Here is a 68,693-nt window from a genome sequence, read left to right as displayed (position 1 = left end):
CCTCACTTAATCAGTTTCAGCCTCTCTGGAGTGGACTCTTGAACCAGTCCATGGGGAATGACCTGGTCTGCACTAGGGAGGTGGTCTGCCGGGCAGACCCCTGCCACCTGGCCCCGGAGGGAGGGTGACTTTGCCACGGCCAACCTTACCAGCGTGCTGCTGGTAACTTCCTCTCCCCGCCCTGCCTGTGGAAGTCCTTCATTTTGCTCCCTGGAGCCCCTTTCTGTCTGCAGGATGGACGCAGCCCGATTCATGAACATTTGAATGAAGCCAGTAAGAGCTTTGACATCTTCTCGCTAGAATTGTATGTTTCAAACACCCCGAACTGCGCTGAAGGCCGTTTTCTTCCCCTCCCAGCTGTGGGAGGACAGGAGAGGAAGAGCCCTCCCCGGGCAGCCTCTCACCCCACGAAGGCTGCGTGTTCTGCAGTGGCTGTAATTTGGGCTGAGCTTGGAGGTAATTTCCCGGTGGCGCCTGCAGCTTCTTAATGCAGGCTGTCAAAATGATGTAAAATTGTGCTCTGCCGGCCGCCCAGCTGACTTTATTCGGCTACATCTAATGTGACAATTTTGTCACAGCTCGTATTACAGAGCGGTTTTGACTGGAGGTTAATGCAGCCTTCCCAGTCAGCTGGTCTCCACGCCAGGAGCGAGAGGTGACAATTTCTCCGTGGAGAAAGGTCTCTGTCCCCGGGGATGACCCGGGCCCTACCCTCCCTGGAGCTTGCCCGGCCTGGGGCTGAAGGCTGAGGCGGGCAGGTGAGGAGGGGGTTGGAGTCTGTGCTAACGGGCCAGTTAGGGGCCTCGGATGCACTCGGAGACGCTGGAGCCAAGAGCACGGTCGGGACGGGCCCGGCCACCGGGTGACTTGGTGAGTCCACTGGTCCAGACTCTTTGCTGGACTGAGGTCTCCCCACTCTGCATCCGGGTGGAGGAGCAGCCACCGGGGCCCTGGGCCGACAGTGACAGACACGCTGAGGACCCCAGCTGGGTTCTAACTCACGTGGCTCACGTGAGTTCCGGTTTCCTCATCTGCAGACCGGTGAGGACTGAACACGGTGTCGTGGGCAGAAGATGCAAGATGGCAGCCTCCACCCTCCCGTCGTCCTGCGCCTGCTCCTGGCAGAACGGAGTCTGAGCCGTGCACCGATGTCTGTGTGGACGTGGGGGAGAGTCTGTCTTCTGCGTCTGTAACAGCCCAGCTTGATTTTTTTTTTTTTTTTTTTTTTTTTGCGGTACGTGGGCCTCTCACTGTTGTGGCCTCTCCCGTCGCGGAGCACAGGCTCCGGACACGCAGGCTCAGCGGCCATGGTTCATGGGCCCAGCTGCTCCGCGGCATGTGAGATCCTCCCGGACCGGAGCACGAACCCACGTCCCCTGCATCGGCAGGCGGACTCTCAACCACTGTGCCACCAGAGAAGCCCAGCCCAGCTTGATTTTTAAGCTCTGTGTCGGTAAGAGTTGGGAATTTAATATATATTCCAAGGACCCCGTATATTCCTGCAGAATCCTTGGCCCCTGATTTAGATGAGATGTCTAATCAAGTGTTTTATCTTCTATAATTTAAACCAGTTTCTCTACCCAGTGGATCTTGTCTTCTGAGGGAAATAGAACATGAAGGAATGGGTGAGGCTTGTTGAGACCTGGCCCCTGCAGGCCCTTGCCTCCCGGTGTACCTGTGACACACCTTAACCAGGGCCCCGTGGCCTGCAAAGCGTCTGGCTCCCACCGCTGGGATGAGCCCGAGCTCAGGCTGGAGCCGCATCATCCGGCACCAGGCATGTCCACTGCACCGTCGTGACTGTGAAGACACTGGTGCAGTGGCCACCACGGCTCCAGCCTGGAGAAACAGCAGCTCCGTTCTGGGCTGGGTCCTGAGAGGTGTGGGCAAGGGACAGCCTCCCAAGGGTCCTGCGCTAGGCTTGCTGCGGGGTCAGGGACTGCACCTCCTTGCCTAGCTTTGGGACGTCCCACTTCGGCTGCTTCTCAAAACGTCCCCTCCTCTCTGCCAGCTGTTGGTTATTAATGCTTACTTTTAAGTTGCTTGTGATGACGGTGAATCAGAACTGCCCCCACCAGCTGCAGGTGGTCCTCACTGGGGAGTTAGGGGTTTGGGCCTCTAGGTCCCCTCTGGGGCTCCCCTCTGGCTCTGTCCAGTTGAATTGACTCTGGCCACTCTGATGTCCTGTCCTGCTCCCAGGATCAGCTGACTCGGACACAAGAGATTCTTTGGTCCTGTCTGAATGCCCGGGTCCTGTCTCTCCCCTTCCTTGGCACCCCTGGGAACATCTGTGCTGTGGAAGGCACTTTATTTGTCTTCATCAAACAAGAGTTAAAAATAAAAATCAATAACCACCAGATTATCAACGGAGGGTTAATTCAGCTCCTATAAATGCTAATGAGATCTGCAACACTAGCCAGCGACGAAGGCGAGGTTTAGCGCCCTTCTGCTGGGCTCTCAGAGGGCTTAGCAGCCTCTCTCGCAGAGGCCTGTGGACTCCGGCCCCTGTGACCAGCGCCTGGCGAGGCCTGAGCCCCCAGGACTCGGGCTGCATCTGGCCCCTGGCGTCACCCTGCTGATGTGCGGGCAGACTGTGACCAGAATGCCACTTTCCTGGGAGCAAAATAGACTCTTGGGTCAGGACCCGAGGGTCTCTGGTTTGGGGCTGCTTGGGGGGCTGGGTGTAGCTGTGGTGGGTTAGGGAGGCCGCTCCCTCCGTGGGCACGTGCTCCGGTGGCCTTCGGTGCCCTTCCATGCTTGAATCCCCAGGATGTTCCGGGATGTCGCAGTTCCAGGTGGAGGCTGAGCCCCAGGCCTGCAGGGCCTGCCCCTCCCCCAAGCCGTCGTGCGTCGTGAGCTTTGCTCCAGCTCATCCCCTCCTCGAAGGGTCTCCTCGCCAGGCTGCTCGGCTTCAGGAATCAAGGGGCTCCACTCTCTCCTTCAAGTCTAGGCCCAAATGTCTCCTTCTCCGTCCCTAAGCCCGCCCCTGCCCACACTGCTGACTCCCCTTGCCCTCTGTTCTGCTCCAAAGCCCCCAGCACCTCCTAACACCCCACACTGTCCGCTCGTCAGGGTTACAGTTCGGTCTGTGTGCACCCCCAGTCACAGGGCGTGCTCACCCGTGGGGGACCTCAGCCCACACCCACTCAGGGAGAGACGTGGGAGGTCAAGGTGTCTCCCTTCTCTTCCTCTGCCCACGATGTGAGGGAGGAAGGAAGGAAGGATTTATGAGGCGGCCTAAAGGGCAGGGGAGCAAACTCGGGTCCATCCCCCGGGGACACCGTCAACAGACAGAGCATGAGCTGCTGGTATAGGAAACAGGTCAGCGACTCGCCCAGACGTGCTGGGTGAGAAAGCCAGTGGGAAAGGCTACGGACCACGTGCCTCCATTTGTTAGACGCACACTGTGGTGATGGGGAGCGAATCAGCGGGGTGGGTGAGGGCTTGAGTACAAAGGGGTGGTGGAGGGAGTTTTGGGGGTGATGGAGCTGTCACGTGACCTGATCAGGATCGTGGTTATATGGACCTATATGTGGGTAGGAATTCATTAGAACTATTCACCAAAGGAAAAAAGAGCCGTGTTTGCTGCTGTATAATAATTATATGATAAAAATATCTTTAAAAGAGGAAAGGGTGGCGTTTATCCTGAGGTACAAGTCCTAGGATTACCCATCACTGGAGTGTGAGTCCTCAGACACCACAGGCCCTGTGCTTGTGAGTGGGAGGGGTGCGTCCCCCCGCCCCCATGTACACACGGCGGATGCGATGCAGGGTGTCTGCGTGCACTTTTGAAAGGACAGCAGGGTTTTAACACAGAGCAAGGCCTCTTTGGCCGACCATTTACTGCGATAAGAAGGAAATACGCCATGAATAGACTTTGCTTTGCAAGGCCCTTTCCTGGTCTCAGACCCAGTTATGGATTTCCTGCTGCTAATAGATTTCAGCTCTTTACTCTCCTCTTCTCGCCTGTGCTGCTGCGGCTGCACTGCCTCTGTGTCCTGACAGCTCCCGTTGCCCCAGAGCCGCTGTGTCCGTCACCGCTGGCAAGCGGCAGTCCCGTCCCTCCCGCGCGCGGTGTCCTTTGGAGGAGGCCAGCCGTCCCTGGAGGGCTGGGAGCTGTCCCGATGTGCCGTCCCTCCCCGCACTGCCCGCCCTGCTTCTTCTGCTCATGAGGTCACGACGCTACCCAGTATCCTGCATTGTCGGTCACTGTCCTCGCAAGGGGTCAGGGACCAAGACCTCTCGTGCTGCGTCCCCACGGCCTGACGTGGTCCCTCCGTCAGGAATGAAGTTCCAGGGTAGGAGCGGTGCCTGCCGAGCAGAGGCTTAACAGATACTTGCTAAGGGAACGAGTGAGTGCCTGACAAAGCAGCGCCGAGTCAGCCGTGGACGAGGGGCCCGGGCAAGCGTGGCTCCAGCCTCTCCTGCCTTCTTCTGGATCCCAGCAAACCATCAGAACTTTCTTTCTTCTCTTTTGGATCTTAGTTTGCCTGCTAGCTTTTTCCACCTGAGGGTATGAAAGCCAGGCCAGTGGGTGGCAGGGATGTGTGGGCTCCAAACTCTGGCTTTGGACATTGTTAGCTTGGAAGACAGACAGAAGATGACCCCCTGTCTTCACCTGCAGGAAGGGGTGCTGAGCCCACGGCCGGCCCCCACGGTGGGTGGAGGCACAGATATGGGAGGGCAGGTGTGGAGCTCAGGATCTAGGCATCTTGTCCTGGGCTGTGGAGGGAAGCAGGTGAGTGTGCCTAGTTCTCCTATGGTTAATATATAATACTATGGTAATCACCAGGCAGAGCTATGTTAATACATTAGGCTGGAGACAATACCTACAGCAAACACCAATTGACGTCTTCCACCACATCGGTGATTGGCTTCTCGCACTGTTAGTTCAGGTGAGGGTAAGAGGACCCTGAGGGCAGGCAGTGCATCTGGCTTCCTAACGGGACCCGCTGGCTGCCGGGGTGGCTCTGCTCGTTTCATGCACAAGCGGGAAGGAGGTGGCTTTCCATGTGCCAAGGGCGAGGATGGTTTGGGGCCCAGGTGCTGCAGGTGTGGTCTGTGCCCCGGACTTCCTTTCTATCCCACTGATGACCTGTCCTGACCTGGGGGCTCCTGGCAGGTGCCTTAGGGAGAAGTGCTCTGACCTCTGCTTCCCTGTCCGCGCTGGTGAAGTGGGTGTAGACGGGGGGAGAAGGAGACCCCGGCCACTCTGGGTGTTGCTTCCTCCATGGGGGGTTGCGGCCCAGACCTCAAGACCACGCCAGGCCGGCTTGGTCCCCCACGCAGGGGCACCACGGGGCTGGGGAGGCACTTAGGCGTGCGGGCTCCGGGGCCCGGCTGAGCACTGTCTTCTAAGTTTCCGTGGTTTGTGGAGCGTGACAGGAGGAGGCGGGATGGGCGGCTTGACCTCCGAATGACCTCCGAATCCCCCCGTCTTCTGCATTCCCAGCTCCGGCTGTTGCTTAAGACAAGGGCTCAAGTGAGAAGGAAGAGTTTCCGGAGCGGAGCCAGTGCAGTGTTTCCACCAGAAGTGGCATCCGGAGGTTGGAGAGGTGAGCGGGTGACGCTTGCCGGAGGGCCTGGGGGATACAAGAGGGAGCGCGGGCAGGCTCTAGCCTGGAGACCGGCCAGGGCCGCGCTGACCCGGGCAGACGGTGTGTGTGCACCTGCTCTGTCCCCCATGCCCCTCCTCGCCCCACCTGTGTCACCCACCTCCCCACCTCCCGTAGAGCCTGAGTCCCATCTTCTTGGCTACACCTGAATGTCCAGCCATTTCTCACCACGTGGGGAGGACTCTAACTATTGTCAAGTGCGACCCCGTCTTCAGTGCTCGGCGCCGGGCCGCCCTGTGGACCAGAGCCGACCTTGCTGTTGCCCGTACGACGTGGCCCTGGGAGCAGGGAGCCACCGTGCACCTTGTATCCTTGGGAGGCAGAACGGGCGCCTGCCGGGGACCCGGGGCCGGAGGGGCACGTGAGGGCGTCCCTGCTCCGGCATCCACAGTCTCCAGACGGATTCTCTGGGACCTGCTGCTATCTCTTTCTCTCTTTCTCGGCCAGAGCAGATAGCCCTTGGGGCAAATTTGCTCCGAGAGGAATCACCACCTGCTTCTTTCAGGCAGGGGGAGGTGGGAGAAGGGAAGGCAGTGGGGTTGAGGCCAGAGGGACTGGAGGTCCCCAGAGCGCTGCTCTTCCGGCTCTGGTGACTCTGGCCTCCTGGGAGTCTGTTGTACGGCGTGTGGGACTCAGGATTCCTGGTTTAGAGGTGAGAAACCAAACAAGCCAAGATCGGAGGTTCCTTAAGGCAGGCAGCATGCAGCTCTGACGTCAGTCCCCTGGAAGGGGAAGCCCAGGCATCAGGTCAATCTGGCATTGTCCCTCCTGGCCAAAGCACAAGGGCCCAGGGCACCCTGCGGGATCCTGGGCTGTGTCTTCTCTCTGGGAAGGGTCAGCTCCAGCCAGCTCCGCTCTTTCTCTTTCTGGGCTGAGGGAATACTAAGGACGGACTCAGGCCATACAGCCCCTGCTTGCTGTGTCTTTGCAGGGCTGCCCTTGCATTCCCAGCACTAAGTTTTTCTGTCCCTCCCTGGCTTATGGATGGAACAGAGCTCTCTACAGGCTGCTCAGAAAAAGGGGGTGCCAGACATCCCCTTGCCTCCTGGGAAGATGCTAAGATGAGGTGGCCTTGGAAAGTAAGGCCTCTTCCACCTGCTGTGCCCTTTGGTGGCCCACGAGTCCCACCAGACTGTTCAGAATTCACTGCAACCCAAACAACAGGTCTGCCTGTGGCAGGTGAGAAGAGTCACATCTTGCAGCTTTATGGTGCCTAATTAATCCCCACATACCTGCAAGCACAACCAAGTCTTTGCTGTGACCATCTTGCCGCCGGAATCTGCTCCACCCACTCTGGCTCAGCTGGTGGGGGAGGAAGGCAACTGGACTAGGAACCTGACCCCGTCTGTCCAGGTGTTACTCTCCAGGCATCCTGTAGTGCACTTGCTGTTTCCTACCTCTCTCAGGCGGCGCTTCTCCCAGGCCCTTTATCTGGCTGCTGTACCTGCTGCAGCTGCCCTGCAGGGAAACACTGGGGAGGTCGTGACCCCGCCTGGGTGACCTGCAGGTTACAAAGGCCTTTCCTCAAGGCGGGGGCTTGGGGACTCCAGGGGAGAGCGCAACTTCACATGAAACCCCATCTTTCCTGGCTTCCTCCCTAGCCTCTTAGCTTCCTCCTGGGAGCTCCCACCCCAAAAGTCCCTCGCACAAGAATCCCCATCTCAGGTTCTGTGTCTAGGGAACTCGACCTAAGACAAATAGTTCCTTCCTCTGTGTGTGTGTGTTTGTGTGTGTGTGTATGTGTGAAAGAAGAAATATTGGAATGGGAATCAGATGGATTCAATCTACTGAGCACTTTGGTTTTTAAAAAATTTTTTTAAACGTATTTATTTTTGGCTGCGTTGGGTCTTTGTTGCTGCGTGTGGGCTTTCTCTAGTTGTAGCGAGTGGGGGCTACTCTTGGTTGTGGTGCGCGGGCTTCTTACTGCAGTGGCTTCTCTTGTTGCGGAGCACGGGCTCTAGGTGCACGGGCTTCAGTAGCTGAGACTTGTGGGCTCAGTAGTTGTGGCTCACGGGCTTAGTTGCTCCGCGGCATGTGGGATCTTCCCAGACCAGGGCTCGAACCTGTGTCCCCTGCATTGGCAGGTGGATTCTTAACCACTGAACCACCAGGGAAGCCCTCAATCTACTGAGCACTTTGTATGGACCATGCAGAGAGGTTATGGGAGAGGTTAATGTAGAACAGAGGCACTGATGGAGGAGATCCAGGGGACCTCGGGGAGAGGACACTGCCCAGCATCTGGGCAGATGAATGATGGAGACAAAGGAGAGGAGGGGCAGCAGGGGCAAAGCAAAGAGCCGAGCCCCAGACAGAGCGTAGGCAGCGTGCCCGCGCTCAGCCGCGGTGAGCACTGGAGCCAGGCCCGAGCCCGTCTGCCCGCCTCCCAAGGCCCCCTTTCTCCCACGCGCCTCTCTCCCTTGAGCTTCGCCGGCTGGGTGGGTGAGACCCTGCTCCCCCTGCCCTCCATGTGTACGTGTCTGCGTGGGCACCGGGCCAGGGTAAACAAACAGTCTGTGCTCATCAAGCACCTGCTACACTGAGTTGACTCCCAAACTGCCCTCGCCCCAGCGTCACCTTGTTTGTCCAGGTCCAGAGAAGGATGACGTCTCCCCTCTAGAGATTCCAAGCAGAGAGGGGTGTGTTACAGGGTCGCAGGGGCTTGCACTCTTGGAGGGCGGGAGAGGCAGGTTCAGTGCTGGGACAACTAGAACCTCCCAGACCAGTGCAGAATCCGGGCTGCTGAAGCACTGAGGCTGCTGGGGGGCTGAGCCCGGTGAGGTTGGAGCTGCCACTGGCTCCAGACCGTAGACTCCGGGGATCAGACAGTCGGATGGAGAGGCTGCTGTTTACCAAATGCAGAAAATGAAGAATAAACACGGAAGCTCCGGCAGGCGACCCTGAGGCTCCCAACAGCCAAGGCTGTAGGCACATCACCTCCACCTGCTGGACATCCATATCCTGTGTGGGTGCGTGTCGAGGACGGGGTCTGACTCACACCTGGAATCACAGCATCAAGTCGGGTGGGGGGCGGCTTCCAACCTCTCCATGGAGATGGTGGGGAGGGGGAGTGACATGGGGTGGCAGAGCCACCCCGGGGTCCCCCACAGGTTTCTCTCCCCCAGACGGACCCTCTGTTGTTTCGCCTGGAGTGACGGAGGGATGAGTAGCAGTTACAGCCTGGGGGGGGGGGTCAGGGGTGTGGCTGAGAGTCCTCAGGCCCTAGAGGGAGGGGCTGGGAAGGCTCTGTGTGAGTGAGGCGTGCTGGGTCATGTGGAGAAGGTTCAAACAAAGTGGAGAAGGTGACTTCAGGGACCCCGCTTCCTGAGCTGAGGGCCAGAGTCTACAGCTGGGCCGAGGCTGGGCGTCCATGTGCAGGTGCGCCCGGCAGCCCGCATGCTCGTCTCAGACCTTGGACGTGGCGTCTGCTACGATCCTGTGAACCCAGGGGACCCCCACTGTCACTTAGGAAGATCAGTCTACAGAATGAGAGCCGGAACCCAAGTCAGGCTTCCTGCAAAGGCTGAAAGCATCTTGGACTTTTCCAACGTCTCCTCTCGCACGACTGAGGTCAAAGTTACCTGCACGTCCTCCCGAGGGGCAGACCACCCGGGGCCCGGTCGGCTGCCTCTGCACAGCACCTCCTATTGGGAGCTGTGAACAGAAACGCTGTGAGACGGTGACCCTTTCTGGAAGTAGCCGCAGTAGCAGAACTGGCCATTCACGATTAAAATGGCTTTCCTTCTGCTTCATGCCAGGTGGTGGATGCTGTCGGGAGGAAGGTTTTGACTCTATTTGGAGAGAATTTGAGAGCTGTTCATCCTGGGACTGGATGAAGGTTCTGCATTTCCCAAGTGTCCAGTGAACATGTTTACATAACGGACGGCCACTTATCCAGAAAGTCCTCAAGGAAAGGTGGGCATTGAGAGGATGGGGCACGGTCCTCGATAATACCCGGGTCTTTTCTATTTCTGACATTCTGTGCTTCTGTGACTCGACCCAGAGGGGGACCTGGCGTGAGGTCAGTGGCCTGGGGGTGTGTGTGAGGCTGAGTGGATGAACTTGACCTCGAGGGCAGGGGGCCGCGCAGCCTGAGGCCTTGGGCTTCAGCATGGGCTGTACCGAGTGAGGGTCCCATTCTGCCTTCTCTCTGCTCTACACTTGACGTTCTCTCTTGGTCCCCACACCGCAGCCGACGGGAGTGCGCTGGTGGCTGTCCCTGTGCTTTGGCTTCTGGATGGCTGGGCACCTCATTGCCCGCTGTTTGGGGCCCCGGTGCAGACGCACACCAGGCTTCTCTTCGGATGGCGGTGTAACGGGAGCCCGGCTGAGCTGCAGTGGGCGTTGACGGGTGAGGAAGTTGCCAGGTGTTGCTCCAGCCCCCTGCTGAGATTAGCAGACAGGGCACGTCCCAGAGGTGTGGGCACCGCAGCCCCACACAGCCACAGAGTCTTCCGCCCGAGGCGTGTCAGAAGCACGTGGGTGTGAATCAAGCCTGCAGGCCCCTGAGTGTGCAGCCGGGGAGCGGGCGGGCGGGGCTGCGGAGGACTAGAACTCTGCTCTCCGCTTGGCCGGGACGCCCTTTCTGTGGCTCCAAAGGGCCTCTTCTTCGTGCCAGCGGCAGGTGCGTGCCCCCACGTGTGCGTGTGTGTCTGTGGACACTTCTGTACACATGCACGAGAGTATCCAGGAATGGGCATCAGACTACGTGTCTCCACGTGAACACCTACGTGTGGCCAGTGCCCTTTGTGCACATACTCATCCGTGTGCCGTCCTGGGCACGTGCGTGCACACGTGTGCGTATGCGCCCGAGTGCACGTGCGCGTTTGTGTGCGCACGTGCTCACGTGCACAGTTTGGGTGGGCAGGTCTGTGCTGGGCTTGACCTCGGGCCGTTGGTTTCCTCGAGAGGAGTTTGTATTTGTCCCCCTGTTCCGGTCGATGGCATTGACCCAGGAGGAGTGAAGGATCAATTGTAATCTGGTTGCAGGGCTGGCGCCAGAGTGATTAGAGCTGAAGAGCAGTTGCGGCGGGCCGGGCCCCGTGCCCGACAGGCTGGTGGCCTGGGGGCAGCTGGGGTGCCGGGGAAAGGAGACTCGTTCAAGGGGGTCCGAGCGATTCTGCCTCGAGCCCTCCTGCCAACGAGCCTTCCTTCCTGCCTGGGCTTGGGACGGGCTCAGGGTGAGGCCTGGGGGCCAAGCTTCCCAGCTTTGGTCTTGCTGCCGGGGCATGAGCACGGGATCCCTTGACAGATGCTCCGTCGCCCCCTCCCATGCATCGCTTACATAATAATAAAAACACATGTAATTTAGTCAAGGCTTCTAGCTTCTCCACAAGGTTTCACTTTTCTTTTCTCGTTTGAACCTTAGAGCATAGTTCTAAGGTGAGAGAACAAGCATCACCCCATCTTACAGATGAGGAGGCATAGGCCAGGTGCACGGGGACAGTCGAGTCACCGCAGACAGTCGGAGTGGAGCTGTGCACCGTCCCAGCCCAGCCTGGGGCTGCACCAGCGATTCTCCAGTGCAGCACGGACATGCAAGTGTCTGGGGTGAAGGCTTGTGAGTAAGGATGGCTTTGGAGGCTGGTTCCTGCACATTAGGGCAGCAGGTCCTCAAAGTGAGGGCCTGAGCTACAAGGGGCTCTGCAGGGCGAGTCCTCAGGCCTTTCCCGCTTCTCAGGAGGGCTGGGCCCAGACCTGAGATTTTCACTGATGCTCCAGGTGCCCCTAACGCAGGCGGACCCGGAGCCGCTTGTGGAGAAGCACAGTGCTAGGGGCTGAGAGGAGGAGGAGGACATCTGGAAAAGCTTGTTCCAGCTCAGGGCGAGGACGGTCGGGAGAGGATGCTAGTGATGGGCACCGTGTGGGCCTGCGGTAGGTGGAAAGAGAAGGGAAGGGACAAGGACCCTTTAGAGCCAGGATGTCTGGGGTTCACGGGGTTCCCAGCCTCCCCAGTTCAGTGCCTGCTCCTGAAGAAGCTCATTCTTTGGAATTTAGAGGAGGAGCTTCTGTGTCTTTCTTATGCAGGAGGGGCATCCAGATTGAGTTGAGGGGGACATGATAGGAGATGGAAAAGGGGCGGGAGCAAGACAGCTGGGAGGCTTGTGCGCCTTCGTGGCTCTGCTAATTGCATCAGGCTCACAGCCATTCCTAGTGAACGGCTGGGTTCACGCTGCCAGCTTCAGAGGCAGAAGAAAAGGACTCTGTCCCGATGGGTCATCAGCCAGGAGAGGAAGGCAGGAAGGACCAGGCTGGGGAAGATTCTGGAAAGGAGGGCTGGGAAAAGCAGGAGTTGGGGTGGTGTGAGGGGTTTCAGGGCCCCTCCGTCCCCGGCCAGTGACTAGTCCGTCTTATATGGAGCAAGTGAGGTCGGGGGGCAGGGAGCTTCCAAAAAGATGGGGCTTTTCCCCATGTCTGTGGAGCAATTCATTTCTGAGAATCAGAGAATCTTCTCCAGGATGAGTCAGGTTGGGGTTCAAGGACTGTTCAGGGGTCTCCTTTCCCCGAAGTGAGTTGCAAACAGAGTTCCTGGTCTCCACGTCCTGCTTTTTGAGGTGGCAGGGGGGCCTGATACACGCTCACCCTGGCTCTGCTCTGAGACCCTCCTAGGACGCTCTGGGCTACAGCAGCAGCTGACCCATCACAGCAACTCCCAAATACGCCACCGCAGGTGACACGGTCTACACTAGGGCTGTGGCCGAGGCTGCTGACAGGAAGGGAGCTGGGGAGACCGCAGGTAGAATTGAGAGGCACTTCCCGGGAGACTGGAGAATGATCTTAATGCTCCACAGAGCCATTTGGGCGCCAGGCCATCATGGCCTGAGAAGAGTGTAGCCCCAGTGAAGGATGCTCACGGCTGTGGTGTGGATCCCCTCTCTACTTAGAGTGACGTGCCAGGCCCCGGTGGCACCGAGCCTGTCCTGTTTCCGGCACTCATCCCGGTTCTCGCTCCCGTGAAGTTACTCAGAGCGTGAGCCAGGCTGGGATGCGTAACCACTGGCCCTCACGCTTGTGACAAGCCTTGTCTGCAAACTACAAACTATGCCCACGATGTCACTGGTGCACAGGACACCGAGGAGGAGGTGCTGCAGCATCACGGTTCCGAGCACGGGTTCTGGAGGCAGCTGCCTGGGTCCCAGCCCCGCCTCAGCTCCTGCCGCTGCTGGGATCTTAGGCAAGGGATTTCATTTCCTCTTCTGTAGAATGGGGATGTAACAGAGTGTCCCACCTAGCGTCACGAGGATTCAGCGATCTGCTCTTTGTAAAGTGCTGGGAACAGGGCCGGTGCGTAGGAGGCTCGGTTAGTGTTAGCTGCTTCCGGTCAATAAAAGGAGATCCCAAGACATAGCGGGGTAAGCGAGCTGCCTGGTTTCAGAGCTAAAAGTTGGCAAAAGGCTGGAGCTCAAATGCAGATCACCAGCTCTCAGTCCCTCTTACCAATCAGAGCAATATTCTCTGCACAGACTAGTCAGCTCCCGGGCTAGAGGGTCATGGGCTGGAACCCAGAGCTGCCGTCCTTGTCACCCTGCCAGGCACGGTGCTGGGGGCCTTGTGGTCTTCAGCTCATGTGATCCTCACAACAGCCCCCGTTTATAAGACCCCAAAGTCCAAGGATTGGGACTTGAACGTCTCTGATTCCAGTGCTGTTCTGGGTGCAGATCAGGGAGCCCCAAGGTGCCCCCCTCCAGAACGGCCCAGGGGTCCCCTGCAGGAGGAGGCGCTGTCCGCAGTGCTGACTCTGCTCTCACGATCCTCAGACCAGGGGCTCTCGTTGCTGAGAAATTGGGATGTTGTGTAGCTGGGAGAGCCATCTCTCCTGGGAGGGGCGGTACCGAGAGCTCCCGGATACGGCACAGAGTGTGCAAGTGTGCACGCACGTGACGCGGGTGCTGGGCACCGGCGAGTGTCTTGGAGGCATCTATCCGTACCCCCGTGGTTCTGCGCAGGGCCACATATATGTGTGAAAGCGCGTGGGCGGGCAGGTCCGAACGTGGTGCCACAGCACCTGTCCGCGTGGGCGGTGAGAGCGTGTGTCCCTGGAGTGTGTGGTGTGGAGAGTGAGGACGGGGGTGAACGACTGCCGCCTGTGGCGCTGGCCGTGCGGCGTGGTGAGGAGCCCCGCGAGCTGGGCTTCATTTCCACCCCCGCCCCGAGCCGCTCACGCAGGTGCACACGTGCGCACACACACACCTGCACCCTCAAGCCTGTCCACACCTGCTTCTTCCACATCCACGGGCACAGGCAGCCCAGCAGTGGTGCAGGGCACACGCACACAGAACGTGAGCACGCGCGTCCACTCGGCTGCCGCCCTGCGCCTCCGCGTCCTGACCTTCAGCCCCTCTTCTCCGGAGCCCCTGTTCCTCGTGCTCCCCTCCAGCCCCTCGGCAGTGGCGCTCCTTGGCCTGGTGCTCGTGGCAGATCCACTCATGGGCCTCGACACCTGACGCTTTTCCTCCAGACGGGCTTACAGGCGGCTCCTGCTGGCGCCACCTGCTGGTGGCCACTCCCCAGTGTCTGCATAGGTCGGGGTGGGGAGCTGGGCCCCCGGAGACAAGAATTGGGGCGAAGCCCAGAGCCACCCGGATGCGGGGCTCAGGGCGAGTCTGAGGAAGGTGGACGTCACTGGACAAGGCTCCTTGGGGCCTGACTTAGGCAAGAGGACCGGATGCCATGCTGGGCGTCCTGGCTGGGAAGGCAGGAGGTCCGTGCACGTGGGACGCCCCGGGGGCGGGAGGCTGAGGCACCCACCTGCCGTGTGAGAGCTCGGGAGGATGTGCACTCCGCAGGCGTGTACAGAGGTGGACATGACACGTGCGTGGCTGTCAGAAGAGATCCTGCTTATGGAGGTGGGCACAGGCGTGTCCCGCACCACGTGTGTGACTTTTCATGTGTGAGTGAGTCCCTGCAAAGGTGTGTGCGCTGTGTGTGTTTGTGGAGAGAGGTGGGTTCCAGTGGTACAAACACGCCACACGGTAAAGCCTTGGTGTTATCATGCCAAAGGCTTCAACCTAGGCAGGGACCTGGGATCGGTCCACGTATTTTCCTGGGCGGTGAACCCCTGACCCCACCCTCTAAACGTGCTGCCCGATTTCCAGCTGCTTCTTCCCTTCTCCCCTTTCTGCCCCCCTGTAAATACCCGTCGTTCATGGGGGACAGTCAGACGCTGGAATTCTGCATAGAGAGAACAACCTCTCAGGGGACTGAAGGCAGCGGAACCAGCCATTGACCTCCTTCTTGTCCACCAGGGAGGACCCTTTGCTGCTGAGACTGCAGACCATCCACCCGGCCCCGTGCCCCGCGCCTTTTTGCAGGGCTCATGCCTCAAAGAACCTCCACAAAGGACAGCAGCCCCGGGCAGAGAAAGGCTCTTTCTCCCACAGCAAATGCTCTTTTCAAACCAGCCCCCCTCCTGTTGGAATGGAGCAGGGTCGTCTTGGTGCCCCTCAATTAACCTTGGGAGGCTGCCAGGAGAGCAGCCGTCATGACAGCCTGCCCCCCGCCCTCTCTCTGCACAGCCCTCCTTCTATGGGCTCATTGTCCTGGGTCCCCCATGGGATCTTCTCAGCGCCTCAACGGGCCTCTCCCACAAACCCTCCTGCCCTGGGCTTCCCTGGCAGCCATGACTCACCCCCCAACCCCGCCGCCACCACTGCCCCGCAAGGCCATGGGCTTTCCCAAGTGGGTTTCCTAGAAAGGGAGGGGGGAGGGAGCTTAGCTTCGAAGCCCTCAGAAGTTGGGGCTCTGGAAGAATTCTCTTCCTTTCCAAAATGGTGCTCATCACTGTTTATGTCTTTCTCCCACGCTACCCCAGGGAACACACCCTTCTCAGAACACACGCCAGAATCTCCCTCTAGCTGGTTCTTCCCGGGTTGGGTCGGCAATCCTCTCCTGTGCAGATAAATCTTCACTCTGTCACGTCGTTTCCTAGTTTCTAACCACCTAGAAACAGACAATGCGCTGCAGTTCCCCAAGGTTAGAGGTTCAGCCCCATCTTCTAATTTTAACCGGTGCCAAAGCGGCTGCGTCCCACGGGGGCTCTGGTACACCTACTTCTCCAGCTACGGGCTGGCCACTGCGCTGACCCTTTAGCTCTCTGTATGCTTCTGGACAACCCTATCAGCTGTTAGCTGTAAGTTCTGTGACAACAAGGATGTGTCTGCCTCGCTCATCCTGCACCTCGCGGGGTGTTGGGCTCACAGCAGGTGCTCAGTACGCATTTGTGAGTGTCAGCTGCTGATTACATGGTTGGACGTTTCTGGAATTCCCAGCGAGGCTTAGGGAAGTCGCACAACTTTCTTAGGATGCACTGTTGCTGAGACAAGGCAGGGAGGGGACTCAGGTCTCCTGACTCTGGGTCCAGCAACTGGTTCTTTACACCATATGTACCTTGTGTCCAAGCACCATGGCAACTTGTTGCTGTGGTACCCTCTGCCATGGATGCTTTTTCCAAGAATAAATCCGGTTCTGTCTCCAGGCTCCCCATACGACTCTGAAACCCAATGAGGGGAGCAACAGAGAGGAAGAGAAGGAGAGAAAATTGGGCAGTGAAGGCTCGTGATAGAGGGGGCGGTGAAAGAAGGAGGGCGGCAGGGGCAAAGGGGCGGGGGGGGGGGTGAGGGCGGAGCCGCTGGGGGCAGAGGAGGCTGGGGACGGGAGGGCGGGGCTGCATCTGCACCCGACCTCTGGCTCCTGTCTGGTCCCCAGTCCCCCCTCCTGTTTCCTGCACCTGGTAGAGCGATGCTCATGCCAAGGCTCTGGGGGAGGGGGGGCACGGAATAAAGATGCCCTGGGCATGTCCCAGCTCTCCCGCACAAGGCCCTTTTGTGTGGGGGCTGAGAACCGAGTGTGGAGGGGCCCGAGAAAGAGAGGGCTGGGGGTGGAATGTGTGCCAGAAATAGACCCGCTCGAGCCCTCCAGCTGTGGCTGCACCCCACCCCCGCCCGTCCATCTGTGGGTCCAAAGCAGAAGCGCAGCCCCTCCCCTTTCACTGCCTGGGCCCCTTGTTCCCCCCGCCCCCGCCCTTGGCCCCTTGGTTTTACTTGAGCCGATAGAGATGCTTCTCTTCAGCTTGTTTCTCGCCTCCCCCTCCTTCCCCCTCTCCTATCTGCTGGCTCCTCCTCCGCACCTTTCCTGGCCCACCAGTTCCTCGGTCCTCCAGTGCAGTCTCTGCTGTCCCCGTGTCACCGTACCACCCCACCTGTAGGTCCATCCCCACGCTCGCCCACTGAACGCCGCCGCCTGGCAGGCACCAGGGTACGGAGAGCAGAGAATGAGGCGGGCCAGCTCTACCCTCGGGGCTCCCAGACCAGCAGGTTCCCTGGCAGCAGCACCTGTTCCCCATCCTGCCTCCTTTGCTCCTTCACTGAAGGTTTAGCTCATTCCTCACGCCCTCCACTCAGCTCTCACCCGTCTCCACCTTCTGGAGGTTCGAGCCTGGACCCCAGTCTCTCCCCAGGCCCCCGCTGACAGGGTAATAAGTGCTGCTCAATTGCTCAGCCTCATCCTTCCAAATGGATGCTAAGCTCCCGGGGGACAGGGATGCTGGCTTGTCACTCTTCCGTCCTCCTCCTCCTCAGTGCCTGGCACAGTGCTGACTGCAAGCTGGTTCTGAGGCTGCCTGTCAGTTGGAGAGTTCCTTCTTCTGAAGCTCCTCGAGCCCTGCTCCTTGATCTCTCCATTTCCTGCGTGTTGGCATGACTTGTTCTTTGGCGGATTCCCCATAAATTCCTGATCCTCCGCTGACATCAATCTTTTGCCAATTTCAGTGATGCCAGGAGCTCCAATCCATGGCTCCATGTGCCTCTGCAGAAGCTTCCACACTATACTAGAATCCCTGGTCAGTCAACAGTCTTGGGATGAGGCTGGGCCCAGTTTTTCTCCGATGTAATGCAGCAGGGGCACAGAACCGGAGACAGAGAAATAGCACATACGTCCTTTCAGATTCCTCTCCTGCAGACCCTCATCCCCATTACCTTCTCCTGTCCCCTCTATGGATGGAGGGAGTATGGCTCGGACAAAAGAATGACCCACACCCCCAGCTTGTTAGGGCCAGAGCTGGAGGGCTCCTTTAGACACCTGGAAGCCAGAGCGTGTGAGTGAGGGCCACAGCTTTCCACCTGCTCCAGCGCCTCGCTGCTGGGCCTTTAGTTCCGGGCAGGCAGGGGCAGACTCCGGTGGAGTCCTGTGAATCACATTTTCTGTGACGCAGCCTTTGGCAAGATGAGGGGTTTCTGAAGAGTGACGACCGCGTATTCCTGTGGGTACGTCACAGGGAGGGCTGTCATTAGGGCCCCTAAGCTCTGTAGGACAGATCTATGCAAAGCAGAGAACCTCTTTTCTGCATTCTTTTTTTTTTTTGCGGTACGCGGGCCTCTCACTGTTGTGGCCTCTCCCATTGCGGAGCACAGGCTCTGGACGCGCAGGCTCAGTGGCCGTGGCTCACGGGCCTAGCCGCTCCGCGGCATGTGGGATCTTCCCGGACCGGGGCACAAACCCGTGTCCCCTGCATCGGCAGGTGGATTCTCAACCACTGCGCCACCAGGGAAGTCCCCTACATTCTTACATTAAGCCACAAAAACATGAAACATGTCTTCTCTGAGACTGTTCAGAGCTGGCCTGGAAAGCCACGAAGGAAGAGGAGCATGGCTGGTAAGGCTGAGAGGGTTATCATCTGGTTTTCAGATAAAATCATCCTAAATTATGGCTCTACTTTCTTCCTTGGGTAAAAACTTGATCTCTTTTCAGCCAGACAAGAAACGAATACAGTTTGGCTAAAATTCCAAGAACTGGCACCCACCTGCTCTATCCCACTGTACACATGGTTCTGCAGTATCACGCTCTGTAACAGGTGGGGTCCTGGTAGACCCCCTCCCATGTTTGGGAACCCATCTGGATGAGACATCATAAAATGATCCTATGTGGTGGGGAACAGGTGTCTTAAGCCAGGAAGGCCTGGATCTGTCTCTGGGCCAGTCACCACCTCCATCTCACCAAGATGTGGCCTTCAGGGAAACTGTAACTGAGCAGGAGAATACTGGATATTCTGGGAAATTAGAATCATAATGAAGTTTGAGTTTTAAAAAGAAAAGTCTCCAGGAATTTATTTTTGGAGAGGACAAAGTGGACTGTTAGAATAGCTATTCAGGTCCAGAAAAACAACGTATGGCCAGAGGCTGCAGGTGCCTGCAAAGATCTGTGAGCATTTTGAGCTAAGATGGAAAATTCTTATGATAAGGAGGTTTAGAATCCTGCGAAGATTTTCCCCACTTCTCCTGCATCAGATCTTAAGATGAGATATTTATACTTCGGAAATCCAATTTCCTTTGTTTATTTTCTTCTCTCCTTCCAAGTTCTTTTAAACATGCTGACTGGTCTCTGGCATATTGAGAGAAAACAAGGTGAAAGAAGTTGCTTCATAAATGGGCTAGGCTTCTGTAATGGTCACGCTCACATCCCTGTGTGCCTGGGGCTGGTGGCGGCAGCTTGAATTCAAGCAAGAAAATTCTAAGATCTAGATACTGTCTGTCTACAAATGCTTTCTTTCTAGGGATTTCCTCTAGAGTTCAGTTTTGGCTGAATTTTGGAGACTGTTTTCCTGGCAAATTGTATCATTTCCCAAGTAGCTGCAGCACGACCTCACATCCCACGAGCTTTGGGATGTGGACACCGCTCCTATCAAGAGGTAGGGATCTACATTCTCTGCCTTGGAATCGGGGCAGGGTTTTGACTCTATTGGAAATGATGCTATGTGTCTTCCAGGGCTAGGACGTAAAGGGAAGTCTATCTTCTGCCTGGTTCTACTGGGATGCCAGCTCTTGGAACCCGGCCACCATGCTGTAAGGAAGCCCAAGCATCCCGCGGAGTAGCCCACCTGGCGAATAACTGCAGTTCTTTGCCTGCAGCCCTGGCTGCCAGCCAGCATCACTTGCTGACCACGTGAGTGAGCCGCCTCCAGCGCTCAGCTCCCCTCCCCCGGTTGGTCAGATGTATGAAGCAGAGAAGAGCTGTCCCCACCATGCCCTGCCCAAATTGCAGATTTGTGAGCAAATAAGTGACTCTTGTTGCTTTAAGTCGCTACATTTTGGGATGGCTTTTTTTTTTTTTAATATGGCAAGATAACCGATACAGTTCCTGACTATAGAAACACTAAACACCCTCTCTGGTGCTCATTGGGGTAAATTACTTGGACTTGGAGATGACTCTCTTCCTCACAAGCAGCTGTTCTGATGGCCATCCTCACCTAGATTCTACAAAGAGGTCTGGGACCACTGAGGAAGGGGGGATGACAGTGAGTGAACAACTGGTTTTGAGTCCTACGTGCTCAGTGGGTGTGAGGAGGGAGTGAGTACCCCCTCCTCTTCTAGATTTGAAGCTTCCGCAGCCACCTGTCCTTCAGGGCTCCAGGGGGATGTGTGGGTAGGTAGCTAGATGGTTTTACATGGAGGAACTGATTAGACTAGCATTTTGTATTTCCAAAATGTAGGAGGGATGACATCTACTCCCTTACCTGATGTACACACCTGCATTATTAGAGACACTGATGACTAACCAGGTACACCCAGGAGCTGCTCCCAGGAATGGCTTACATCCTTCCCTCATGTCTGTCTTGGATGCTGGGGTCCACGCTCACCTTGAGTCCATTACTGGACGTGTCCCATCCTTCTTGGGTCCCGAGATTAGCCAAGTGCCAAGAGGGAAAGACTTAATTGTCTCATTCCTCACTGGGACCTGATATTGTACATCTCTTTTGAGTTGATATGAAACCAAACTGAGACATGTCTGAGGATGATGTTAACTTTTCCCTTTGAATCCCAACTTTCCTCCCTTTTCTCTCTGCCTTCACTCCCCTGTTCTGCTGCATTTCTGGTAGATTTATCTAGAAGAAATTTAGTCCCCTTTTCAGATAGATCTTTTGAAACCCTTCCCAGTCGAACTCACACTCTTAAGCTCTTTATTTTTTCCTTTCAGTCTGACAGACAGTTTTAGTTCCCTAGCAGAAACTACCATGCTGAGTAGGACAAAGTCAATGACCAAGCAAATACAGTCAAGATGACGGTGAGAGTGGCTCCACCCCTTTCCTTACCCTTCAGGCCCCTAGAAGAATGTTTCTCACTCCTCTGCCATGTTTATGCCTACAAAGGGCTAGGGACTGGGGCGGCCCTGGGGGACCCAGCATTTCTCTTTAGGCCAGCTAGCTGCTTAGGGGCTTTAGAAAGAGAATCCTGTTATCGTTAGTTCTGCAAAGGGATCCCTTAAGGCTCATAGCCCTAGGACCCTGGTCACGTGTATATGTTGAGGGCAGAGCTCTAGTTCCTGGACACTCTGGCTGGGAATCAGCCCTTCAGTGGGGGACCAGAGCTTCCAACTCATTTCACATCCCCAAGAAAGGCATCTTGGCAGAGAAAGAGACCCTAAAGTGATGGCTCAGGGAGAACTGTCCCTGCATCACCAGAGTTATGTCTCATGACTGGAGCAGTTGGGCAGGGCAGGATTCTGGTTCTCCAGGTTACATTCAAATGCTAAACTTTACCAGTGTATTTGCTGCTCTGCTGGGGAGGGGTCCCAGCTTTCCATCTCCTGGCTGGCGGTGAGCTAAGAGGGTTCACCTTCCAGGGAAGGCTGTTTCTCCAGTGTTCAGGCCACTTTTGATGCATGGTGTGTGTGTGTGTGTGTGTGTGTGTGTGTGTTTTCTTAGAAGCAAGTTTCCCTCTTGTTTTTTTTTTTTTTTTCCTTTGAGCTCCATGTCCTAGAGCCAGTGAGCTCCCCTTTGCTGCCCCTCTGTGTCCCCTCTGCAGCAGCAGCCCATCCTGGGGAGCTGCGCCCCTCTCACCACTGCTCTCACTCCTTGAAAAAACAGGCGTCTTCACTGCAGCCTCAGAACGCCCCTGTGAGGGGATTGTTTGTAGTAGATGTTTCCATGACACTCGTTTATTTCTTCTGCAAATACAACTGCACTGGGGGAGGGGATGAATTGGGAAACATGAACACCTTCCAGTTTCCTCCCCGTCCTCTACTGAGGGAATAAGAAGTCCACTTTCCCGGGGTCCCTCCATCCCAGACCCCTACACTGCTCCCCAAATCTATTTAGCTTCATGCTGCTGAGATGGGGCCAGGCTCCCAGGAGGTTGGGGAGGGGGGAGGAACCTTGTGCTTGGGGAGACAGCCTTTTTAGGAGAAGAAGAACAATTTCACTGCTCAAAGTCGAGATTTCGTGGTGATGAGCAACTATGACCCGCACTGGGGGTGGCAGTGTGCACACGTGTGTTCCCGACGGGGCCCGTGACTCTCCCGCAGCTGAGCCAATGAATCACCCCAAATCTTAGCGACTTTTAGAGGTCACTTTAGTCATCCCCCTGCCTTTGGGCTGGATGGAGCTTAACGTAATCTCACATTTGGGTGGGAGGGGGTGCGTTGGGGAGAAAAGAGTGGCCGTGTGTGGAAGGGAGGGGGGTGGTGGCGGTAGCGCGTGACCCCTTTGAAAAGATCTCCGGCGAAGGACGTTCCCAGCTTCCCCAGGCTGCCGTTCCCGGGTTTCCCCATCACTGAATCAGCACCGTCCTCACGGGACGCCTTTTTGCTGGATGGAAACCGGATGCTGGGTTCACTAGGTGGGCGGGGGCGCCGACCCCTCAGACCTGCAGGGTACCCGAGACTCCAGGGTCCCGTTAGCCGGCCCGGCAGCCACATTCCCTCCCCCAGAAACTTGCCACGCAGCGGGAGCAGGGAGCAGAACCGAGCGGAGACGCGGTAGCGCCTTCTCCCCGGCAATGCGCATGATTCTGCGGCTCTGGGCTGGCCACACGTCAACGCACCTTGAATAGGCTCGCCCCCCTCGCCGCGACGGGCAGGCGTTCCAGCCAATAGGGCTCCGGGTTCGCGAGCCGCGCCCAATGGGCGGACGGCGGGGGCGGGCCTGGGGCGGTGCGGCCGGGCTTCTCCTCGGCGCTGGCTGCGCTCCGCTCGGGCTCTAGTGCAGGTGCCGCTGCGCCGGGCGGGAGGCTACGCGCCGAGCCGAGCGGAGCCGTGGAGGGATGGGGAGCGGGCCGCCCGGGCTGCAAGAGCCGCAGGAGCCGCGGGAGCACCGGCACGGGGCGTAGGCGGCGCGGGGCACTTTGCGATAGGATGAGGCTCCTGGCTGGCGCGCGGTAGTACTATGATTTGGTATGTGGCCACTTTGATAGCAAGTGTGATCAGCGCCCGAGGTCTTGCGGCTCAAGGTGAGTTGAAGTGCAGCGTCCCTCCCCTGCGCCTCCCGGCGCTCTCGGCCCCGTCCTCCTGCCGAGCCCGCGCCCTCCCGGCGGGCGCGCTCCGAGCACCGCGGGGAGGGCGGGGGCCGAGGCCGCGGCCGGCGGGAAGGGCCTGAGCCCGGGCTGCCGGCGGTCGGGAGAGGACGCCTCGGGCTTCGGTCCACTTTGCCACCCTTGGCCCCAGGGCTTCACAGCGGGTGCCGCGCCCGGTGCCCTTCGCGGGCGCAGCTGCCGCCGCGAGCGCTGGGAAGGCGGCGGCTTTCTGAACTCTGCCGCCGGGGAGTTTGCGGGTCCTCGGGCGGCTGCGGCACGCTGGACCCCGCGCAGCGCCACCGCTCCGCAGGAGAGCCGCTGTGGGGCTTGGCTCCGGCTCGCGTCTTTCCGGACCACACGCCTTGGCAGCTGGAGGTCGGGTCCCCTCGCAGGGCGGGGCGCACGGAGCCCCGCGAGAGGAGAAGAGTTGGTTCCGCGCGGGGTCCCTCGCCGGCTGCGAGGAGCGGCTGTCTTCGGCTGGCCCTGCCCACGCCCCGCTCCGCCGCACCTGAGACTGGCCGGGCAAAAGTTCCCCGGGAGCGCGCCGCAGCCGGGCACAGCTGGCCGGGGGCGAGGGCGGCGGAAGGGGGTCCCCACTGCCGCGTCTCCGGGCGGAGGGAGGTTTTCCTCTTTCCGTTTTTCCGGTCTGAGCTGGGAAGAGGCCAGAGGGAAGCCCGCGCGTTGGGTGATGCGCGCGTGAGCGCGCGGGCTTGTGCTCTGGAGACGGCAGAGCCACCTGCGCGCCTCTGTGTGACACCACGGCTGCGAGCGCCCCTTGTATGGAAGTAGGAGCGGAGCCTGGAGGTGCCGGGTCTCTGAGCTCACGGTGCTCAGCGCGCAGACACGACCCGGCTGCGGACAGGTTCCTAGGGCCGGGAGGGATGGCTTCCGGGGAGAACCGCCGGGAGTGGGCGGCAGCTGGAGGACCCGCAGCGGGATACCCCGCGTCCGGCCGCGCTCGCGCAGGAGGGTCCTCTCCTCACCGTGTCTGGGGCTGTGTAGGGGGAGGGGAAGTGATTTGGGAAAGTTTCTGGTATGGAATGGGTCTCCGTGCTGTTTGGGGGTGTGTGAATACAAACAGAGGAGGGCGAAGGGAAGGGTGATTTTGTTAAATGGTGTGTGACCTGGATGGTTTTAAAACTCTCCCTTTGTCACGTGGGGAAACTGAGGCCAGAGTGACCGCAGAAGCTCGTGGAGTGGGGTGTGAGGTCGTTCGAGCTGCGCTTGAGAACCTGTCTCCAGCCTCAGCCACCACCCCCCCCCCCACATTCCCTTGTAGTCTTCCGATGCCCGCAGCTTCCTCCCCTCCAGTTTTTGGTATGTTCCTGCTATGGGACTGTGGCTGAAAGCACAAAAGGATGTGCTGGGATCTTTGAATAAAAGAGACTCCGAAGGGAGGCTCTGAAATAGCCTCCAAGCCTGAGACTTCAGGGGATGAGACTTCAGGGGAGGCGGATGGATTTTTTGCAAGTTTAAGCACAGAATAAAGGAAAATGGGCTTTATTACAGCAGCACACAAGGCGGCTAGACAGAAGGAAGGACTTCCCAGCATTGAAGGTTGTTGGTTATGAAGCTTTTGCCTTCTTCTGTCTGGGGTGGCTGAACATGAACCCCTGCCTGCCACCCCTGTGGGTCTTGGGGGTCTTTTTAGCCAAAGGGGCTCTGCGTGTGGCGGTGAAGGACCTAGGTCTAGTTACAGGACCTGGACTCAAGTCCGGCTCGGCCACTTGCTGGCCTGTGACCTTGGACACGTTGCTTTGCTTCTCTGATTGTCACTTGCCTCATTGGGGGTTAACAGCCTGAGCTTGTAGGGTTTTTGTGAACATTAGGGTTCTGCAGTAAGTAAGTAAGTAAATGATGATGATGATGATGGTTTCACTGTCTGGGGCTTCCAGGCACCCCTCTCAATTTCTTTCCCTTGAGCCATTCAGGGCATTGGGAGCTGGGAATGCCTTGGGGTAAAGTTCAGGTGCTGCCTCTGTCGGGAACCAAGTTTGGTTTCCCAGGCGGGCCTTGCCCGGGGAGATGTGGAGGGCTGCTTGGAAATCCTTTGAAAGATCTGTAAAACTGGAGTTTTGTCAGTGGCCAGAGCCTTGTGGGAAGGATGCAGGGAGCCCAGGAGGCAAGCAGCTCATCACGCACAGCCTCCGGGGGCAGGAGACGGGCCTGTGAGGCTGCTGCCTGCACACTGCCAGCATTCAGATGCTGCTGTGTGAGCTCAGCTGTTCTCCGACTGGCAGAGGTGACTTCCGGGAGATTCCTGAGGGGAGGGACTTTGCGGTGCCAGCCTTGGGGTTTGGCTGAGCAGGGGCTGCTCCAGCAGAGGGGCGAAAGGGTTGTGACAGAGGGAGGGATGGGCTTGAGTCACGTGTGTCCGGGGGGGGGCAGTGGAGAGGTTGGGGAGGGTGTGCAGAAGAGCCTGGAAGATGGCTATTGGAGTCTGCATCCCAGACTGAACAAGCCTGGGGGGAGGACCTGGGCCTTTACCGCCAAGGCTGCCTCCTCCTGTTGACTACAAATCCTGCATGACTAGTGTCCCCAAAGAAAGTGGGTTCTGACTCAGATCCTGCTGGTAGCTGGACCAGTGCCCTGTACTCTTGGCCTGGCCCTGACCCTCCTCCCTCCCTTTGGCAGCGAAGGTGGGAGGGAGGAGGTTTAGGCCTGGAGGCTGCTAGCGAGACCCACGGGCAGCCTCTCAGCTGAGCAGGACTTGGCTCAGGACGTGGCCAAGTGGCATGTGTGTGTGTCCCCAGCACACACGCTAGAGGCAGGGGTGTGTCTGGCAGGCTGCGCTCAGGAGAAGTTGAGCAGGGGGTGTGTGGGAAGAATCAGCTTTCAGCTGCTGGCCCCAAGATCGGCGTGTGCTGGACCTGGAGCTGCCGGGTCCCAGGGCCGGTGGTTTCAGGTTTGGGGCTCTGAGACAGAAAGCTGGGATCTGGTTACCCAAGGAGCAGACGCTGCCTGACCGGGAGGTGCTGAATCCAGCCTTGTTCTGGCTGCCCTCTGTCAACTCCTGGCCCTGTGGTCTCCTCCCTCAGATCTCCCTTCCTCAGGCCTGGCTGCCACAGCCTTGCTGCGCTGAGGGAGTGAGGGCGGACCTGGCGCGAGGGGGTGAGGCCCGAGAGGGACAAACTCTCTTCTCTCTGAAAGGCTTCCTGTCCCCCTGCACGTCCCATGCCTCCTCAGGCTGGGCTCTGAGCAGCTCTCTCCTGTCTGCGCCCGAGGATGGGTAAAGCAGCTTGTGTGAGAGTGGGTCTGAACTGTGGAAAGAGCTGTCACTGGCGCAAGCTGCTGGAGGTGACTGCACACGCGCGCGTGTGTGCGTGCACATGTGCGTGTGTGCACGCTGTGTGTGCAGCTGTGTGTTTGCATGTGCACGTGAATGCAGCAGACTCTAGGAACGAGGGGGGGCATCACTCCCGTCTGAGTGTTGATGGCCGTGGGTGGCAGTGAGGCTAGACTTGGAGCAGATGCCTGACTTTCCCTGCCCCCTGCTCCACACCTGAGTCTGGGCAGCCCAGAAGCTCCCAAAGTTGGAGGCTCAGCCCAGGGGCTGGTCGAAGGATGCCTGAACTCTCCCCGAGAGAAAGCCTCAGTGGGGACACACACGGGCAGAGCCCCGGGGACGCAGAAGTCGGGTCTGTCTTGTAAGGTGGGCTCTGGCCTCGGCTGCTCAGTAGCCCAGACTCCTGGGTGGAGAAGGGGCTGGGTCCCTGGGGAGCCGGGCGCACAGGCAGCTCGTAGCCTGGCCCTGCCCATCGGGGGGAGCCCAGCCTGCCCGAGGCAGCTGACCTATTTTTCTTAGGAATCTTCCTGCTTTTCTGTTCTCTCTTGCGTGAATAAGCAGAAGACCGGTGAGCAGAGTCAGGGCGTCCATGAAGGTTTCAGAGAGCAATTCCTCGTGGGCCAGACTGAGCGCGGTCTCAGCCAGCCTGCCTGGCCTCCTGGAAGGGAGGGGACTCGGTGCTGCTCTCAGCCCGACCCTCTACCCCGCCCCGCCCCCGAGCTCCCTCCTGGTCCAGGCCCGGCCACAGGCTGTGGCAGGTAACTTGCACACACGTTACGAGGGGAGCCGCTGTCCCGTTTTCTGGCTGCTGAGTAGAGAGTGCTGACGCTTCACTATGAGCAGACACGGGCTTCGATCCCCGCTTACTCGTGCCCACCTGGCGCCTTACCCGAGGGCTCTCCCGGCTCGCGGGCACTTGGACCAGGCCTGCACCCGCCCAGCAGGCGGGCAGGGTGGGTGTCGCTGGGTCTGTCCATGGAGGAGGCGCTGCAGGGGCAGAGCGGAGGTTGGATTGCTGACTGCTTCCTGCCAGTGGCTCCTGGGGAAAGGCTCTTGGAAATACAATCTAGCCCAGAGCAAATTAAGGCTGCTAATAGCGTCGTTGCTGCCTCTCGGGCTTCCTGGGCCAGGAGGGTTAGGGTGGAGAGGCGCCCACGGAGGAGGGGGCCTGCAGATCCTGCCCCTCCCCCAGGGCCTCGAGAGAAAATGGGAAGGTTCCCAGCCAGGGCCAGGCTGGGCTCAACTGACCTTTGACTTGGGCCCTGAGAGTTTGATGGGGAGTGGGGGCCGAAGGGCCGTGAGGACAGCACTGGGGAGACCGCAGAAGGTGGGGACCTCTCCGAGGATCTGCCCAGGTAGGGGTGGAGGTCCCGGCCGGAGGCAGGCTGTCCCGGTGCCCTCTGGCCCACCTGCCTTCTGGAAAGGACAACCAGGGTGTGGCCTGACGTGGACACAGCCGTTCCTCCATCTCACACTTGGCTTTGGGTGGTATGTCTGTCCTCCGCTTTCCTCGTGCAAGCCTTTGGCTCTCCACCCCCCGGGTAGGGGGTGGGTGCTGTTCCGGGGGAGCCTGATCACAAGCTCCCTGGAATCTCCTGGAACCCCCTGGTGTGTCAGGGAGGAGGGACTGGGGGACTGTTGGGGGCTGTGCCTTTTTTGGACTCAGCAGGGATTATTTTTAGGCTGGCAGATGGAGGTGGTGGCTGGCGCTGGTATTATTAGACAACAGGCCTGTGGTTTGGGAGCCTGGTGCCCGAGGGGGATGGGGACGGGGGCGTGGGGGGGTGGGTGGAGGAGGGGAGGCTCCCTGAGGACTTGTACTCACAGAGGAGGAGGCTGGCGCCGCCGCCACACCCAGCCGAGCTCCCGGGTCCCAGGTTGGGGGGGGCTCAGCTCAGTGCCCGCAGCTGCCTTCTGACCCAGGCGCACCCCGCCGTCCTGCTTGGGTCCGGGGCTGCAGAGCTCTGGCTGTGAGAACCCGTCCAGAGTGTGTGGTGTGGAGGGGCTGGCCTGACTCAGCGGAGGGGAGGGGCTGCTTCTTGGGTCGGCGCGGGAGGGGCCTTCGTCCTTGGTCCCTGGGCCTGTGGCCGGGCCAAGGGGAGACATGGCAGCTGGAACCTGCTCCGACCTGCTGCCCGGCGGGCGGCTGAGCCAGCCAGGGGGCCCCCAGCCTGCTCACCTGTGAGATGGAGATGGTAGTACGCCTGTCGGCCAGCGCTGAGACCCAGCACGGGCCTGGTATGTAGGAGCGGCCTAGAGGAAGCCGGGTTTGCCTGGTGGCTGGCTCTCCCCGCCGTCAGACCTTCCGGTCCTGGCACCTCTCCTCCCCCAGCCCCGCCTGTGGAAGAGCCCCAGCTTGGGGGGGGGGCGTGCCAGGCCCTGGATGCCCCGTGGTCCTGTGCTCACAGGGGATCCAGTGGCAGCCCTGGACCCGGCTACCCGCCGGGCACCACCTGGCCCAGAGAGCAGGCGGTTTGTCCCCAGTGGGCTTTCGGAAAGGTCAGCCAGACCACAGGGGCACCGCGTCCTCCGTTGCCCTCTCTGCCCACCAGGGTGTGTCCCCGAGATGCAAATTCGCTCTGCTGCTCCGGGTACAGCTGTGTCCTGCCTTCTCAGAAAGGGGTGTGTGGCATCCAGGACACGTTCCACCCCTGCGGTGCTCACCCAGCAGATGCCAGCGTCCCTTTGAGGCTCGCGGCCTTGTCCCTCGGCTGCTGCAGGCTTCTGTGGTGGGGAGGGGTGTGGGGCCTCCCCCTCCTGCAGCCCTCCCCCTCAGGTCACCACCCATCCCCGTCTCCCCCTCCCCGCTCCTCCCTGCTCCCTTCTGAGCCAGCCAGCCGTGAGCAGCCTGCTGCTCCCGGACTAACGGCCTCCCTTCTGTCCCCCTTCGGCTCTGGGTCCTCTGAAGGCCTGTGTCTCTGTGTCCCAGGCTGAGTCCTGTGTGCCTCTGAGCTCTCTCTGTCTGTTTGTCTCTCTGTCTCTGTCTGTTCGCACCCTGACCATCTGTCTCCATTCTTGCCCCTGGACTCTCGTTCACTCTTCGACTTGGGTCGTGTCCTCCTAGGGTTGAGATCATGTCTCTCCTCCATCAAGCCCCTCTTCCTTCTCTGCTGCCAGCAATGTTTACTTTTTTTTTGCAGTGAGCTTTTCTGGAGAAAGTGTTTTATTAGACATGCTTGGCTCAGAAAGGCTCAGGCTGAGGGGGAAGTGCTCGTGGGTGATGGAGTGAGAGCACACGCTGTGCGTGTGTGTGTGTGCGTGTGTGTGTGTGTGTGTGTTGAGGAGATGAGGGAAGCTGATAAATATTTTAGGACTCAGAAAGCCAGGAGGGCTGGTCTGAGCGTGGGAGCTGGGGCAGAGCCTCCCCCCCGCCCCGCCCCGGCCTTCTTCCTGGGAAGCGGGTTTCCTTTTGGCTTTGCTCCCCGTCTCTGCACTGCTGGCCTCACCGTGTCCTCTCCCAGCTGCCGGCCGCTGGTGGAAGGGTCCTCGGGAAGAACCATGGAGGCGGGGCTGAGGCCCGAGTGGGCCTTGGTGGGGTGGGTGCGTAGCCCTGAGTCCAGGCTGGGGTGGGGCGGTGTGGAAGAGGCTGCCTCGCTGCTGTGCGGTGAGAATGAGGCAGCCCAGGTGCAGACCCTCACCCCGCCAGAGCCTCCAGAGCCTTCGCTGTGAGGGGGGGGCAAGCGACCCTGCCCCCTGCCCCAGGCGCTGGGGCCAGAGCCTGGGAAGGAGCCCCTTCTGTGGAGCCCTCTGGCCCCCAGGTGACGGACCCCGGGAGGAGCCCCCCCTCTTACCCTGGTTCCTGTATTTCCTCTCTTCTTCTCCTCCAAAGTCTACACACTCACACGTGCATGCATACATGTACACACACGCACACACGCGTGCACACGCGCTGCTTTCCCTGCTTGCTCAGGCGGCCTGCTCCTTGCCCATCCCTGCAGGGTCCAGGACCAGCCTTTGTGCCCGGGTGCTGCGAGGCGGGCTCTGTCCCCACCTGGTGCCCCTGGGGTGGGGGTGGGGTGCCTGCTGCGCTTTCCCTGAGGGGCTGTAATTCAAAGTTAGCCTAAAGCAGGGCTGGGAGGGTTGGGAAACCGGCTGGGGCCTCAGGCAGGTGAGGGCAACAGTCTGCTCTGCCCCAAAAATACTCTGTGATCTTCGCTCTTTCTCTAGAAAACAGTGATGTCACCGGTGGCCAATCAGCGTCTGGAAGGGTTGCCTCCTCCTCCTTCCGCAATTTGCAGGAGGAGAGGGAGCTGGAGCGGGAGGGCGAAAAGGAGAGACAGACAGAGACACAGACCCAGAGAGATGGAGGCAGAGCGCACCACGGAGACCGGGCAGTGGAAAAGCAAAACCCCTTCCCCGGCACAGGCGAACAGAACCCCACAGACCCCTCCAACACACACACGCGCTGACAGAGACATATAAACGGGGAGGTGGGGAGAGACAGGCAGGTAGACAGATCAACCCATGTAGCGGGGAGCTAGAGAGAAAGTGACAAGAGACACAGCGAGACAGACGTTGGAGGAGGAGCCAGAGCCAGCCAGAGAGTCAGAAAGACACAGAGACACGAAGGAGAGACGGACGAGAGGAGCGGGGCAGGAGCCGCCAGGGGTGGGAGGTGTGGTCAGAATCAGGCCCAGAGGCACGCGGAGGACAGGGGCTACTCTCCTGGGCGTCCCCGGCTGGGAGCCTCCGCGGAGCAGCTGCTGTCCCTGGTGCTGCCTGGAGGGTCCCAGCCGGGACTGGAGGGGAGGGGCAGGGTGGAAGGGCTGGGCTCTGGGCGGTGGTGTGGGTACTGGAGGGAAGGCAGCGGGAGGGGCCTCTTTCACTTGGAAGGGAGCTGGACAAGGTGCCTTTGGGCTGGAGGTGGCGTTGCAGGCCTCGGGGCGGAGCCTGGGTTAACCGCTTCTCTCTGCGGCTGGGGGTGGGGCTGCTGGGGAGCCTCTCCCGCCGCACCTCCCGTCCCTTCCAGTCCCTTTCGGGAGGGTGGCTGAGCCCTGTCCAGCCGTGCGCCTCGTCCTCTGCCGGAGGTGGGGATGTTCCCCTTAGCTGGCTGAGGTTAGCAGCCTCAGGGTCCCCCCTCCTGCGTCCCTAGCCTCCTGCGGTCTTAATGGTGATGTCTGGGGCTTCGCAGCCTGATAGGCTTGGGGCGTGGAAACTGGCGGCCTGGAGGCCCCTCCCGCCCCCTCAGAGGGAGGAGGGGCAGAAAGGCCAGCTCGTGCCCCCGGGGTTTTCCCTCTGGTGATGCCGTGAGCAGCCTCTGCTCAGCCTGTTCGGGATTCCCCGCTCCTGCATGGAGCACTCTTGTTTTGTGCTGTGAACATCAGGCTGAGCTGGGGGCGGGGCATGGGAGGACGGCTGGCTCTGCAGCTCCTGCCAGGCTCCAGTGGGAAGCATCCTGGTGCAGGAAGACGTCCCATGTTCACCCGCTGCAGCGCCCAGGCCATGGTGTCCACAGAGGGGCCGAGGCCCCTCCACCTTTTCAGTGGCCACGCTCCTCAGAGTTGGCGGGGGTGTCATGGGGGAGGGCGCGGTCGGGCTCCGCTCTTTGGGGTTGGCAGGACAGGGGTGGCCTCTGCGGGGCCCGGGCGGGATCTCCTTTCACCTCCTTCCCTGTCTCCCCGTGTGGCTGTCCCAATAGGTGCCCACGGCCTGCGAGAGGAGCCCGAGTTTGTGACCGCGAGGGCCGGCGAGAGCGTGGTCCTGCGATGCGACGTGGTCCACCCGGTGACGGGGCAGCCCCCGCCCTATGTCGTGGAGTGGTTCAAGTTCGGGGTGCCCATACCCATCTTCATCAAGTTTGGCTACTACCCACCCCACGTGGACCCTGAGTATGCAGGTAAGGCCTTCCCGCCTGGCTCCGGGGCCCCCGCACCGTCCCTCCTGCCTGTGTCTCGTGGCGTCTTGTCTTTTCCGACGGGCCTCTTATCTCTCTTTTCCAGTCGCTGTCTCTGTCCTCCCATCCTTTGCACTCTGGTAGGTTTTAATTAAGTGGTGTGAGGAGAGGGACACGGATGTGGGGCAGACACAGAGCTTCCTGCACAGCCCCGCTGGGCCGCAGGGGGCAAGGCCGGAGGAGGAGAAGGGAGGCCAGGAGCCCGATGCGTGGGAAAGGAGGCCGGCGGGAGGGTGGCTGGCTCGGCAGCAGCAGCTGCGTCAGAGCCATGGCGGCCGCGGGGTTTGCTGTCTGGCTTTGCCCACTCCCTCCCTCTGGCTCTGAAGTTGGGGCTTCATCCCGTCCTGAGTGTGAGGAAGTGTCCGGGCGCCTGCTCCACTCGCTGCCTCGTCCTCCGGCCTCCCTCCTCCTGGCCCCAATGCTGTCTTGCTCTGCAATTACTCCTGCCAGCGGTGGCCTCACTGAGTCACTGTCAGGGCCTGCCTGCCAGGGAGGAGGGCGTGGGGCGGTGTGAGTGAGGGGCGTGTGTGCCTGTGCGAGGGTTGCACGTGGGCTTGTGTGTGTACGCATGCGCGTGTGTTGGGGTTTAAAGGAAGAGAGGAAACTGGTGGGACACAGCTTTTATCTTTACCTCTGATTTCTGAGGTCTGCATTGAATTTTTCTCAGCTTCTATTTTCCTTTCTGTCCTTCTGTGTCTGTGTCTCTCCGGCCCTGGTTGGTTTTGACTGGTTTGTAGGCAGATTGCCATTACCGAGGAGACAAGGAGGAAAGCACAGGAGGTCGTGACACTGGGGCGAGGAGTGGGCCTGAGTGGAGAGTGAGCGGAGGGGGGACCCCGAGGGCTGCTCTGGGGAAGGGAATGGAGTTAGGGAGGGCGGCTCGGGTCTTTGCTTGCCTGCCAGCCGCTCCTCATTCTCGGGCTACAGGCCCTGCGGCCAGACTTGGAACCTGGGCTCTGGCTGGATGAACGCTCTGCTCTCTGGCCTCCATGACAGGACTAGGAGGGGACGCCGGCACCCTGTCCCCAGCGGCCTCTTCTCTGCCCAACATAGGGGTGCTGGGCGTGGCAGCCACGGGGACCTGCTGGGGCGGGGTCCCGCTCCTCCTCTTCTGGCTCTCTGGCCCCCTTCCCGCCAGCTCCGTATCCCTTCTGCCTTTCCTTGGCCCCAAGAGAACGGGAAGTTGCAGGGAACTGAGGCTTTCTCGGTGCAGCTGGCGGGCAGCGAGGCTGGGGCTCTCGGGGCCGCCCTGCTCTGGGCCTGCCCGGCGGCGGGCTGGGGTCACAAGGGTGCTCTGCGCGGCCCTGACCCACTTTGTCCCCTTTCCACAGGCCGCGCGAGCCTCCACGACAAGGCGTCCCTGCGGCTGGAGCAGGTGCGCGCCGAGGACCAGGGCTGGTACGAGTGCAAGGTGCTTCTGCTGGACCAGCAGTACGACACCTTCCACAACGGCAGCTGGGTGCACCTCACCGTCCACGGTGCGTGCGTGCGCGCGCGCGCGGCCTGTGCGTGGTGCGTTTCTGCGTGCAGGCATGAGAGTGCGTGCGTGCGAGTGAGCAGGCAGACGTGCGTGGTGCGTGCTTGCATGAGTGCACGCAGGCGTGTGAGCATGCGTGCGTGCGAGTGAGCTTGCATATGTGGTGCGTGCGTGTGCGCTTCCTTTGCGCGCCCCCGGGCTGGGCGCCCCAGGCCCCCTCGCTCGTCCTGGAGCCCCTGGGGGCCATGGGCGCACAGGCCTGGCAGCTCCCGGCACCAGGGCGCTTGCCGCCGGCGGGGTCGTCAGAGCCCAGTGCAGGGAGGTGGAAACCGGCATCCGAAACCGGTAGGGTTGTGGATCTGCGGGACGGACTCGGGAGCAGCCGCAGGAAGATCCTCTCCGGGCATCTCCCCGTTACAGCCTTCCTTTAGTCCATTCCTCTCAGTAACCGTTGGGCGCTAGTCTCTACGCTGGATGATCCGCAGCAACAGAGCACACCCAGGGCCGGGCGGGGGTCCTGCTGGTCCCGGTCCGGAGGGCGCCTTCTGATGCCCGCGGGTACTTACTGCCCAGGTGAAGGGTGACGGGCCTCGTGCTGTGCCGTGCTTCCCAGGGCTCCGGGGTTCCCCTGCACCGAGGGTCCCCTGTGCCCTTGGGAGCCCTCGCTTGGGAGGGGACATTCCGGAGGAGCCAGGGGGCGCTGGAACCGGGAGAAAGTGGAAGGAGAAGTGGTCCCCACGGTGGAGCAGGGTTTTTGCTTTGATTTGTTTTTCTTTTTTCTTTCTTTTTTTTTTTGGTACGCGGGCCTCTCACTGTTGTGGCCTCTCCCGTTGCGGAGCACAGGCTCTGGATGCGCAGGCTCAGCGGCCATGGCTCACGGGCCCAGCCGCTCCGCGGCATGTGGGATCCTCCCAGACCGGGGCACGAACCCGTGTCCCCTGCATCGGCAGGCGGACTCTCAACCACTGCGCCACCAGGGAAGCCCTTTGATTTGTTTTTCTGACCATACAGTTACTCTTGCTTCAGTTTATGAGCCGACGTGTTCAGCCGCCGCGTGTTGCAGACGCTGCGTTGGTTATTGAGGTGTCCACAGTGTGTGTGCTTTGGATGCGCCCCTCACTGCTTGCCTCTTTCTGGGTGTGATGTCTGTGACCCTGGGTGCCGCGGTCGGGAGAGAGCAATGGGCGCTTGCCTGGGTTGCAAGTTTCTCTGAGCCTCGAGGGTCCCTGCCTTGTGGGGTCAGGTCAGGCCGTGCTCCTTCCGCCTTGAAAACCCATCCAGGGCCCTGGAAGAACAGAGTATTTTAGCCAGAGCACTGGTCTCTGGAAAGCGAACTTAGGGACGGTGGCCCTGGGTCAGTGGTCCAGGCTGCCTGAGCCCCTGGATGCAGGCGCTCCTGCTGGTCAGTCCCCAGAGACCGATTGGAGGCTTATTTAAATCTTGGTTGGGCTGTCCCCACCACCCGCGAGTTTTTGAGTCATCCCTTTTCGATGCCAGCTGTTGTATGTGCCCAGAATGAAAACTCGGCTTAATATTAGCCCAAGCAGAACATAATTAGGAAGGTAAACCTGCTGCTGACAGCATCCCTGACGAGCACCGAGCCAAGAGCCCCACGCTGCTTGCTTTCTTGTGCCCTTTCCCGAGGCGGGCCGACGCCTCCTGCAGCCCCACCTCCTCCCCTCACATCACTGCTGGGTCCGGTCCAGTGAACAGAGAAGCAGGCATGCGCAGACACTCCGAGCCGGGACGCAGAGCTTCGTCCAGAGTCGTGTGTCCTGTTAGAGCTCGGGCTCCGTCTGCACCAGGGGGAGTTCATGGCTGGGAATTCCTCATTGCTCGGATGGACCGGCACGGAACGCGGCCCGATGAGACTCGGTTTATTTCACGCATCCACTGCGTTAGCTGTCTGATCCCTGGCACCCATATCACTTCTCTGAGCTTCCCTTTTGTGTTTCCAAGAACAGAGCCTGTTTGTAGGGCTATTGTGAAGATTAAGGGAAACGCTGTGGGCGAAGATGTCTGGCACCGCGCCTGGAGGGTTGGCTGCGCGGGGTCATTGTGTGCAGGATGCTGGTTATCCTCCTCCTTAAGGGAGAAAAAGATGAAGTCGGATAGCACAGGAGGCGCCTCAGGTTGGGAGAGGTGGCCTGTGGTGGTCGGAGAGCCCTCAGGAATACACCCACGATCACCCATTCAACACACGTTTCTGAATATCCACTTGGCAGGCTATGGGGAAACGCAGTGGGTGTGACCCAGACCCAGCTCTGAAGGACACGTCAGGAGGCAGTCAGGTCCAGAGAGAATTGCAGTATGGGCTTTGGGAGCGTGAGGGATGGAGGGCTTCTCTGAGGCAATGAGCCCTGGGCAGAGACCCTTCGGGGAGGAGGAGTCTGCCAGGTGCGGGGGCAGGAGGCGGGAAGGGTGTTCCAGGGCGGAGGGAACAGTATGCCTGGAGGCCCAGAGGAAGGAGAGCCGGCGCATTTAGGCAACCTGGCAGGTTGTTCGTCCGAAGGGTCAGGCTTTAGCACTGGGGCTCATCATCGGATGCTTTCCCTCACCAGGGGCCTCCCTCTCAAAGGGTGGACACCACAGGCACCTCCCAACGTAAGCGATCTCACCCTTTCTTCCTCCTGCATTCTGAGGTTCCTTCCCGCGTAAATACTTCCATTATCGAAGGAAAGCGTTTGGAGCACCCACGTTGCGTTGCTTCCAAACTAGAATATTTAATGTCAGGCATTTCTGACTGGGATCACCTTTGGAAAATGAAAAATTAGAATCACAGATTGTCTTATTCTCCTTCTGTGTTTTCTCGAAGACCAGTTGGGAGGAAACAAGCCCAATTATTTTTTTATTGCTTATAAAATACCTGGAAAGCCAGAGTCAAACCTTGCTTTAGGTCGATGAATTGCTTGGAGGAGGGGCCAGCCTATTTCTAACGTGCACGATTAATTATAGGGCATTTGTGAAAAAGAATTAAGCCTAGAAATGCAGCTGGTAAGCTCACACCTAATCCAGTAAATAATCGGGAGTCAAACCATTATTTTCCGGAAAACTCGAAATTGTTCAAAGTGCTTTCCTGATTAGCACCTAAATAGTAAAGTGATTATGTAATTAGTAATTAATTTGTCACTTCAGGATGTAATTCACCATATTATCTTTTCTTTAAGTGTGACACAGAGGTAACAGAGGCCACGGCTGTGTGAGCTGGAATTCAAGGGCAGGCGTGGCGGGAGGGCTCTGCTGGGGTAAGCGCACGGCTAGGCCAGGAGGGGCCTGGGGTTCGGATGCCAGGTTCCCTCTGCAAGGACTTGGAATAAGTTTTACCATCACTTTTGGTGTATTAGACGTTGGGTGAGGATGGACCTTCTCAAGGATGTGTCGTGCGTGATGAAGCCTGCTTCCTGGTCACCCAGTCCTCACTCCTGTGCCCCCTTTGTGGCCACGCTCAGCGGAGGGGTGGGGAGATCGTCGAAGAAAGCCGTCTCGCCATGGTCTTGTCTTCGGTTTTGTGTTTGCATTTGTGTTGGTCTGTTGTGTGTGTGTGTGCGCATGCGTGCAGGTGTGTGGCTCTTTCATTGCATTCATCCATCTGTTCAACCCATGTTTGTTGAGACTCTACTACATGCCAGGAACTGCGCTAAAAGCTGGGCACATAGTGGGATTCTTGGAAATCTCTGCTCTCAGGAGACTTGGTCGTAAGTGCTTTAAACAGTCTGAGGAGACAGGAATGCAGCAGGTGCCTTCCTAGACCGGCTGACCAGGCGAGGCAGAGGTGGCATTTTAGCAAAGGCCAGCAGGCACCGAAAGGGTGAGATGTGGGTACAGCCCAGGAGGGGGGATGGCCGACGCAGAGCCCCCAGGAATGGAAGTCCTTGGCACGTGTAGGAAGATGGGAAGGCTGTTGTGTCAGAGCAGAGTTGAGGGGTGTGCAACAGGAGGTGAGGCTGGTGGCAGGTGGTGGGTGGCCGCGACCCCCGGCGTGTCCTGGGCCTGGGGCAGGGCAGCCTCCGAGGAGACCTCTCTCACAGCTTCTCGTCGGGGCCTCAGCAGCCCTGGGCAGCTGACGGTGATGACAGTGGTGACAGAATGACCACCATTTCGCGTGTTTACGTTTTACCAGCTCCTTTCACGGACTTTACCTCGCTAATTCCTGCCACTGGTCTTGTGGTAAACTGGGGTTTAGGTAGAGCCCAGAGCGGCTGAGCCCAGGGTTACAGAGCGAGTGGCAGCTGGACTTAAACTTGGAGCCTTGAGCCCGGTGCTGTGGACCCTAGGCTGGTGTCATCAGTGCCCCCAGCTCCAGAAGACCCCGAATGTTCAGCCAGGGAGTTGGGGTTGATCAGGTGGCTTCTATAGGCAGCTCAGACAGGCGAGACAGAGTGTGTTATTCGTACCGATGGGATTTTAGTCAGAAGCCCGAGGCAGGTGCTGGGGGACAGTGTGGCACAGTCTTTGAGAATTCGGAAGTGAGTAGCCTGTGGACTGGGCTGTCCTGCCTGGTCCCCAAGGCAGCTGCGGGGAAGGTGGGGGATTGTCGCTGCAGAGCCTGGGTGATTCTTTGTCACCTGGCTTGTGATCCGTGCTAGGCCTGACAGGGCTCAGATGGCAAATGTCCCAGAACTGTGGGCCTGGCTGGGCTGGGGTTATAGAAGGAGGGGTGTCTGGATGATTGTGGGGTGACGGGTGCCTCGTTTATTGCCGCATCCCTGGTGCTGAGCATGGGGCGCCTGTGGGTACTGGACAAACAGTCCTTTATTGAGAATTAGGTGTATGCAATGGGGAAAGTTTAGACTTGGGATCCAGCCACACTGACTCTGAGCTCCAGGTCCCCCCCAACCACAAGGCAGGGCCTGTCACCTGTGTCACCTCCCACCTCCTGGAGGGCGCCAGCCTCGTGGGGTGGCCCAGCGCAGGGCCCTCGCTGTGTTCAGGGCCGCTGGCTGACCCCACCCCGCGCCTTGGGTCTCTTGCAGCTCCTCCCACCTTTACAGAAACACCCCCCCAGTACATCGAGGCCAAGGAGGGCAGCAGTGTCACCATGACCTGCACAGCTTTTGGGAACCCGAAGCCCATTGTCACCTGGCTGAAGGAGGAGATGCTGCTAGGCGCCAACGGCAAGTACCAGGTGAGTGTGGGTCTGCTGCGGCCGCTGCACCCACTTCTCCTTGCCCTGCGCCTCCATCCCCGTGACAGTTCACGCTCGCGGAGGCGCAGGTGGGGCTGGAGGCGGCAGGCGGAGCGGCTGGCACCCGTGTCCTCGGAGGGAGAAGCCTGCTTCCGTGTCCCCAGGTGCATGGGCCCCAGGCCACTTCCACTTGGGGTGGAGTTGGCGGGCCCAGGGCTGGGAGCTGAGCCCGACTCTCCTCGGCCCCAGGTGAGTGACGGCAGCCTGACGGTGACGTCGGTCAGTCGGGAGGACAGAGGTGCCTACACCTGCCGCGCGTACAGCATCCAGGGAGAGGCCATCCACACCACCCACCTGCTCGTCCAAGGTGAGAGCGATCTGGCCTCTACGCCCTGGGCCTCTGGCAGGGAGTTCCGGCCCCACTGAGCTTGGGGGGTTCTTCCCAGGGCATGCGTGGCTCAGCTGGGGGTGGTGGGAGCTCCTCTCCATATCGTGGGGCTCCTTGGTGGCCTGCGGTGGCCCTCCCGTGAGGTGGCGGGAGGCGCCATGCCGAGTGGGTTTCTGCTTTCTCTGAGTGTCCAGAAGGCGTCCCGCTGGGCCTCCTCCTTCCCCGGGGGAGGAGCCCTCTCTCAGGCTTCCACCCTCCGATGATGGCATCAGTCAATAAAGATAGGAATTCCGTCCAACCCCAGAGGGTTAAATAACACGGAGGGCGTTTGGTGGGGCTGGTGTCTGTGGGGTCAGCACCTGAGGTGCCGGCCTGCCTTGCCTGGGGCCCCGAAGCCCCCAGCGGGGGCGGCCTCCGTCCTGCTCGAGGGGTGGGGTGGCGGCTGCGCGCTGCTTCTGCGACTCAGGCCTGTCTGGAAGGTGCGCACCACCAGGGCTGCTGGAGCTCCACTCCTCCCCTCCCCTTCCCCGACCCGCCCGCCACCCTCATCCGGTCAGCCCGCAACCTCTTACTCCTCTAGAGGCGAGGCGGTTCCTTTCTCCTTGCGGGGGGGGGGTGTGGGGTGTGGGGTGTGTGTGTGCGTGTGTGTGCGCGCGTGTGCGCGCACGCCTGTGTAGGGGTTAGCTGGCTGCTCGGAAGCCGGGTTTACAGAGGGGCTGTGCATGGGGCGGGCGTCTACAGCGGGCTGGGAGCACACGGCCACACCTCCGGACCCCTTGCATCCCTGGGACCTGCAGGGAGAGGAAGAACCTGAGCACAGGCAGCAGCTGGATGCGTCTCCATGACAACTGCTTGGTTGCGCTGCCAGCTCCTGGACCAGTGCCTTCCCCGCTGTCCTTCCCAGGGCTTGGGGTGCCCCTTCCTGAGGGTCGGAGCCTCCTGGGAGCCCAGTGCTGTGCCCCCCCCACCCCACCCCCACCAGGAGAGGTCATGCTTGTTCCTGTCCCCCCAGGACCTCCCTTCATCGTCTCCCCTCCTGAGAACATCACTGTCAACATATCCCAGGATGCTCTGCTCACCTGCCGGGCAGAGGCCTATCCCGGCAACCTTACCTACACCTGGTACTGGCAGGACGAGAATGTCTACTTCCAGAAGTGAGTGCCCGCTCTTCCCTTGGGGCCCAGCCAGGCCCCCTCGGGGTGAAGCTTCCGAGCAGGGGCTGCCCTTGGGCTCTGGGAGCTGGCAGGGGTTGGGGGCATCCGGTCCGCGTGTCCCTCATGCTGAGGCCAGTGTGTGTGCAGAGGGCGCCTGCCCCCTCCTCAGCCGTGTGGAGGACTCGCTGGCATGTTGTCCCAGCGTTGAATGGAAGACGCCTGCCCCCACCCCCCTGCCATTGTGTCCTGTGTTCTGTGTCCCTGCAGCGATCTGAAGCTGAGGGTGCGGATCCTGATCGACGGGACCCTGATCATCTTCCGGGTGAAGCCTGAGGACGCGGGGAAGTATACCTGCGTCCCCAGCAACAGCCTGGGACGCTCGCCCTCGGCCTCGGCGTACCTGACCGTGCAGTGTGAGTGGGGCAGGCTCAGGCCACGCTGGCCACACGGGGGGCTGGAGGGCTGCGTGGAGGCAATGTGGGCGGAGGAGGGGCCGAGGCGGGGACGGGACAGCGCGGGAGGCGGCCTGACCCGGGCTGGTCAGCGGAGGTGAATCGAGCCCCCGCCAGGCTCTTCTCCAGGCCGCACGGCCGCCCGTGTCCACTAATGCATTCCGTCAGCCTCGCCCCGGTTGGGCTTAGGGACAGGCGGGCCTTCTGGACACTGTCCTCATTCCGGTGCTGGCCAGCTCCTCTGTCTGCACCTTGAACGAGGTGTTTTTTTCTCAGTATCTGAGGGCATGTAGCTCAGACCCAGTGGGGTAGCTCTCCTGCCGCTCTCTGCTCCCCTGCTGGGTGGGCAAGGGGGACAGATCCTCTCTGGGGCGACTAATCTGCTTCCCCAGCACCGGGCCCCTGGCGGCTTCCCTACCGCACCTTCCAGGGCTGCCCGAGACCCAGGGGAAGGGGCTGCTCTTGGGCCGGAACGACCGAGGGCTTCTGTGCAGCATCATTCAGCTTGCTGGTCTCGAGTCGGGGAGAGGATGAGTGCCGAGGGCTAATCTCTTCCTCCTGATTGGAGGATGACTCTGTCACTTTGACAATAAAGGCCCCTCTTGACGTGGTAGGTGACAGGCTGTCCATCACACAAGGGCTCATGTGCAAGAACCACTCCCTCCCACAGCACGGAGGGGCGGGCGAGAGTATGACCATCTGGAGAGGCGTGGCCCAGAGGTGGCATCTGAGCTGAGGACATTAGAACAGCTGGTGACCCCGGGAGACGGGCTGAGCATGGGCCCGGTGGTGGGCCCCCCGAGTCCCGACCTCACTCCCTCATGTAGTGATGCTGCTGGTGGGGGCAGAGGCTTCCTCTCTGCTGTTCACAGCCGAGGACGACTCTCAGCTGCTGTCTTATGAGCCCCGAGTTCCTAAGAGCTGTGAGGCCTAAGGAAAGCTGTGTGACCCAGAACCGCAGGCCTGTCCCACCCAGGAGAGAAAAAGCTTTGATGAGTTCCTGCCTGTGTGCCCAGGCTGTGAAGGTGCCAAGGGCAGGGCAGGCTCCTTGTGGAGCGGAACCCCTCTGCCTGTGTCACCCGGGCACGGAGCGGGCAATGGCGGAGGGGGAGGGCCAGCAGGGGTGGTCTCCAAAGGACGATGATCCACCAGGACCAAGGCTCCCGTCCTCCAGGCTGTGGCCGTGTCTGCTGAGGGAAGCGTTTCCCTGTCTCCCTCTGGCACCATCACCCACTCCCACTTGTCGTTTTTTACCTCTTTCCTGCCTTCAAAGAGAACCTGGGGGGTGAGGTTTTCAGGTGGGTGAGACAAGGATCTTTATTTCCGCTAAAAAGCAGTGTTCAGAGTATTTCCCATTCATAAACCCTTTGAAAACCTTGGAGGAGAAAAAAAAATCTACCATACAAAAGTAGGAAGATATGTCTAAATATATATTTCGGCCTGGTATTTATGTAATGCTCTTCTCTGAAGGGCTCCAGACGCTAACAGAGCCGCCCATTCATCCCCACCGCCTCCCGGGGAGTTCTGGATCCTTCTCCTCCATGGCCCTCGGGGAGAACCTGGGGAGCCTCGGAGGGGATGACTCACCCACATCACAGGACTGCTGCTCCTGCTCTCCCGAGAAACTTCCAGTGGCTCCGTGGCTGACTCTGCACCCCACCTGCACAGATGGGAAACCAAGGCAGAGCAGAAAAGCAGCCTTGTGGTTCCGCCCCTGGTCGCCGTCCGCAGAGGACGTGGGGCGAGGAAGGGCTTGGGGTCCCGCAGAGACTTGGGAGGGACGCTGCTGTCCTATGAGTCCCGGCGGCTGTCGCGTCTCCGGGCAGAGGTGTCGGGGGGGAGCTGCAGGCAGGCAGGAGCAGCGGTGCCTCCATGCATTCACACGGGTGTTCTTAAGGATGCAGGGCTGGACACACAGGACGGTTGCTGTGACCTCTGGGCGGTCAGCCCGGGGGGTGGGCTTTACCATCTCGTGGTCCCCGCTGGGCCGACCTGGCACTGCGCCGAGTGGGGGGCCCTGGGCTGCGGGGTGGCTCGCCCCCAGCCCCGCCCCGCCTTCTCACCTCTGCTTCCCTCCCCACACCCCCGGCCCTGCAGACCCAGCCCGCGTCCTCAACATGCCCCCCGTGATCTATGTGCCTGTGGGAATTCACGGCTACATCCGCTGCCCCGTGGACGCAGAGCCACCGGCCACCGTGGTCAAGTGGAACAAGGACGGCCGCCCCCTGCAGGTTGAGAAGGTGCCGGAGGGCCATGTGCCGGTCGCGGGAGGCCCCCAGCCCTGAGGTGCTACCTCTGGGGATCTGGTTCCCGCCAGGGCCCTTCCCCTCCCCCCAGGATTTTGGGAGAGCAAAGAGCCATTTCCCGTGGGTCGAGTCCAGCAGGGCCTGGCCGTTCTCGCATCGCGAGACGCCCCCGCTCCCGCAGCCTGTGCACGGAGGAGCGGCTCAGGTCTGGCTGAGGGGCCCGGGCCGAGCACCGGCTCCTGACCCCAGCTCCCCTGCGCTGTCTGTGCCCCAGCAGAACCTGGGCTGGACCCTGATGGAGGACGGCTCCATCCGAATCGAGGAGGCCACAGAGGAGGCTCTTGGCACTTACACCTGTGTGCCTTACAACACCCTGGGGACCATGGGCCAGTCTTCCCCCGCGAGGCTCGTCCTGAAGGTGAGGCCGGGGCTGCGGGCCGCCTCCACGCGGGCGGTGGGCGCCTGAAATGCCCGACATCACAGCCTTGCCGCGCTCTCCTAGGACCCCCCGTACTTTACGGTGCTACCAGGCTGGGAGTACAGGCAAGAGGCCGGCCGGGAGCTGCTCATCCCCTGCGCTGCCGCCGGGGACCCCTTCCCTGTCATCACGTGGAGGAAGGTACCTCTGGGCTCCGGGGCTCCCGGGGAGCGCGGTAGGGGCACGGCCTGGGAACGGCGCCGTTCCGACCGGGCGGGGGCTGAGCAGCGACGGGGACTCTTGGTGCGGGGGGGTAGGGAGGGCTGCGGGCTTGGGCCCGGCGCCGCCCGTCCTTCCTGGACCCCTGAGTGTTGGTGGCTTCTCTTCTTCCCTGCCCCTCCTCCCGCCCCTGTGTTTGGCCAAGGTAGGGAAGCCCAGCAGAAGCAAGCACAGTGCCCTGCCCAGCGGGAGCCTGCAGTTCCGCGCCCTGAGTAAGGAGGACCACGGGGAGTGGGAGTGCACCGCCACCAATGTGGTCACCAGCGTCACTGCCAGCACCCACCTGACTGTCACCGGTACGGGGCGTGGGAAGGCGGGCCGGGCTCCGGGCACGCGGGCCCACTTCCTCTGCCTGAGACCTTGTCGCCAGAACCTCGGCCTGCACGTTTTCCCTGCCCCTTTGGGGACAGACAGCCACAGTTGTAGCAACAGCCAGTGCTTTTTGAGCATTTACCACCAGCTTTAGGCTCAGCACCTAGTGGGGCCTCGTCACACACGTGTGTGAGGTGGGAGCTGGTGTTCCCCCCACGCTCGCTCATGGAGACCAAGGCTGGTTTGGGTGGCACGCCCTGCCTGGCGTCACTGCACTGAGTGGTGGGCCCAGGACTCAGGCTCCTGCCGGAGGTGTTGACTGCCGTGCCGGGCTGGTGGGCGGCTCTCACGTTGGTGTTTGGGTCTCAGGCCAGAGAGCTGTGTGGGACGGGGGCCTTTGGGCTTTGCCTGTGGCCGTCGGCAGCACTTCCATGCTCTCCAGACGAGCCCAGGCCTGGTCGTGGCTGATGACCAGGGGCTGGTTTCCCTCCGGCCCTTATTCCTGATACTCACGCATCTCCTGCTGGAAGGACGAGCCTGCGTGCGGGACGGTTTTCCTCCTCCGGCCCCATGACCCAGCAGGGCTGGGTGCAGCTCCTCGGAGCGTCCTTGTCCCCATCTCTCCCCCGGGGCACAGCTTTTGCCAGGTGCACGAGGTCACAGCCCGGCTGCGTGGGCTCAGTTCCTCCCACCTGAGGTGTCTGCTTCGCCTGCAGGCACCAGCCCCCACGCCCCGGGCAGTGTCCGGGTCCAGGTCTCCATGACAACTGCCAACGTGTCTTGGGAGCCAGGCTACGATGGAGGATTTGAGCAGACATTCTCTGTTTGGTACGGACCTCTGTGAGTCACCCCCGCACGCCTTGCTCTCTGCTTATCCCCCACCCCCGCCACCTCAGTCCCTGGGGTCAGGGGGCAGGTTATGAGAAGGGTGTGGCTCTCCACCTGCCCTACCTCCCTCCGGACGGTGGGGTGTGTTGCCCGGTGACCAGGCTCCAGGGGGTGGGGTGTCTGGGATGACGACGGGGCTGGGGCCTGGATGGTCCGTCCCCCTGTGCTGCGCGTCCCCAGCTGACCTCGCGGCCCCTCCCTGTCCTTGGCTCGCTCCTCCAGCTTGCTCTGTTCTCTGGAGCCCAGAAGAGACTCCTGATGTTCAAGGGCATCATAAGACAGCCAGCCACAGCACAGATCTGACTTTTACTCTGGCCCTGCACCAGTGGTTCCAGAAACCAGTGTGAAGTGGCGCTCACCTTCCTGGCCTTTTCTGCACATGTGCATTTTCTCTCTAGGACTGTGTGTCTGTCGTCTTTGTACCTGGTTATACATTCACTTAGTGAAGTGCAGAGATTTGAGATCTTTCCCAAACCTCGGGGTACACAGACATCTTAATGCATGAAGCAGGCTGAAGACAAGAGGTGTAGAAAAACTGGGAAGAGAGGCCTCGGCTGAGGTCCACCCCTCCCCTCAGGATTTTCTCTCTCCACATCCCTATCCTGAGCCAAGCACTGGCCACCTGCATCATGGGTGACATCCTCGAGTGGGGAGGGTGAGCCCTCACCTCCTCCTTTCCAGACCTGTCTCATCTGGGTGTGTAGCCCCAGCCAGGCTCACCAGGTCGGGGCGGGGTGGGGGGGCGGGAGGAGGAAGCATAGTCGGGGGCGCCTGGAGATTGAGGGAGAGTCCTCTGTGTACTTCTCAGCAGCAGGGAGTAAGAGGGACCTGGCCTGCTTCCCAGACTCTGATTACCTAGGCGTTCGGAGCTCTGGATGCCAACTGGACCTAGGTGGTGAGCTTGGGGGGCTTGGAGTTGAAATGGAGCCCCCTCCCATCCCCACCTGTTCCCCAGGGCAGGCGGGACGCTGCCAGGCGGCTGCGTGGCCAGGGCAGGGCGCGTGGCCGCCTTTGGGGAGGCCCGAGCTGAAGGTCTGGGCATGGACTGGTTCCCCCGCTGCCTGGGCTCTGCTTCGCTTTGTCACTCTGCTGCCTGCTGTGGTGCCGGCGGGGGAAGGGCGGTCACGGGGCTGGGGAGGCCTCCTTCCCGCGCTGGTTTCTCTTTGCTGTGCTTCCGGCTGCCTCTGCTCTGATTCCTGGGCAGAGGCTTGAGCTGTGAGCCATGAGCCCTTGGCCTGCAGGGGCCTGGCCTCCGCGGGGGTCCTCAGGCTGCTGAGGGATTGTGCGGCCAATCCCAAGGGACGATGTGTCCTCCCCTTGGGGGTGCCGGGCACTGTGCCTGGGTGCTGGCTTCATGGCTGGCAGGGAGTCAAATGGGCTGCAGAGCAAGGGTCGACCCTCACCCCCGGTTCCAGTGTTCTGTAGCCACAGCGCGGCCTGCCTTGGTGACTTCTAACCCAGAAAGCCTTAGGGGTGGGTCCTGGTCCCCATCGTGGGGAAGCACTGGGCATTTTTGTCCTGTGCCCAGCTCCTCCTCAGTGACTCAAGCCTGCTTGGACAGATGGAGCCCTCGGGGTCACGCAGGTCCCGTTTGGCTGTCCCCGGGAGGCCGGGTGGCCAAGGGCACCCAGCCTCCCCCTGGTCCTGCTCATTCCCACTTTCCCACTTTGGTACCTGCCTTGTCCCCAGTGTCCTCACTCCCAGGGCTGTGCCACTCTTAGGGCTCTGGCCAGGGTGAGATTCTCCCAGAATGCAATTGGTAATTTGACCAGTATCTCGAGCGTCAGTTGCCAAGGGTCCCTTTTCAGAGAATAGGCACCAGTAGTGGCTGGGGACCTGGCTTCATGGGGACCGGCACCAGCCACAGCTGGGGGGTCGTGACCTGCTCCTGACCTCTAACCTGGGGAGGCTGGGGCAGCGCCCCCAACTCCAGCACCTGTGTGCCCTCTCGAGTCTCCAGTGTAACCCACCCCACGCCCTTGTCCCCGATCCCCTCTCTCTCGGGCAGGATGAAGCGGGCACAGTTTGGGCCCCATGACTGGCTGTCCCTGCCTGTGCCTCCGGGACCCAGCTGGCTGCTGGTGGATGCCCTGGAGCCCGAGACAGCGTACCAGTTCAGTGTCCTGGCCCAGAACAAGCTGGGCACCAGCGCCTTCAGTGAGGTGGTCACTGTGAACACTTTAGGTGAGGCCGGGCCGGGGTGCTCCTGGAGGAGCTGGGATGGAGAGCAGACATTTCCTGCCCGCTGTGTGCGGGCGCCTTGCTAAGTGCCTGACAAGACCAACACTGACCTCCCAGTGAGGGTCTGTCCTACCGTCCCGCGGGGTTTGTCCGAGCCAGGGTGCCTCGTGCCCCGTCTGAGCACTGTGGGCTGCCCTGACGTGTCCTCGGACGGATGGAAGAGCTTCAGTTCCATCGATCCTCGCTGGCCCCGTGTTTGCATCTTTCTGTGCCTCCCGGCAGGGTGGGGGTCCTTCCTCCTCCTTTTGCACTCCCGCTGCTCCCTTCCTCTGGCCCCCGGCCTCATCTGGTGGCAGGCGTAGGGTTGCCTCTTCCTCCCTGACTCAGCGGCTCACCCCGCCCTCCTGCTGTTGCATTTGGCCCCTGTCTGTGGCCAGAGAGGTCGGCTGTGACCAGGCAGCCCCACGCCAGCCTTGTCCCACATCCTTTCTTGCCGTGGCTCACCCCGCCCCGAAGCCCTGTGCCCTGGGGCCTGTTTTTCCACCTGGGCCAGAGGGGAACGGATGGAGTGAGCAGTGCTAGGGAAGATGTTCCTCCTTCCTTGGAAGAGAATGAAAGATACGTTTTGTAGTATCTTTTTTTCATTTTTAAGATATATTTGATGTGGACCATTTTTAAAGTCTTTGTTGAATTTGTTACACTGTTGCTTCTGTTTTTTATATTTTGGTTTTTTGGCCCCGAGGTGTGTGGGATCTTAGCTCCCTGACCAGGGATTGAACCCACACCCCCTGCATTGAGGTGTGTGGGATCTTAGCTCCCTGACCAGGGATCGAACGCACACCCCCTGCATTGGAAGGTGAAGTCTTCACCACTGGACTGCCAGGGAAGTCCCTATAGTATCTTTTCAAAGATACTGTCTTATTCAAAAGATAATTACACTTCCTTCTTCCCTGAAGTTCCTGACTCTTTTCCTTTCACGGGACCTGACGCCCTTGTGTGTGTCGTTAGAAGTGCTCTGGAAATGGAATCAGGAGGCTCGGGCCCACCCGCCCTGCCCCCTTCCCTTGGGTCAGGAGGGCTCTTCATGGGACACGTGTCCTGAATTGATGCCTGCACCCTGGGGGTGTGGCCCTCATCGCCCTGGGGTCACTGCCCCTACAGGGACGTGTGGGTAGAGGGGTTGCAGCGGCCTCGGCACCCCCGCCATCACCCCTCCCTCCCCCGCAGCATTCCCTGTCACAACTCCAGAACCCCTGGTGCTGGTTACCCCACCGAGGTGCCTCACAGCCAACCGGACCCAGCAGGGTGTGCTCCTGTCCTGGCTCCCACCTGCCAACCACAGCTTCCCCATCGACCGCTACGTCCTGGAGTTCCGTGTCGGAGAGCGCTGGGAGACGCTGGATGACGCCATACCTGGCACTGACGGGGACTTCTTCGCCAGGGACCTGTCCCAGGTGAGGTGCCTAGCATTTTCCCTGCTGCTTTTCTCAATTCCGGAAGTGACGTGACTCTTCCTAGAATCACTGGAAGCTTTGAGTGACCCAGCTCAGGTGTGTGTGTGCCGCTGCGTACCGTCCCACACCTGCACTCCTGTGCTCCCAGGTCTCCTGCCAGGGTTTGGGATCCTCAGATCACTTCAGCTGAGGTCCGCAGGTTCAGGGCCTGCCCTGTGGCCGCGGGGAGTGCTGTTCCCACTTGAGGGGTCTCCAGGTGCCGACACGAGCCAGGGTGGGCTGGGGGCCCAGCTCCCTGCTGGAGTCTGACGTGGGCAGAGGCTTCCCAGAAGGGCTGTCTTCCACTTGCCCAGAGGAGGGTCCCTCCTTTAACAATTCCGAGCCCCTGGAGGAGATGACGGTCCTTTTTTTCCAGCTGACTCCCCTTAAACCGGGATGTCTCTTTAGTCGGAGAGGCAGCAGCTAATTTCTCAGATGCCCACCACCCCACCCGTCTTCCCTCTCCCTTCCCTGCACTCCTGAGAGCCCGTGTGGCATCTCTGCCCAACTCTGCTTTCAATGACCTCACATTGGTAGCTTGAAATCGGCCACGGTGGGAGTATTTATCCCATGGAAATCGGCAGATACTCCGAGTCGCAGAGCTGGGGTGGGGGGAGGATGGGCGGCTGTTGCAGGTCCGGGTCGCTTGGCTGACGGACGGGGTTTCCTCCCTGGGGCTGTAGGACACGTGGTACGAGTTCCGGGTCCTGGCTGTCATGCAGGATCTGATCAGCGAGCCCAGCAACATCGCCGGCGTCTCCAGCACAGGTACTTGGGGGGAGGGGCGGCGTCTGTGGAACAGCTCTTATGGGAAGAGGCTGAGCTGGAAGTAGAGCGAGAGCGCCAGCTGAAGCCTGCCAGGTGGGTAGGATTTCTCCATCTAAAGAGCTGCGTTCATGGCCGTTTCTATAAGGTAACCACAGAGAGAAATCCAGTTAAGGCTCTTGTTAGAATAGTCAAAAAGGACTTAAGCCCTTTTGCTGTAACATTTCTGTTCCTCCGGTGTCATCCTCTTGTGGGGCGGGGGGCGAATTGGAGCGAAGAGACAGAAACAGGTCAGCAGTACTGACGCCTCTCGTTAAGACGGCTTCATAATTAGGGTGTTTCATTTGGAAAATTGCTGTTTGGTGTTGTTTTCCTCCATTCCTTCCTCTCCGTAGATACTTTCAGGCTAAATAAAGCCAACTCCCCAGCATTTTCTCCATTTCTCTTTCTTTCTCTTGGCTCTGGTCCCATTTCTACACATCTTTCTCCAGCTACACTGCCTCACATGGAGCAGGTCCCTCCCCCAGAAGTGGTTCCCTTGGTTTGGAAAGAGGTTTTTGCTTAGTGATCCAGCAGTGGCTCACGTCCTCGGGCAGCGCTTGCAGAGCCCCTCGGAGCCAGTGGGCAAGAGCTGGGCCAAGAAGCTCATGCTCGGGCCTGGTAGAGATATGGGGGCAGCGGGGAGGGCAGGGGGTGGGCGGGTGAGAAGGCCCGGGGTGGGGGGAGCGGCTGTGGCTTCTGTCGCGTGTACTAGGCACCGTGGGCTGTTGTTCTCTACACGGAGGTGCCTGCTGTAGCAGCAGAGACGAGCGTACTTCTGTCTTGGCTTCCCTCCAGGGAAGAGAGCTGCAGCCAAGCTAGAAGAGAGGACTTGAGGGTTTGGGGGTGCCTCTCGTGAACTGTTCTGCATTCGGTGGCTTTATGTCTCGTTCCCGGCAGTCGGGAGGTTCCTGTGGTAAACAAGGATGCAGCTCCCTCAGCATTCCCTGTCTTGAAGCCTCCCACTTCCAAAGGCTGAGCCTTCATTTTCTACTCAACCAGTCAGCGTGATCTGGATTGTTTAATCCCTTGCTGTCATCGACATGGCAATGGATTCTGGCCAAATGTATCAAGACATATAGGCTTCCCCTTCGATGAGCCTGTAGAGCAGCACTTACTAACACAACTGTCGGGTGACATGTAACGCAGTGGACTGGTCCAGTCTTGGCTGTCACTCTGAGCTCTGCGCACCTGGGCGCCAAGTGAGGCTCACTTCTGCCTGTAGAACAAGGATGTTGTTTGATGCCCCTATCCGTGCCAGCACGTGCCTGTGGTGACCAGGACGTGCTGACCCCCTGCAGAAGTTGCCTGCCTGCACTGTGATGGTTAGAAAGGGGCACCTGCGTTCTGGAGCAACAGCCCTGTTGCTGTTGCAGAGTTTCACCCTCTGGACCCTGGTCCTATAGGGAGGCTGGTGGGAGTCACGATGCCCTATGTGACGCTTAGGCCCCTGCAGTGTCCAGTCAGCTAGTCACGGGTTCCGTGTAGAGCGTGCTGGTAGGTGAGGGTGGCTGGTAAGGTCCTGGGCCAGCGCAGACCATCACAGAGCTGGCGTCCCACAGGGAAGAGATAACAGATGGGGTTTCCTCTCCACATGCAAGGTAGCGATTCCTCGGTTCTGTAAACGCCCTCTTCTCCGTCTCCCCGCCACGCCACCTCTTCATTTTTAGGGCGGAGCCTTAGTGATGTCTGTCCTACACAGGTGGGGAACCACCTGGGGCCCTGGGGAGGGAGGGTCTAACCCGTGCTCTCCCCCTATCCCCCCAGACATCTTCCCGCAGCCGGACCTGACCGACGAAGGCCTGGCTCGGCCGGTACTGGCTGGAATCGTGGCCACCATATGCTTCCTGGCTGCGGCCATCCTGTTCAGCACCCTGGCCGCCTGCTTTGTCAACAGGCAGCGCAAGCGGAAGCTCAAGCGCAAGAAAGGTAGGTGTCGCCTTGAAAACTGGCAAACTGGGACCTCGTGGGCAGAGCTGCTGATGGGACTTGCTTTGATGGTGGGAGAGTCGGCTGGGACCGAAACGAGGGTGGAGGCAGACCCGGTGGGGGCACGTGATCCTGGACCCAGACGTGCCAGATGCTAGGGTGCTGCTTCCCTGCGGGGCTTTGCCCTGGACCCTGCTGACAGCTGGGGAGGGCTGTGTGGCGTCAGGCCTCAGCGGGCTCCCCTCTTTCTCCCTCCAGACCCTCCACTCTCCATCACGCACTGCAGGAAGAGCCTGGAGTCTCCGTAAGTGGTCTAGCCCCAGAGAGACAGGGTACGGCCATCTGGGGTGGAGGGTGGAGGGCTCGCTCCGTCCCATGACAGTGTTCCTAAGCTGTTTTCCCTTAATTGATCTGCATGGTAATTTTAAGTTGTCCGCACTAACAGGGGGAGCAGTAGTGTAGATGACCCAAAATAGTAGATGAGCTGTTTATTTCTTTGAGTTTTTTCCACTCTAACAGTTGTGTCTTCTCAATATGCCTTGCCTAAGTTACTCTTAAAATGAGCTTGCGTTCCTTGAGCAACCTGGGAGTGAAGTTGCAGGTGTGAATGCAGAGAGGTAGCAAACATAGGAGCAGGCAGAACAAACGTGGAAACGAGGTGTCCATTTGGAAAGTGGACAGTGCACGCCTGGACAGTTGAGAGTTGAGAGTCGCCCAGAGTATTTCACGCCAGCACACGCCACCCGCCAGCATTCCTCCTCCTCACTAGCGTCCTCCTAGGCGCGTGTGGTACTTTGCAGGGAGAACGGAAGGCAGTAGTGTCCTCTGAGCTTCCTCACGCCTGCTGCTCTCTCCCTGTCCCCAGCTTGTCCTCCGGCAAGGTCAGCCCCGAGAGCATCCGCACACTCCGCGCCCCGTCCGAGTCCTCCGACGACCAGGGCCAGCCGGCGGCCAAGAGGATGCTGAGCCCCGTGCGGGAGAAGGAGCTGTCTTTGTACAAGAAGACCAAGAGGGCCATCAGCAGCAAGAAGTACAGCGTGGCCAAGGCGGAGGCTGAGGCGGAGGCCACCACGCCCATCGAGCTCATCAGCAGGGGCCCCGACGGCCGCTTTGTGATGGACCCCTCTGAGGTGGAGCCCTCTGCGAAGGCTCGGCGCATCGAGGGCTTCCCCTTTGCGGAGGAGACCGACATGTACCCTGAGTTCCGCCAGTCGGACGAGGAGAATGAAGACCCGCTGGTGCCTGCGTCTGTGGCCGCCCTCAAGTCCCAGCTGACCCCTCTGTCATCCAGCCAGGAGTCCTACCTGCCACCACCAGCATACAGCCCTCGGTTCCAGCCCCGCAGCCTGGAGGGCCCCGGCGGCCTGGAGGGCCGGCTCCAGGCCACTGGCCAAGCCAGGCCGCCCGCCCCCCGGCCCTTCCACCACAGCCAGTATTACGGGTACCTCAGCAGCAGCAGCCCTGGGGAGGTGGAGCCGCCGCCCTTCTACATGCCGGAGGTGGGCAGCCCCCTGAGCTCTGTCATGTCCTCGCCACCGCTGCACGCCGAGGGGCCTTTCGGCCACCCCGCCATCCCCGAGGAGAACGGAGAGAACGCTTCCAACAGCACGCTGCCCTTGACTCAGACGCCCACCGGCGGGCGCTCCCCAGAGCCCTGGGGCCGGCCGGAGTTCCCCTTTGGAGGACTGGAGACCCCGGCCGTGGTGTTCCCCCACCAGCTGCACCCGTGTGATGTGGCTGAGAGTCTGCAGCCTGCGGCCGGCCTCCCCCGAGGACTGCCGCCCGCCTCCCTGCAGGTGCCCGCAGCCTACCCGGGCATCCTGTCTTTGGAGGCGCCCAAGGGCTGGGCTGGCAAGGCGCCGGGCAGAGGCCCTGCCCCAGTGCCCCCCGCCGCCAAGTGGCAGGACAGGCCTGTGCAACCTCTGGTGAGCCAAGGGCAGCTGAGACACACCAGCCAAGGCATGGGCATACCCGTGTTGCCTTACCCCGAGCCGGCCGAGCCGGGGGCGCACGGCGGCCCCAGCGCGCTGGGCCTGGACACCCCGTGGTACGAGCCTCAGCCCCGGCCGCGGCCCAGCCCCCGGCAGGCCAGGCGCGCCGAGCCCAGTTTACATCAAGTGGTGCTACAGCCCTCCCGGCTCTCGCCTCTGACCCAGAGCCCCCTCGGCTCGCGCACCAGCTCCCCCGAGCTCGCCGCGCGGGCCCGGCCACGCCCCGGCCTCCTGCAGCCCGCCGAGGTGTCAGAGACCGCCCTGCAGCCGCCGGCTGTCGTCAGCTTCTCGCGCAAGTCCACACCGTCCACGGGCTCCCCGTCCCAGAGCAGCCGCAGCGGCAGCCCCAGCTACCAGCCCACCGTGGGTTTCACCACTCTGGCCACGGGCTACCCCTCCCCTCCGCCGGGCCCCGCGGGGCCTGTGGACCACTTGGATGTGTTTGGACAGACGCCTTCCCCTCGGAGGGTGGGGGAGGAGCTGCTCAGACCGGAGCCCCCTCCGCCACCGTTACCTACTGCAGGGTGAGTGTGAGCCGTCTCTCCTGCCCACCGCCGCCTGGTCATCTTCCTCCCCCTTCCTCCCCTGCCCTCGCCCTTCCATCCACCGACTGACAGGGCTTGTCGGGACACGCTGCAGCATCCCTTCGGGAGAGGAGCGCTGGTCTTGGCAGCGGCAGGGAGTGTCACTGGGGTGGGGGTGTGGCTTACCTGCCCAGGTACCCTGCCAGGGGCATGAGGGATCTTCCCCACCCAGCCCAGAGCTCTCAGGAGGCCATCTGGGGGCCGGGGGAGAGGACGTGGCCAGGGGGTGTGTGGTGTGTCCCCATGAGTAGTCCCCCGGGGCCTTCTGGAGTGGAGAGCCCACCACGTCCCCGTGAGCCTGGCTTCGGGTGGTTCCAGGGTTGGCCCAGAGACCTTGTATCCAGCCTTCTTTTCTTCCTCGGCCTCTCCTCCTCGAAAGCAGGACCCTGGAGCCTGACTTCCCTGGACCACCAGGCTCCCGTCCCCAACCTCCTGCCCTTAGCAGCCTAGTGAGTGCCGCCTCCCGCCCCCACCTGGCCCCCCAGCCTCCCTGGAGGCTGCGTCCTGGAGGCTGGGAGCAAAATCTCAGGCCTCTGAACCGTGTGCCCGAGCCACACGCCCCACCCCAACCTGTGTGCCTCGCAGGGAGCTGCAGACAGACAGACAGACAAGCCCCTGCGATCAGCCGGCCTGGGGGAGCCCACTGTAAACTGTAGCAGCTGGTGTGCCAGGTACCAGTCAGCCTGGACGCCTGCCCGTGTTCTCTCTCTCTGGTCTCTCTTTTGCTCTCCTCCCTCCTCCTCCCACTACTTCCTCCCCAAGTCCGTCCTTCTGTCCGTCTCTCTTCCTTCTCCATCTTCTTTGGGTTGGCCCGACTTGCTGGGAAGAGCCTGCACCGTCCGTAGTCCCCCATCCCTCCTGCGCCCCGCCCCGGTTCCGTCCTTTGGTCTCTTCTTGATGTGGCCGCCTGTGCAGGGGAGCAGGGTCCAGAGGAGGCTGGCCTGGTGGTAGGCAGACGGGAGGAGGTCGAGAGGAGGGAGCCCAGCGCCCTTCCCTTGCCCCCTTCCCTCCCCCCGACCCTGGTACCTGGAAGCACAAGCCTCACCTCCCACCCCGGCTCAGGTGGGGAGCAGCTCGGGAGGCGGAGGAGAGCTGCGTGCTGTCTGTGCAGGAGATGCGGGGGGCCGTGCCCTGTCGTCTGTGCTTTGTGCAGCCTCATCTGCTTCGTCCCATCGTGCCGTCTGGGTCTCTGTCTCTCTCCTTACTGCTCCTCACCCCATTCTCTGGCCTCGCTTGTCGGTTCTCTGGTCCCCATGCTCCTCCCCTTCCCTCTGGGTGTGCGTGGGTGGTTCCCCCGCACCCATGTTGATAACCGCTTTGTTTCTGATTGATCTCAGCTATCTGGGCAGTGTTGTCGAGACAAGCCTCTCTTCAGCTCAATAGGTAAGGGAGCTCCGGCTGGGTGGGTGGGCAGGGGGCGGACCAGCGGACGGGCTTCCGCAGGGCCAGCGCTTCCTCCACAGGGGGATCCAGACCACAGCCCCCACCCCTCTGTGGGGCGGCAGCCTCCACTGCGATGGCCCGTGGCTTCTGGGTCCCCACGCCCTGCTGCTGCCACAGCTGCCGGGCCTCGCTCGCACGGCCTCGCTGCAGCTTCTGAGCCCCTCCCAGAGCCTCCCTGCAGTTTTTGCACTCAGACACCTCGCCATCCTGCTGCCCAGAGCTTCCCACAGAAGCCCTTGGGGCCCTGCATGCACCCTCGGGGGCCTAGAATGCCTACGAGCGCTTTGCACCTCTGCACCTTGGAAACCTGGCTGGGCACGTGGTGTCTCGGAGCACCGGCCCCTTTCTGCCCGGTTTCCCCAGTAGTAGGCATAGAGGCCCCCTTCCTCCCTAAGCCCCCCGGGTGCAGAGCCTCCCCTGGGGTGGCCCCTCCCTCACTGTCCTCTTGGGATCCTGCTGATGATCGGTCCTCCCAGGAGCACGGGGTTGGGCTATGGCCCTGCTCCTTTCCTCACCAGCCGGGTCTTTCTCAGGACCAGGCCACCTGTCGTCCTCTGAGGGCAGGGACGGGGAGAGGTCACCACTCCTGAGCCTGCTCTGCAGCCTGCTGGCTGTCACAGGACTGAGGCGTGGACCTCGCCCGCGGGCTCACGTTGCTCTCAAGGCCCCTGCAGTAGCCACTCCTGATGTCCCTGGGCCACAGCTCCGGGAAGGGGTCTTGGAGGAGCTCTGCCGGAGGAGAGGACAGGCCCCCGGGCAGAAGGCAGCTCTGCTGTCCATGTGGGCGACTCCTCTTCCAGGTGGAGGTCTCAGGAACTTGACAGCAGAGGGGTGCCAAGTCTCTTTGAGAGGTTTCTGTGGTCCCGAGGCCTGCTCAGTCTCATGGCAGCTGACAAGATCTTCCTTTTGCCGTGGACGCCAGTCCCATGCTTGTGGCCACAAGCAAATGCAGGCACCAGGCACTCAGATGGGAGAGGGAGCCTCCTCTGGGCGCTTCTGGCTTCCCGGGTTGAAGGCTCTGCATCCCTTCCCCACCTGGAGACGGCAGGAGGGCTAACGGTCCTAACTCAGGACCATCAGTCTCCTCTGGTCGTAAGGATGGCCTCCCGTAAACAGGACGGCCGTGCCATCTCCTCGTGATCTGCAGCCATGAGAGTGTCCGCAGCCAGAGGTCGTGGGATTGTGTGAGGCTGGCCGGGTGCCACGCCGCAGCCATGAGCTTGGGGAGACCAGGGACAGCGTAGTTAGGAGCGGCCAACGGGGTGATAGTGATGGGACCGCCCTCCACCTTCCTGCTCTCCTCCCTGCCCCCAGTTGTGACCCCCCTGCTGCCCCCAGAGAAGTGATGACTCCAGGCCCAGCTCTCACTCCAGTCCGGGAAAGTGCCTGGGCCCGGGCCCCGTTCTCGTTCGTGACTGCCTCCCCGGTGTCCCCACCTGCCAGACCCGGGGGCTGAGTGCCCTCTCACTGCTGTGGTAAAACCCAGAAACCAGGGGCGCAATGCGGGGTGGTTTCTGCCCGGCCCGGCCAGCTCCAGCCTTGGGGAGTCAGGCCCTCACCGTGCTGCCTGCCGAGAGCTCTGGGTGGAGGCCGCTGGGCCCTTGCAGGAGCCAGGCTCCTCCTCGGGCGCCGCCCTCACACTGCCTTTGCATGTGTCCCCGCTGGGTCTCGTTGGAGGTGGTGTGACTCGTCTCGTCCACGTGTGTCCTTGCTCTGTTCCCACTTCCTTCGCTCTCCCCTGTTCTGCTCCCGCACTCCCCGCCCCACCCCTCCTCCTCTCCCCTTTCCTCCTCCTCCCAGCTCCCTTCTCTACGTGTCCCTTTGTGGACGGGGCTCTCAGTTCCCTGTCTGACACCAGTAGCGGCCCTGTTCTTGCATCCCCTCTGATCCCCCTTCCTGTTCATACTGACCTTGGCCTCCACGAGGCAGGTGGGTTGGGAGCGTGCTGGGGCCCCTTGTACTAGGTGAACCTTGGGAAGGAGGTCCCGTTGGTAAAAGCGTCTCCCAAGTTCGGAGGCCACACACTTGGCCCACCAGAGGGGGGCTGTCTGTGGGTGCAGTGGTGGGCACTGATCTCCGGACTCCTGGCTGGCTGTGCTGTGACAGAGGGTGGGTTCACCCATGTCCTGGCTACACCGTGGATGTGAGTGGGTGTCCTTGGTCTCCACCCCAGTCCTGTAGTCAGAGATCAGAGTGTCCGCTCAGGAGAGGAAGGAAGTGCTCCTTCATCACTGCTCTGCCTGTCACCGGGCGCGGCAGCCCCTGGGGTAACGGCCAGCTCTTGGGGCAGGAGGGCAGGAAAAGTCTGGAGGATTTCGACTGTCCTGCCCTGTGGTTTGCCTTTTTGAACCTGGCTGTGTCTTTCTTCCACTGCTCTGGGTGAGCATAGAGATACACACTAAGGCCTCTGGGGCTATCTGGTTGTGGTTTGGATTTTGTATGGATTTTATAACAGGTGAGAGAGAGAAAAAGAGTGTTAAGGTCAATTTCAGGCTGTCTTTGGTAGGTGTGAACCACAGAGAAACACCTGTGGGACAGAGAACTGGGGTTCATGGGGAACATGCTCCAGAGAAGCCCCTGGGCTTTAATTTCAGGCCTTCACCTTCCAGTACTGCTCGTACTTTCTGGGGGATGGGGTCCACGTTTGCTGAATTCTTATGTGTTCTGGAAGAACTGGGGCTGACTGGAAAGAGAACTCCGGCCTCACCTCCCTGGAGGGCAGGCACCCCACTGGTCAGCCCTGGACTCCCTGCTGCCCCTGTTCCAGGGATGGGATGGAGCTGCTTCCCCCAGCCTCCTACGTCATCGGCGTCAGAAGTCCATTACCTGAAAGTTCCGTGGGGGGCTCGGCGTTGATAGGGGACATGGTCCCCCTTCCCCCTTCCCAGAGAAGGGAGGTGGTTTGATTCCAGTCTGCTGGGACACATTTCATGTGACCTTTCTACATAATTAGCTGAATATAAAGACCCATTTTGCCCCCTCCCCTGTACCTCCCGTCCTTCCAGACCCTTGCTTTTATTTTTTGCCTCCTGTACTGGGAGAGTGTTCCAGTGCCTTGGGGAGCCTTCTCCTGTCTGTCGTGCATCTGAGCCTGAGCACCAAGCCAAATGCGAAAACAGGCGGACAGCAGGTGTCTTGGAAGAGCTGGAGCTTGGCTGCTTCACAAGGGAAAATTGGCTTCCCCCACTCAGTGGATTGTTGCTGCTCCGGAATCATTGCCTGAGGGCATAACTTCAGCCAGCTTTTCCCCTCCCTGGTCTGTCTTCTCTGACTCTGCCACCGAAGCAGAGAATGTCAGTGACTGTGGCAGCGAGTGCGTGCAGGGCAGGCTGATTGCTCAGGTGCATGTGAAAGCAGTGTTTCCCTTCCATGTAGGTTCTGCACCTGTTTCCCTTAGGAAGAAGTTGGACACGCAGTTTATCTGATGTTGAGAGTCCTGGCTCTTATCCCATGATAACTGGATTATAAGACAGACTGCCTAACCTCTCTAACTTCAGTTTCTCCATCTGAAAAGTGGGGTCAGTACAGTATTTGCCTCTTAGGGATGTTGTAAGGGTTAAAGAAAATTATTGCAGGGAACATAGAGCAGCGCCTGGCGTGGTAAGTGGTAAGTAAATGCCGTATGATACAAGTGGTAATAGTAGTCATTTGTTGCTTGTAAGAATAATGTTGGCCCTGGTACTTACAGCTGGCTTGGAGAATCCCTAGGAGTTTTCGGGGGCACCCTGTACCCATTTCTCTCATGCCCAGAGGGTCACCCTGAATTGCGTTGTTTGCTTACTGGACCCTGAGTCCACTTGCTTGTCATGCGCCTCCTCAGACTGTACACCATTCATCTGTATGGCCTTTTGGAAGACTCTGGCCAGGACCGGGAGGCAGATGAACTGAGGTGTGGATTCATGTCTTTTTCCTTTTAGGCAGCACGAAGAAGCCTTAGTCCAGGATGAGCGGGGGGTGAGGACGTTGCATCAGCTCTGGGAAGTCCTGCTCCCTCGTGCCCTGGCCATCTCCAACCTTTGTCTGCCTCCCAAGTTTCCTTCCAACTGCTGCTGTGCAGGGTCTCCATGGGTCAGCTGTGGGGTTTGTGAAGGAGGAAGGAAGGGGGAGGTGGCAGTCAGGTCTTTGGGGTGAAGGCCCGGCCTCCAGTGGTGAGCTGGACTTCTCCTCTCTGAGACCGTGTGTGCGTGTAGCTGGGTTCTTAGTTCTGTGCTCTTAGGGGGCTGTTGAAAATGAACATGTCTCTGACCTGAACTTGGGAGGAGCTTCTCCTTGCTTTATCTACTAAAGGACGATGGAATGATGGCGTTCGTCAAAGAAGATGTAGGTTTGCTTCACTGTCAGTTAGTGCAAGAAACCCCAGGAACCAGAGGCTTATCCACAGTTAGTCTGTATGTTTTTCTTTCTCGTCCCTGCAGAGATATCTGATGTTGGGGGGATGCGGCTGTAGTCTTCCCACCCCTCTTTTTTTTTTTAAAAAACCTTAGATTGTTTGCTCACCACTGGGGACTTTTTTTCCCCTCACAGGTTTGGTTGTCTACTCCTTCCTGTCAGAATTTACCCACCACTGATTGTGAGGGCGATGGAAGAGGGAGGTGTGGGGATGGAGGGAGAGTGACTCGCCCCCATCCACCAGGGTCCTGGAGTGTCCCTGCTTCCCTGATGGCGTGCTGATGCCAGCACTGGAGGGAAAGAAAGGGCGACCTGTCTCCCTCTTCCCCCCTTACTCCTCAGGGTCCAAGTTTGGCTTACTTTGAGAAGAAATGGCATTGATCCATGTCTTCTAGATTTTTTTCTTTTATGACCCTTGAACAGTTCTCTCCAGTAAGTGCAGACTGTCACAGACAGTCCATCCTCTCAGCTCTCTTTGGGCCCCTTTGTCACCTGGGTAGCACAGGCTCCAGTTAAGTTGTTGCCTTTGTCCTAACCATGCAGTTGCTCTGTTAGGCAAATGGCTACACCCACTCGACAACCGGGGCAGAAAGAGACGCTGACGTAGGTGGTCTCTCCCATAACCTTGGTTTTTCTGTCGAATCTTAAAATATGGATCCACTGGATACCTGCTGCGGATGTCAAGGGCTTTGCAAGCCTGATTTGGACACTCTCACTGCCACAATCCACTCCCATCCTCTTCTGTTCTCTCACGTGACTGATGAAGAAGTCTGAGCCCAGTCTGCTGCTGAAATGTTGGTGGACGACAACTGTTAGTTGCTGTTGGCTGCCGGGGCTCTGCCTGAATCTTGGCGATGGAGGGGATGATGTCACTGGGCATTGGGTTCCCATGTGGCCCGGCCCTGTCTTTCCCGGAGGAGGACAGTCAGTGGGGTGGGGTTGTTCTTCCCCTCCTTTAATCTGCCCCTTTACTTTTCATTTCAAGGTCTTGACTGTGATGATCCATAAACTTCAGACATCAAAGCTGTTTCCTTCTCCAACTTCCTTGCCCCAGCTTGAGTGCCATGTGATGGGTTTGCCATTAAAGCCTGTCTCTCCCTTTCCTAGGTCATCCGATGGCTCTACAGATCGGTGTCCACCTGCAGCAGGCCTCCCACTGCTGGAGCTCTCCACTGGGGTTCTCTCTTCCAGGAGCAGCAGGAAGGCAGGTGTCACGGAGCCGTCATGGGCACCTGGGACTCCGTAGAGCTGGGCTCTTGTCTCCTCTGGGTCAGCTACTTGGCTTTCTTCCAGCTCCTCTTCCAAAGCTCTCTCGTCCGGGAGCTGACCTGTGCCTCTCCAATTGTCCCTTCCAGGACACATCCACCTGCTCCTGGGAATGCTGCTGTACCTGAGAGGCTGGAGGCTCTGAAATACCAACGGATAAAGAAGCCCAAAAAGTCATCCAAGGGCTCCTCGAAGTCAAAGAAACGATCCGGTAAATGTCGAGAAGCACCCTGTTCCTCTCTTCCCACTCTGACCTGCCACTATGGGCTTGTCTGGCTCAGGACCCCAGCCCTGGGTTCTCTGCACAATCGACTCCTCCAGCTTATCTCGTTCTTTGCTTCTCTTTAATACTAATTGTCAAGTAATACACAAATAGAATTTTCATATCAAAAAATGAGAAAAGTAAGGTTAAAAGTCTCAGATCATCCTCCCAGTTCTGTTTCATCCAACCTGGGAACCATCCTTCTTGGGGGTATGTGTGTTCAGAACCCTTCTGTGCATACGCCTTTAGAAAATACGTGGCATTGTTTTAGTGTATTTTTTTTTTTTTTTTTTTTGGCTGCGTTGGGTCTTTGTTGCTGTGTGCAGGCTTTCTCTAGTTGTGGCGAGCGGGGGCTACTCTTCGTTGCGGTGTGTGGGCTTCTCTTTGCGGTGGCTTCTCGTTGTGGAGCACGGGCTCTCTAGGCGTGCGGACTTCAATAGTTGTGGCGCACGGGCTTAGTAGTTGTGGCTCCTGGGCTCTTGAGCGCAGGCTTAGTAGTTGTGGCGAACAGGCTTAGTAGCTCCGCGGCATGTGGGATCTTCCCGGACCAGGGATCGAACCCATGTCCCCTGCGTTGGCAGGCGGATTCTCAACTACTGCACCACCAGGGATGTCCCCTGTATTTTTTAACAACATAAATAGTACTTTTCTTTCTCATTCTGTCATATGCCTTGGACATATCCCTATCTCCTTAAATATTTCCTCTTTATCATTTCAGGCCTCTGGTTGGACATGAAATTCTGGGGTCCTACTCAGTGTTAAGGGGTCACTGTGGCATGGACTCAGCCTCTGCAGGCTGGCCAGACTTTTCTCCATGAGATAGAGTGAAATTGCTGTATTTCATGAAAAGGACACCACTACTGAAATGTGTGGTGTTTATCCAGCAGCGATAGGTAACTTCTAATATAGTGCAAAAATAATTCAGCCCTTTTTCAGACTTAGAAAATTCCTTAATATTTATCACGTGCTCTCTTTTTACCAGTGGTTTTAGAAGTGCTGTGACAGGCCGTCCAAGAAGACCACTGCACAGCTTCCTTGCCAGTCTTTCTTATCTACCAGAGTGCAACCTTCTGCAGAGGCTGGGTTATGGAATAGTGATACACAGAGGCCCTTGAATCTTTGGGAGGCAGTGAGCACTTAGTTCTCACTTAGCCTTCAGGTGGTACTATTATCTTGTTAGTTTATAGGTTGGAATACTGAGGTGGAGAGAAAGAAAATGAATTTTTTAGGTTTTGAGAGAGAAATTAGAGCCCAAAGCTGAATTTTCAACACATTTAAGCCCATTTCAGGTTAAGACCCATCTACATACCTACCTACCTACCTATCATTTATGTATTCTGGTTTTTTTTTTTTTGCAAAAATTCCCATGAGGTGCCTGTATTCTCTGTTGTTCTGCTTGCAGTGGTCCTGTTCCCTGTCATACGTTGACAACTCGCAAATGCCCTCCGTCTTTAGCCCAGATCTTGTCCGTGAGCTCAAGTCTCATATGTTCAGGTGCCTGCTCCACATGCAGCTGGATGGCCTGTAAGCCTTTACCGTGTCCAAAATAGAGTTACTGATTATCCAGATGTGCTTCTCCTCGGTTCTTTCCCAGTTTCATAAAAGGCACTCCTACCTGCCCAGTTGCTCAGGGTACTTCATCCTTGACCCTCTTCCTTTCACGTCTTACATCCAGTCCATCTGGTAAGGTCTGTTGACTTAACTTTTAAAACACATCCTGAATCTGACCACTTTTTTCTGTCTCAAATGCTACAGCTAAGTTACGAGTCATTCCCATCTCTCACCTTGCCCAGAGCAGCGGCCTCCTCTCTGGCCCTCCTGCCTCCATCCTGGCTCCTGCAGTGTATTCAACACACAGCGACCAGAGTGATTTTTAGAAAGTCACGGGAGTGTGCACACACATACCCGCATGCACACGTACACACACACACTTCTGATTAAAACCCTCCAGACGCTTCCCCCTGCGATCAGAACAGACTTCTGCCTGCCTCACCGACTCTGCTCGCTCTGAGTTACCGTGATGGCCTTCCTTCGGTCAACAGGTCACGTTTGCTGTCAGCCTGGGGCTTTCACACTGAGGGAACTCTTCTCCCCTAGGTCTGTGGAAGGTTCCTAATTCAAGACTCGCCTTGGTGTTACTCCTTCAGAGTAGAAGCAGTGCCTCGTTCATTTGCCATCTAGTGATCCTATTTTATCTTTCTTGGTAGCACTTGCGGTATCTGACAGTTTTATATCTGTAGTTTTTAAGTCTTTATAGTTTGTCTCTTCCTCCCCATTGCCACATTGAAGTATAATCTTCTAGAATGCAAGGGCTTTACCTCTGTGTCCCCAGAAGGACCATAAGGCAGAGGGTGGCCCTGGCAGTCCAGGGTGGGCCAGACCTGACTCTAATGCGTATGGATAAAATCTGTGTGACGTCCGTCACTGCCTGGGGGGGCGGTGGGGGGAAAAGTGTGCTGAGTCCCAACCCCAGTACCGAGAACGATGCCTGGTACCCAGGAGGCACTAAAAGAGACATATGAATATTTCTTTAATATCGATAAATAGAAGAAATATTAGGTAAAAGGTACTGAATATATTCAATATTAAATACAAGATGTAAAAGAGATGTTGCTTGGCTAGATCTGTGAATCTGCAGGAAGTACAGCCACAGCCGTGCTGCTTCCTGGCTCTCACTAGGACAGCACTTGGGGCGGCCCCGGGCGCTGGCCCTTCATGGTTTCTCTGCTGCACATTCTGCACTTGGGTGATTCCGGCGTGTGACACGAGAGGCCGGGCACCATGCCCTGCAGAGGACGGCTGGGTGTGTGAGGCTGCCTTCTCCCTTTCACCACTGTCTTCTCTTTTCCTGTGTGTGTGCACCTGCTCCTCCCCAGATGGTTCTGCCTCCCAGGCTCAGAACCTTCCAAACTCTCAGGTCCTGTGGCCCGACGAAGCTGTCTGCCTCCGGAGGAAGAAGAGACATTCCCGGCCCGACCCCTTTGCCCGACTCTCAGACTTGTGCCACCGCCAGCTTCCGGAAGACCAGACAGCAATTCTCAGCAGCGTGGAGCATGATGACCCTGGCCACGCCACTTTGCTGTGATGCCACAACTTAAGTGTCCCCTGGGCAAGGATGCTGGCTGAGGGGCAAGGGTGGGCACGGGCGATGGGTGTGCGGGGCTTCATCCTATCCTGCCAGTGGAGGGGTGGCCTGGCCGTTAGTTTCCAGGGCTGCTCAGACCCTGGTTCTGCTTGTTCTCCCTCTGGCCTGAGCGGGTGTCTCCTCTGCATCCTGACCTGCTGGCCTCGTGTCCAGCAGAGAGGGCTGAGGGCAGACGGGCCGCTGTGGCTGTGTGTAGAGCTCGGGAAGTGAACTGGGGACGGGGAGAGAGATGCCTCCTCCCCCGCCTTCCCCTCTTCACTGGATGGATTTTTCCCACCTCCTCAAATATCTCTGGAGTGCAAAAGAGGAAGCAATGGCTCTCACTGCTATCTGCTTCTGTTCAGTTTCTCAAGTCCTGAAAGAGGGCTGGACTTCCTGCCATCTTCCAGACTCTACATATATATAGATATAGATGCAAATGCGTATGTGTGTAGTTTGTGGGTTTCTTTATGTATATATATGTACGTGGAAGCAAATGCTGTTTACTTCTGTGGTCAGTGGAAGGAGGAGGGAGAGGGCAGCTGGCATGTGGGCTTTGTGAGGGGCTGGTGGGGGCCCTGGTGTCTATATCTCGGGAATGAGTCCTTCTGAAATGGGATTCATGCCTTCTCAGCTGAATTCCCCGTTTGTCTTGACCTTCTCCCATTCAGAGTGGAAGTAGGGGCTTGCCATGGTTCCTGCTGCCTGCTTTGGGGGTTCAGCAGTGAGTTACCACAGGACTAAACACAGCCTTTATTTTTTGGTTCTGGGTGAAGAAGGGTGGCTGGTGAATGGCCAGACAGGCATCTCTCTTCGTTTCATGGTTTGGCTCAGAAGTAGAAGCTGCTTAGCAGCGGGGCCGGGAGGGGGCCCTGTGCTCAGACTCAAGCTCATCGTCAGCCCCTTGGTCCAGCCAGGCCGGGTGCCCTGTGGCCGAGGGCCTCCCACTCTGGAGCCATCTGTGCCGAGCACCAGGCGCCGCGGCTCTATTTATATCCCAGCCTGGCTCCGCACCCTCTGGAGCGCTGTTCCAAGGCCCTGATTGGATTCCTCCTTTCCTTTTGTGGGAGCTAATTCCCCAGATTGATTAATTGCCACGTGTGGGGAGCCCGCCTGCGCTCCTCTCCACGCTTCCCACGTGCAGCCCGCCGCAGACCTGAGCTCCCACAGGATGGGATCAGATAAAGCTGGGGGGCCTCAGATTCTGGGTTCTGGGGGTGCTCAGGCCCCCTATTCCCCCAGGTCTGTTTATATAGAACTGGCTGAGGCCTGGGAGTGAAGCTGGAAGGGGTGGGAGGCAGGAGCCAGGCTCCATCCTTTCCCTGCCGAATTTTTGTCCTAACTCAGACTCTTAGCACCCAGAAGCTTCTGCGAGGTCGTCTTACAGCGACTACAGATGTATCTCTCTCTCTCTTCCAGTAAGGTAACGGCACTGCCCTCGACAGGCAGAAGGCCTGAGTGTGGGTGGAGTGTGTCTGGCCTCTTTCTCCTCCTCTCGTGCAGGAGCCTGCTCTTCTGGCCACCCGAGAACCGAGGGGGCTGTCAGGTTCCGCCAAGTACTTCCTTCTTGGTGCTGCTGTCTTGGTGGGTTTGGGGACATCCCTTGTCCCCAGATACCTGCTTGGATGTTGGCCCAGTCAAAGCACTGGAGACTTCTGTGGCTCTCAGCGCGGTGACCCAGGCGAGGCGGCCCGAGAGCGGGCAGCTGCACATCCCTGGGAGCTTCCATCCTAGGGGTGAATCCGCTGCCATGCAGACCCGCCTTGTGCTTCCTTCTCTTGCCCAGCGAGTGGGGACCAATTCCACCCTCGAGGCTCTGCCTCAGGAGTCACAAAAACCACAGTTTCTTTCCAAATGTGACACATTGGGGAGAAAGAAGTGGCAGGGGCAGCATTTGTGGCCTCGCCGTGTCCACTGCCCAGCCCCCGGGTGGAACCTGCACCTTCTGGCCAATGCACTTCGCTGGGCACCAAGTCCAAGTCCAAGCCACCCTCCGGGCGGCAGCTCCAGCGAAGCAGCGACTCTGCTTCTTTCCTGAGGCGGCACTACCTCTGCCACCGTGCCCCACAGGGGACGCATGGGCACCTCCTCTGGGCCCTGGGGTCGGTTGTGGCCTTTGTCCGCACTCTCATGGTGGCTGTTTCTCGAGCAGAGCAGATCCTGCTGGACTGTACGTGGGACGTCAGGGCTGTGTGTCTTCAGGGTGACCTAGGCCACCCTTTCTGAGCCCCATGCTGGGACTGTAGGCCCCGAGGTTACAACAGAAGAGGAGATGGGGGAAGGCTCTGCTGCTTTACGGTGGCATACAGGGCCCCGCCCGTGAGCCATCCCCAGTGGTGACAAAGGTGCTGACTTCTTCCTTCCTTCCTCTGGCTGTGCCCTGTACCTCAGCAGATAAGACCAAATGGTTGGAGCTGTGCTTTTTGCTGGCCACTGGGTGGCAGCTGTGCTGGGTGTCCCCAAAGCTGGGGAAGGACATAAGGCCGACCTCTCAACAGCTTCGGACTCATTTCTCCTCCCAAGAGGGCTTCCTTCTTGTGACAGTGTGCATGGAGACTGGCAGCCTTCCTGCACCTTGGGGAGCTGGTTCAGTACCTCCTGTAAGGATTGCAATGGAAACTGGCAGAATACAGTTCCCTCTGTCCATGAGATGGAGAAAGGGATGGCACGGGCACACACTGAAGTGCCGAGTGTGAGCATGTGCAAGAGGGTGTGCTTGTGAATGTCTGCATGGTGGGGTGCAGCCATTTCTAAGGGCCAGATGTCCCTTGCATTCTGCCCTTGAACAACTGCAGTGATGACTCTGAACACGCTCCAGTCCATGGGAGATCAGGTGTCTTCCGAACTGCCCCCTGGATCATCTGGTAGCCTTGCATAGGAGTAACCTGCCCCTTCATCCTGCATCTTGCCTGGAGACTGCAGCTGTTTCAGGTTAGGTGACTCGGAGACCAGGGAAAGGGTAAAGTGATGCCATAAGTTGTTTGGGGAAAAACAGCAATAAGGAAAGTGGGTTTCCTGTTTCTTGATTTGCTGGCTGACCAGGTGTGGTTGAATGTGGACCCCGCCCAGCACGCGGTGGTCAACTTTGTGAGCTCCCAGCCTGTCTCCCTCAGCCTTCCTCAGAGACACGGGTCTGAGAGGCCTTCTGAGACTCCGCTTTCTCCAGGGGAAGGATGCTTCATCCCACAGGGCGGGCAGGGTCTGCACCCCCTTTGAGGAGGAGCCCATGTCCCATGATCGTGTGCAGGGGGGTGTCTCAAGCAGGGGTGGATTGGAGTCAATATTTTTCAATACTCTGTCTTTATTTTTGATTTGAGATCTAAAATATTTGGGGTTAAACTGATTTCAGCTGTTTTCCTTTGCCCTTTTCATGCAGAGGAAACCTGGTAGGATTCACAGGTGAAATTTCCTGACTAGGGTTTTTTTTTTTTTATAAAAAGGTTGACAAGATAGCTTCAGGGAGGAAACAGACTTCACAGAGCATCAGGGCGACTTTGTCACTGGCCAGGATTAGAATTCGGGGCCAAGTGTGCATAGCTGGAGCTGTTTCTTCCACTTTTGTTAGAAAAAGCCTTCTGGGGGATTGGGGTGGGCTGGGGGGAGGAACTGTACATAAAGTACACTTTATTACTATGTAGAGAAACACAGGGAAAGAAAAGTTCATGGTTAATCCGAGGCTTGCTTTGCTTGCACGTGACAGAGCTTTTGGGGAGGGGGCATCACAGGGATTGTTGCGCAACAGCAGGAGGGTAGAGGAAGGCAGGTGCCTGGGGGCTCCCCTGAGTTCATCCCCCACCCGCTCTGGGAAGCGGGCATCCATGGCTCAGTTCTGCCTTTCTATCTTCAAAATAAAGGGAGGCTGGAGGCTCGGAGCCCCGTGGGGCTGCATTGTTGCTTTGAGGAGAGGACCCAGGAGTGTTTTGGGAAGGGCGTTAGAGAGCTGGAGTGTGGAGAGGAGGTCGGCTTTCTGCCGTGTGTCTGTAAGGCCGGAAGGGGAGTAGACAGCCCCGGAGTGGGAGGCGGGGATGGCTGTGACAGTAAGACAGTAAGACCAAAGCCAGGGACATCAAGCTTACCTTTCTTTCTGGGCACTTGGTAACTTAGTTACTATTCAGGGTGCCGTGTACAGGTTGGGCGTGGCCCCAGGAAGAGAAAGAGGAGAGGCTGCCCTGGGGTGGGGTTGGCTGGGGGCGGAGGCAGTGAAGACCTTTGTGGGGGGGCGATGCAGTCATTGAAAGAAGCCTGGGGGTGAGTCTTGGATCCCGAAGGGGCCTTGCTTCTTGGCTGGACCTCCTTGCTCCCTCTAGAGTCAGCCTACGACACTGAGTGCCCAAACCAAGCATGGATGTATTCTCTGTGATGTCAGTTTGTGGGGACTCCTCAGGCCCAAAGCTGGGAGACTTATCTTGAGGTCCCCA

At 59.3% G+C, this 68,693-nt stretch overlaps 1 protein-coding gene across 3 annotated transcripts; it reads left to right on the top strand.

Annotated features, from left to right (window-relative positions):
• Window positions 1–22,764: 22,764 nt before the first annotated feature.
• IGSF9B (immunoglobulin superfamily member 9B) lies at window positions 22,765–64,236 on the top strand (the record flags this gene model as incomplete). Of its 3 annotated transcripts, none has more annotated exons than XM_082629733.1 (20): window positions 22,765–22,828; window positions 31,816–32,013; window positions 33,402–33,548; window positions 38,521–38,672; window positions 38,922–39,039; window positions 40,073–40,214; window positions 40,482–40,627; window positions 42,764–42,906; window positions 43,190–43,330; window positions 43,415–43,531; window positions 43,755–43,905; window positions 44,638–44,749; window positions 46,818–46,993; window positions 48,218–48,444; window positions 49,167–49,251; window positions 51,055–51,216; window positions 51,475–51,520; window positions 52,082–53,731; window positions 60,979–61,100; window positions 64,028–64,236. In XM_082629733.1, 20 exons carry the CDS (start codon window positions 22,765–22,767, stop codon window positions 64,234–64,236), a joined length of 4,308 nt encoding a protein of 1,435 aa, XP_082485859.1. The 3 variants fall into 3 exon arrangements, with proteins under 3 accessions (XP_082485859.1, XP_082485858.1, XP_082485860.1); XM_082629732.1 differs by having other exon boundaries at window positions 44,638–44,761; XM_082629734.1 differs by lacking the exons at window positions 46,818–46,993; window positions 49,167–49,251; window positions 51,055–51,216; ... (2 more) ...; window positions 60,979–61,100; window positions 64,028–64,236 and having other exon boundaries at window positions 48,218–48,395.
• Between the last annotated feature and the right edge of the window lie 4,457 nt (window positions 64,237–68,693).

This window comes from Mesoplodon mirus (genome assembly GCF_964341445.2).
Source record: "Mesoplodon mirus genome assembly, chromosome: 7".
Classification (NCBI taxonomy): Eukaryota; Metazoa; Chordata; class Mammalia; order Artiodactyla; family Ziphiidae; genus Mesoplodon; species Mesoplodon mirus.
The sequence above is the reverse complement of the archived record's forward strand: the minus strand, read 5'-3'. Positions and strand labels throughout refer to the sequence as shown.